This window comes from Notolepis coatsorum (assembly GCF_963971535.1).
Source record: "Notolepis coatsorum genome assembly, chromosome: 1".
In the NCBI taxonomy this organism is placed as follows: domain Eukaryota; kingdom Metazoa; phylum Chordata; class Actinopteri; order Aulopiformes; family Paralepididae; genus Notolepis; species Notolepis coatsorum.
The window spans coordinates 297,581,379-297,653,467 of NC_140165.1; the positions used below are offsets into that span (position 1 = coordinate 297,581,379).

General features: G+C 43.8%; 2 protein-coding genes across 2 annotated transcripts in view; both read right to left on the reverse strand.

Moving 5' to 3' along the window:
- Positions 1–7,720: 7,720 nt before the first annotated feature.
- Positions 7,721–23,088, reverse strand: LOC311234123 (uncharacterized protein). Its single transcript, XM_084321240.1, has 6 exons — positions 22,989–23,088; positions 21,674–22,863; positions 20,690–20,814; positions 18,085–18,173; positions 10,419–10,495; positions 7,721–10,314 (listed from the first exon to the last, which is right to left on the reverse strand). Exons 2-6 carry the CDS (start codon positions 22,741–22,743, stop codon positions 8,904–8,906), a joined length of 2,772 nt encoding a protein of 923 aa, XP_084177366.1. The 5' UTR covers positions 22,744–22,863; positions 22,989–23,088; the 3' UTR covers positions 7,721–8,903.
- A 40,547-nt stretch (positions 23,089–63,635) lies between these two features.
- The window catches only part of LOC311225294 (phosphatidylinositol transfer protein alpha isoform-like), a gene marked incomplete at its 5' end in the record, with an annotated part of 22,510 nt that continues 14,056 nt past the window's right edge, over positions 63,636–72,089 (reverse strand). The window contains 7 exons of the mRNA XM_084310514.1: positions 63,636–63,694; positions 63,979–64,101; positions 64,541–64,654; positions 66,369–66,446; positions 69,827–69,910; positions 70,552–70,626; positions 71,049–71,056. Coding sequence (XP_084166640.1) covers positions 63,656–63,694; positions 63,979–64,101; positions 64,541–64,654; positions 66,369–66,446; positions 69,827–69,910; positions 70,552–70,626; positions 71,049–71,056 — 521 coding nt within the window. The 3' untranslated portion in view covers positions 63,636–63,655. The remainder of the gene's footprint in view (positions 63,695–63,978; positions 64,102–64,540; positions 64,655–66,368; positions 66,447–69,826; positions 69,911–70,551; positions 70,627–71,048; positions 71,057–72,089) is intronic.

Genomic DNA, 72,089 nt, shown 5'->3' on the forward strand with positions numbered 1-72,089 from the left:
ATTTCCAAATTCTAAGCAGAGAAATGCTGGAGCAGTCTAGACTGCTCCAGCATTTCTCAGTGTGAATCAACTCCAGTGCTGAGGCTTGGAGGAGGTTGGACCAGCAGTAGGGTAACTCATGCAAGCCAATGGTGCCATCCTGGATTCTTTTAAGACTCGAGAAAGGTTCTGGTAAAAAAGTCTGACCATTTTGAAAGGATTGTCATTGTTCTGAAAATGTAAAAAAAAACTAAAAAAAATATCTAATTTGCGCATGATGTTGCAAAATCACATATCTGTGCCCAGATGGATAAAAATGTTCAAGTGGAAATTGATAACGTGAAAGAGTATATGAAAACAAGTTGTATTAGACCACAAATTTAGCTGGAAACCCCACATAAGATATCTGTGCTCTAAAATGGCCAGGAGCATTGGAATTTTGGGTAAAATATAGGCACATCCTGAATCATAAAACATTGCATATTCTATATTGCGCACTTATATATTTTAACTAATGTGTCGACGTCTGGGGCAACACCTACAAGAGCACCTTACAAAGGATATGCATACGGAAAAAAAACAGTAATAAGGACCAGGGGCGTCGTTTTGGTATGGCACTCGCCATACCTTGGCAAATTAAAAATTAAAAAAATATATATAATAATAATAATAATTTATAATTACATTTTTTTTATGTTGATTTAGAATTTGAATGTCAACATTATGAACAAAGCTTCGAACTATTCGGTACAGCCCTAGCATGTTTTGATATTGTCAATTATCTCACTTTTACTAGGTGACTTTTACTATAGGTGACTAACTCAAATATGCCACAAAAAAAAAGGAAAATGGACATACCGTTTTTTAATCAAAGGGAAGCAGAGACAAGTGATACAGGGACACAGGTAAGGTCTTACAATGGCTTAGTGATTATAACAGTGCAGTTCAGCATTCAGTAACCCATACTTTTTGTGAACGTGTTTTTGATACTACATTCGGTACCTCAAAACCGTACCTAAGGAAAATTGACTCAATTGCAAGAAAAATAATAGACAGTTATGATATTACATTCTGCATAATTTGTATGCAAAATATTGTGGTTCCCTGCTTTAGTCTGTTGACACATTTCTATACTAAAAATGCTTGTGTAGTCCTGTGTCATACCTAAATGTAAGTGAATTGTATAGAAACAACTCACCAAAAGTGACTATTGCGCAACTGATTTGACAAAAAAAATCCACCAAGGGGGGGAAACCCCCCCACCCTCCCTAATTGCCATACCTTGGCTTTTACTGAAACAACGCCACTGATAACGACAGTAAATAATGCTGGGTATAGTGAGCAGACTAATCCATTGTTTTTTAAGTCACAGACTCTTAAATCCATGGACCTAGTGAAATGTAGAACTACACAAATTATGTTTAAAGCAAGAAACTATTTACAGCCATGTGTCCTTACAGTACCACTCTTAAAAGTATGTGTATTTCAGTCTGCGGGGTGACTCTGTGGAATGGACTACTAGATGAAGAGATCAAGCCAAGCAGTATATCATGTCATAGTTTAAATACAAATAAGAAAATAATTTTTGAGAAATACAGAAATTAGGGTAAATTAAATTGTTGGTTGCTAATTTAATGATGAAACTGTTTGCAAGGGTACTGCTTGGTGATAATGTAAATATTTTTCTTTTTTTTATTCATACGGTTGTTTTAATTGTATTTATATGACACTGTTGATGAAGGGGCAGAACACGATAAGCATCTTTCTTCTTCCTGCTCCTTCTCAAACACACCCATTGTTTTGTTTTTTTGATCCACTTTTTCTCCTCCTGTTTTTCTGTGTTTTTCTCCCATCCCAATTTAGTCGTTATGCCAATTCCCCCCTCCCCTTCCTGGTCGTTGCTTGCATGTGCCCCCCACTGGTCGGTCTAGGGAGCCCTGAAGTGATTGATTGATTGATTGAAAAGTTTATTAACAGATTGCAGAATGGGTACAGTACAGTACAGCTCAATACATACAATTGTTAAGGGGATGCAGACCAGAGAAAGACTTCCGTCTTGTTTACATCAGGGTCCCCCATTTTCAATTCATCATAACATATATGACATACACAACATACAGATAGACAGTACTGCTACATCTATACAAATACAGTACTGTTTGCGATACAAAAAATTTCCAGAAAAAGAGTGTATATACATTTGACTTAGAAACTGTACATTAGAGGAGGTTGGGTAGGTGGGGTGGGGTTGGGTGGGTAGGTGGGGGGCTGTACATTGGAGGTGGGGGGGGGGGACACTGTACACTGTACATTGGAATACTGACAAAGCCATACTTGGTCATTTACTGTACAACTGGGTTAGGACATTTGTAGGGGCCAGTTTCGAATTGCAGTCTCCCGTAGGTGTTTTTTGAGAGTGTTTTTGAAGGTGGGTAGTGATTCACATTCCTTTACAGCTTTGGGTAGGGCGTTCCACATTGATGTGGCATAATTGCGAAACGTGTTTAGTCCCTTGTTTGAGCCGAATCTGGGTTTAGCATGATTTGTGGAGCTCCCTCTGGTGTTGTGATCGTGGTATTCGCTGACCTTTGGGAAGTATTTTGACATGTACATGGGTACCTTGGTCGTGTAGTGTATCTTGTAGACCAGGCCCATTGCAAGTTGCTGTACTCTGTCGTCTACTCTAAGCCATCCTAGGTTGTCAAAGTGGGCAGGGGTGAGGTGGGTTCTAGGAGTCAGGTCAAGCAGTAGTCTGACTAGTTTGTTTTGAGATGTTTGTAATTTGTTTTTTAGTGCCTTTGAGGTGCTTTGGTACAATGAGGTGCAAGCATAGTCGTAGTACCCTTGAATGAGTGCTCCTGCCAGAGTCTTCAGGGTATTCTTGTTTACCAGAGAGGAGATCCGGTACAAGAATCGAGTTCGTTGGTTGACTTTTTTTATTACATTGGATGCCATTTTGTCAAAGGAAAGATTAGCCTCTAGGATGGAACCCAGGTAGGTAATTTCATCTTTCCTTGTGACAATATTGTCACCCACTGTAACTGAGAAGCCGTCGGTCTTGCTGAGTTTGTTATTTGAACCGAAGAGAATGGACTCTGTTTTGCCCATGTGTAATGATAGTTTGTTGTCGGCGAGCCATATGCAGATTTTGCCTAGTTCCGAGCTGAGGGCTTTTTCAACCTGTAACTTGTTCTTGTCAGAGACCAGCAGGGCTGAGTCGTCCGCAAACAAGAACAAGTTGCAGTCACAAGCTGACGACATGTAATTTGCATAAATTAGGAATAGTAGCGGTCCTAGTATGCTTCCTTGTGGAACACCACAGCTCACTGTGAGGGGGGGATAGGGTACCGTTTACCTCCACCATCTGTTCTCTCCCCTCCAGGTAGGATTGTATCCAGCTCACTGATAGACTATCAAAACCAATTGCTTTTAGCTTGTCAATCAGAATGCTGTGATTGACAGTGTCGAAGGCCTTTTGTAGGTCCAGCATGACCATGCCGCAGTATTTGCCCGCGTCCACCTCTTGTTTGATGTGGTCGTTCAAATAGAGAAGGCATGTGTCAGTGGAGTGGGATGTTCTGAAACCAGATTGGAATTCGTAGATTAGATTTTTTTCCGCGAGGTACTTTTCGACTTGTTCGTATACAATTTTTTCCATGACTTTCGAGATGGATGTAAGGATAGAAACAGGGCGGTAGTTGCCTGGGTCTAATTTGCTGCCTTTTTTGTGCAGGGGTGTTACTCTCGCAATTTTGAAGTCTTTGGGGACGTGTCCCTGTTTTATGGAGAGGTTTATTATGTGTGTGATGACTGGGGTGATGGCGGCTGCTGAGTCTCTGAGGAATTTGGAGGGGATGTTGTCATGGCCAGTGGCCTTGTTCGGTTGGAGGGCACTCAGTTTTTTTAGTATCTCATCTGTAGTTACCATTTCCAGTTTGAAGTCGTCTTTGTGGACGCCTAGGTTCTTGTAGTATGCTATTATGTGTTCTACCCCATACTGCCCTGAGTGGGAGGGTAGTTTGTTTACCAGTGTTGTGGCTATGTTTGTGAAGAAAGTGTTTAAGTAATTGGCTGTATTCTATCAGATGCTTCCTCCGAGACATAGGAGACAGCCAGCAGCATCTTTTCACCTGCCAGCGCGGACTCTCATTGGTGAGGTGTAATGTGTGGGAGGCTCACACTATCCTCATCATCTCCCTCCCTCGCTGTGCAGGCGCCCTGACCGACCTGTAGGAATCGCTGTTTACAACGACCAGAATACCACCCCACCGGCTTCCCTCCCGCTGACTCTGCCAATTGAACCAGTATGACGGCCGGCCCAAGCCGGAGGCAACGCTGACAGCCGGATTCGATACCAGTGTCTCTCACGTTGGTGACGAGCGCTTAGTCCTCTGCGCCACCCAGCCATTGTTTTATATTTTTCTGGAGATGTTTGATTTATCTTTTATGTTTGGTGTTTTATCCTTTACCGTTTTATTGTGATCCTTTAATGTTGATGTTCAAAACAAGAAAGAAAGAAAGAAAAGAAAGAAAGATATAAATTAGGACCACTGGAGGACCACATGACATGCTGTACATCTCTGAGATAATGTCAAACACAGGAAGTCGAGTCTCTTGGGAATCACAACGTGCTTCTCCCCTGCACTGGCACAGCACTATAGAATGTGAGGAGATGGGTCTGGCAATGGGAGACAAGAACGTGCTTAACATTTCTTTTTAGCATGTCCTCCTCTCCTACGCCATTTCTATTTCTGAAGCTGCACTAGGCACCCACACAACCAGAGGGGGAGGACAGGTAACCAGCAGAGCTATGACATCAAGCTGCTCAGCTATGACATCAAGCGGCTCAGCTATGACTTCAAGCGGCTCAGCTATGACTTCAAGCTGTTCAGCTATGACATCAGAACTACCAAAGGGAGGACCAAAACACTATAGTGAGCAGCAAGCTGTGATCTACAATGAAAACAATTAATCATAGATGCACCATAATCAGATTCAGATTATGTTGTTGTCACAGCTTTTTAAAATGTACATACAAAAACGTGAGATGCTTGTTTTTCCCGGCTCCTCAACCGTAGTAGATTTCTAAACATAATATACAACGTATATTCTATCTATACAAATTATAACTATAGACTATAACTATGAACTATAATTTAATTATAAACTAAATACACTATAAATAACTATAAACTATAACTATGAACTATAATTATAAACTAAATAAACTATAAATAACTATAAACTAAACATAATATGTATATTCTATACAATACAAACAATACTTAAATTTAAAAGAAATATATAATTATTCTACAGTGTAAGTAGCAGCAGTGTGTGCATGTAATAAGTGTGCTTGTAAGTCACTTATGTAATCGTTGACATAGACCTACATCAAGATGTTGACTATAATTAGTCTTTTCCTATAGCATAGCCACATACATAACATGTTTTGATGTGCAGCCACAGCCTCACAAGCCAGACAAAAATGTTGCACTACGTACAGGAGGTGGGAAAATCAAATAATCTCATGCAGCCTTTTAACACTCAACAATGGCGAGACTTTGTCGATTGGAAAACCATGAAGACTTTGATGCAGCCTGGATGCGGTGCTGCTGACAGACGACGGCTCTCTGTATTCTGGTGTAATGAGTCCTAGAGGGATTATGCTGCCTCCCCTGGGTATGCAATAACGAATGTATCAGTACCCCACCCCAACCCAGTACACTGCAGCACAGTGCTGCTCATATCAAAACCCCACCCCAACCCAGTACACCGCAGCAGTGCTGCTCATATCAGAACCACACCCCAACCCAGTACACCGCAGCAGTGCTGCTCATATCAGAACCACACCCAGTACACTGCAGCACAGTGCTGTTCATATCAGAACCACACCCAGTACACTGCAGCACAGTGCTGCTCATATCAGAACCACACCCAGTACACTGCAGCACAGTGCTGCTCATATCAGAACCACACCCAGTACACTGCAGCACAGTGCTGCTCATATCAGAACCCCACCCCAGAACACTGCAGCTCATATCAGATAGGTATTAATACCCCTTTTCCAGAACCTCAAGTACAACCCTGTTCATCCAGTGATACCATAGGACCTCTCTGCCTCTGGTATATTCCACAATTTACATTCATTTATTTTCTTTTTCTCTGCTGCCTGGGTTGTATTCTATAGCAGGGCTTTTGCTATGTGGCAAGGTCGTTTCTACACAAAACAGAGGAAGGGGGTATGAATGAATGAATAGTATCGTGACACTCCCGATGGGCCGGTAAGGAAAACACTGAGCGAGCTGCAGCTCTTGTCGTCTGTGAGGAGAAGAGTAGTCCCTGGAAACGACTGCTTTCAATGCCCACTCACAGCCCCCAGGGGAAGGTGTTGTCACCCAATGCCAGCAGTGTGCTTTAAAAGTTGAATTATTTACTGTCCTGTTATTAATGTCCTCCTGTCTTAATGTGTGCCTAGTCAGTGTATACTGATAAGGTAAGGGTACTGGAATATAGTTAGGATAGGACCACAGGGGGCATTGCATGTCATAACTCACTGGAGCACTTTAAAAGCCCAAGTGGCAATTCATTGGTAATGAAATGGAATAATTTTAAAAGGTCAAATTCAGTAAATGTGGGTTATTCAATGGAAAATAAGCACAACATAAATAATAAACCATTCACAGCGAGAAAATATGGCAAAAGCAATTAAAATCTCCCACTGTCCCCATTGCCTAGTGTTAATCAACTGTAGAATAGAAGCACATCCCCATTTATATTTCCTATTTTGGTGGAGGGGCTGCCCACTTGTTTACATCAGTGATTGATCCTTTATGCTAAAGCATCGCTTCTCCTCACATGTTGTCTTACAGAGCGTGTAAACCTAATTGTGTGCAGTGGACAGCATGCGAGACAAACCATCGATTACCTCAGTCCCTGAGGCATTACCTTGTTTCCCTTTTTAATAATAAAGATCTGACCTATGTCCTTTCAAAGTGCTGTTGTTATTCTCTGGGGTCTGAAACACACACTGATCTATCATTTTCAAAGTTGTATTATAGATCAGGTGTCTCATGCACAAGACCTTTACTGTAGATCTTGGTTTATCACAATGATGTGTCGTTTTCAAAGTTGTATTATAGATCAGGTGTCTCATGCGCCCAAACGCACAGCTTTCTGTGAAGTTATATTATCAAACATTCAGAAGACCTTGAAATCAGAGCGTTTATATATATATAACATGTTGAGGGAATCAAACTAAAAGATAATGTCATCCAGTACTTGTAGGAATACTGCAGCACAGATGACGCTGTGAATACACATCTATTGACTGCTCTAGTAGCTGCTACACTATTGAAAAATCTGTTTGTAATTGGTTGCATATTTGCACCAGACAATGTTACACACCCCTACAGGTATTAGGAACAAACAACATGCATTTCCATTAAAATATAATTTTAATTGGATAAGCTCAAATTAGAAACCCGTCCTTTGAAACGTAGCAGTTGCTCTAAAAATAGAAATATGTCCTTTGAAACGTAGCAGTTGCACTGAAAATAGAAACCTGTCCTTTGAAACGTAGCAGTTGCTCTGAAAATAGAAACCTGTCGTTTGAAACATAGCAGTTGCTCTGAAAATAGAAACCTGTCCTTTGAAACGTAGCAGTTGCTCTGAAAATAGAAACCTGTCGTTTGAAACATAGCAGTTGCTCTGCTGTTTAATTTTTTTTTTATAAAACGTGAGCAATGAATGGATAATTGAAACTGTGCTCTGACAGAGGAGAGTACTTTTATTTTGAATATTAGGCCTAATTTTGAAATGGCACATCCGCAAACCCTGAGAAAAATATTTACAAACGCATTAATCTTGTAAAATATTAAAAGAAAACACACATAATTAACTCTTTCAATAAGCCTTTTGGCACATTCCTAACCCGTTCATCGGGATATTGGTCCGATTTATTCCAGTTTTTACAAAGAGTATCAACATAAATACCAACATCAAAAATAATTACAAGGCGGCTGGGTGGCGCAGCGGACTAAGCGCTCGTCACCAACGCAAGAGACACTGGTATCGAATCCAGCTGTCAGCGTTGCCTCCGGCTTGGCCAGCCGTCATACTGGCTCAATTGGCAGTCAGCGGGAGGGAAGCCGGTGGGTGGGTCCGGGTCGTTGTAAACAGCGACTCCTACAGTTCGGTCGGGGCGCCTGCACAGCAAGGGAAGGATCTGGAGGGAGGTAGTGTGACCTTCCACACGTTACACTCTCCCAGTGAGAGTCCGCGCTGCCAGGTGAAAAGAAGTAGTGTGCTGGCTACACATGTGTCGGAGGAAGCATGTGATAGTCTCCGCCCTCCCAGACCGACGGTAGGGGGTAGAGTGCGCAACGACCAGGAAGGGGATTGGGAATTGGCATAACGACTAACATTGGGAGGGGAGAAAAAAACGGAAAAAGAAGGGGGGAAAAGATAATTAAAAAAATGTAAATAAAAAATATTACAATAAAAAGATTTGAAACACAATTTACAAAGTGTAAATTCTTCTTGTATACAAGTGCTGTAAACCTGTAAAATAGGTTATAAAAAGGTAAAAAAAGATACCGACAATTCCTTCAATTTAATTAAGTTCTGTGAGGCAAACTGTTTAGTTAAAACCTTGTCGTAGAAATGAGTGGAAGTCTGGGCCGATACAAATTTTATTTATATGGGGATTGCTTGCGAATATGAAAAAGCGTGGAGCCGGGGGAGGTTTATAATAAGAGGATTCTGATTACATGAAAATTTGAAATAATTTTTTACTTTTAACTTGTTAACTTCCAACTTGCGGCGGCCCTAGTGGTTCAGCCCTTTGATGTACCTCTAGTCTCTAATGCAACCTCTTCATATGAAAAAGGTTGATGACTGATCATCTAATCATTTGTGTGAAGTTAGTTAAGAGCTCTCTGCTGCTGGTGGTGGTGGTTCTGCGGCTGTTGCTGCTGCTGGTTCTGCTGTTGCGGCTGCTGTTGCTGCTGTTGCGGCTGCTGTTGCTGCTGCTGGTTCTGCTGTTGCGGCTGCTGTTGCTGCTGCTGGTTCTGCTGTTGCGGCTGCTGTTGCGGCTGCCGTTGCTGCTGCTGGTTCTGCTGTTGCTGCTGCCGTTGCTGCTGCTGGTTCTGCTGTTGCTGCTGTTGCGGCTGCTGTTGCTGCTGCTGGTTCTGCTGTTGCGGCTGCTGTTGCTGCTGCTGGTTCTGCTGTTGCGGCTGCTGTTGCGGCTGCTGTTGCTGCTGCTGGTTCTGCTGTTGCTGTTGCCGCTGCTGGTTCTGCTGTTGCGGCTGCTGTTGCGGCTGCCGTTGCTGGTTCTGCTGCTGCCGTTGCTGCTGCTGGTTCTGCTGTTGCGGCTGCTGTTGCGGCTGCTGTTGCGGCTGCTGTTGCTGCTGTTGTGGCTGCTGTTGCGGCTGCTGTTGCTGCTGCTGGTTCTGCTGCTGCTGCGGCTGCTGCTGCTGGTTCTGCCGTTGCTGCTGCTGGTTCTGCTGTTGCGGCTGCTGTTGCTGGTTCTGCTGTTGCGGCTGCCGTTGCTGCTGCTGGTTCTGCTGTTGCGGCTGCTGCTGCGGCTGCTGTTGCTGCTGCCGTTGCTGCTGCTGGTTCTGCTGTTGCGGCTGCTGTTGCGGCTGCTGTTGCTGCTGCTGCTGGTTCTGCTGCTGCTGCGGCTGCTGGTTCTGCTGTTGCGGCTGCTGTTGCGGCTGCCGTTGCTGCTGCTGGTTCTGCTGTTGCGGCTGCTGTTGCTGGTTCTGCTGTTGCGGCTGCCGTTGCTGCTGCTGGTTCTGCTGTTGCGGCTGCTGCTGCGGCTGCTGTTGCTGCTGCTGCTGCGGCTGCTGCTGCCGTTGCTGCTGCTGGTTCTGCTGTTGCGGCTGCTGGTTCTGCTGTTGCGGCTGCTGCTGTTGCTGCTGCCGTTGCTGGTTCTGCTGCTGCTGCTTGTTCTGTTGCTGCTGCTGATTCTGTTGCTGCTGCTGGTTCTGTTGCTGCTGCTGGTTCTGTTGCTGCTGCTGGTTCTGTTGTTGCTGCTTGTTCTGTTGCTGCTGCTGGTTCTGCTGCTGATTCTGTTGCTGCTGCTGGTTCTGTTGCTGGTTCTGTTGCTGCTGCTTGTTCTGTTGCTGCTGCTGGTTCTGTTGCTGCTGCTGATTCTGTTGCTGCTGCTGGTTCTGTTGCTGCTGCTGGTTCTGCTGTTGCTGCTGCTCTGGGTGTCTGGCGCCGACGTGCTGAGGCTCCTGTGAGCTCATGATAATGTCCACAGACATGGGGTAAGAAAACCGCTCCAGCATCTGAGCGATCTTCCCATGCGGCACGCCATGCTTGGTCCTCCTGGAAGACACGTGTTGAGGGGTTAGGATGTGGGTGCTCGTATTGCATTTTAAGCATATCCCCCATCGTATGATATGACGTGAATTACCAACGGAAAAACATACTTTTCCAACTCGAAGGGATCAAACTTCCAACTGGTGTCGGGCTCCTTGAAGCATATGTTGTATCCTCTCTCCAAGGCCTGTAAACGATGGTGAGATTTTTAAGTTGTCAAAGAGCACTGAACAGTCTATTGAGCTTTGTATGCATTCTAGGGCTGTACCGAATGTCATTTTTTAACATTCGAAGCTTCGATTGAAGTATTCGAACGAAGCTTCGAATGTCTATAAAAAATAATTTACTTCAAACTAATTTTTTTCAAACTAAATCCTCAATTTTAATAAAGTGATTAATCTGATTAAATGAGTTTTTATTAAATCAACTTTCTTTAATGAATATAACTCATCAGTTTCGTCAACATAAAGAATCCAATAAGGGCACGGTTGGTATGAAAGTGATGGTGACGTCTTATGTATAATATTATAATATTAGTGTAGCCAAACCCCCATTGGTTTAAACAGATTAAAAAAAATAAAAAATAAATGGTTTTTTATTAAAAATAAAAAATTAGAATGTTGATCTAGAATTTGAGTGTCAACATTATGATCGAAGCTTCGAAGCATTCGGTACAGCCCTACATTCTATAATCAATAACTCGTCTAATTATTGCAAGTTCACGTTTTCGAAGGCATCAACGACACCATGTGGTAATGGCGCCTTCTTCTGTGGTTTTCTGGGAAAGTCATTAAGGTGCCATTACTGGAAACGAACAGCTCGGCTGGAGGATTTGAAAGGAGACTTTGTAGAGAAAAGCGTCATTTTATACTGTATTTCAGCAGCGGCTTGTGTTTTCACCCCACCAGCCTTTGTTGACTCTTTCAGCTTTCTGTTGATCCCTTCGAAAACACAACGTGAACTTGCAATAATTAGTCAGGACGAGTTATTGACTGAACCCTCAGAATCTGCGGCGGTTCGTTACAGAGCTTTGTCTATACATACATACAAAGCTCAATAGAGCTGCCTGAACACCAATGTCCTTGGGCTAGACGGCCTTAAAAAAACACATACTGATTGTAGGCGCCGTAATGGAGGTCTCTTTATTATCATTCAGTATTCTATTTGTGTTGTATTATTAGTTGTACTGTCACTTTAGGTGGTGGGCGTGCTCACGGGGGTGTGGCGCTAATGGGAGTGTTTATGGAATTTCATTCACCTTTTCACGTCTGACCGTTCACGGTGGTTGACAGTTCACGGTGGTTGACAGTTCACTGAGGTTGACAGTTCACGGAGAGAGGGGGTGAGAGTTAGGAGAGCATATTTTCTTTTGACCGCAATAACGCAAAGCGCAAATCGCAAATCGTATTTTGTTTGTCTCATGAAGCGAAAGAATAAAAGCCTCAAAAGTATTTCCTGGACGTGGAACAGAGTTATTTCATGGTGCGCATCAATTGTTTGAACTCCTCCACTCAGCCCCTCGGCACTACCTGTCTATGACAGTCTACTGCCGCAACATAGTCAAAAGAAATTAAGCAAGCAAACAAAAGCGTTGATAAAAGGAAATCAACTATATTGACATTACGGATTCCTCGAGTCGCTTCGGGGCGCTGATCTTGAGGGCATCACTGGGACGCCTGGATCATCGCTGCATTGGAGGAGCGCCATCACTTCAGAAGGCCTGACACGCAGACCAGCAATAGAAAGCTGAGTAACTTGTTTTATTCAACTGTGAAGCCTTTCTTGTTAAAAAACACAGTGTGAATTAGTTACACTGCTTGTCCATTGGGGACCTGTTGTTGACTGGCTGCGTCGTCTTGCGCTCATGGACATTGCACGGCCTAAGCGGCAGCTAATTGATTAATGGATTGATTGTTCATTAAAGAGGACTGTGGATTATTGAATAATTGCACTTGAGCTATTGAAGAATGGCGTCAGGAGGATCAAGTGTTGATACTAATGGCTCAAAAACGGATGGTCAAAAAAGAGAAATTAAACTCACTGCCAAAGGCATGGCCTATAAATTGGAAACACTTCATAATGAACGTCACGCAAATGTTCGGAAAATGAAAGGTCATATGAAGGTATTAAAGCAGCTTATGGAAGATAATGACAATGCTTCACAGGTGCAGTCTGAATTGGAACATTTTAATCAAATGGTTGAAGATACCACTCTGTTACACAAATCTGTAATTTCTTTAATTTCTGAAGAGGAACAGGAAAAACAAAACGAATGGTTTGAAACAATATAAAAATGCAAAAAGGGATTCATGGATGATGTAAGGCAGTGGCTTTCTGAAACTGGGAGACAAAAATACAGTACAAGCGCCAATGTTTGTGTACATGATTTCCCCATACCTGTAACACAGCAAGTAACACCTGTTGAAATACCTGATGAACACTGTGATGTAATTGAAGCTGATGATGAAATCAAACCAAGTGACAGTGTGTCAAATTCTGGAAGCAGAGGTTCAGCCAATCAAAGCTCTGTTGGGCCTAGGTCTAACATCTCAACCACGTCTTCCGCACGCAAAGCTGAATCTGACATGGCCGCTCTAATTGCAAAACAAAGGCTATTAAAGGATAAGCATGCAATAGAGCAAGAGGAAGAAGAACAAGAGGAGCTGCTAAGAAAGAAAAGGGTGCAATTAAGAACGGAGGAAGAAGAGCAAGAGGAGCAGCTAAGAAAGCAAAGAAGAAAAGAGGAAGAAGAGCAAGAGGAACAGCTAAGAAAGCAAAAGGAGCAAAGAAGAAAAGAGGAAGAAGAGCAAGAGGAACAGCTAAAAAGAAAAAGGAGGAACTAAGAAAGAAAAAGGAGCAACTTGAACTTGAAATGGAAATAGCTTCAGCAGCAGCTAAAGTCAATGTGCTAAGAGGCTCTGGAGGATCTCGTATTTCAACTAATATGTCTGTCGAATCTAATGACATGAGCTTTTATTTCCGAAGAGGACAAAGGAATGTTCAAACACTCAGTGCTGAAGCACAAACCGCTACAATCACAGCTCAGGATCTACAACCACAACCCGAATTGTCAAGACACACAGGGGTCAAGGGACAAAGGACATTACAGTGCACTCAAGCACAGCCACGGATTCAGCACCAAAGCATTCACCCTGCACCACAACAATCAATCAGCAGCAGTAACATAATCACTGTTTTAGAGAAACAAAATGAAATAACAGCTTTGCTAGTTCAACAACAGTCTCTTTCATTCTTGCCTAAAAGAGACATTCAAATTTACGATGGTGACCCTTTACATTATCACACCTTCATAAGGTCATTCGAGCACAGTATTGAACAGAAGACTGACAACCATATGGACTGCTTGTACTTCCTTGAACAGTTCACTAGGGGGCAGCCTTTGAGCTTGTCAGAAGCTGTCAGCATATGGCTCATGACCGAGGGTATGTGAAAGCTAAGGCTTTGCTACATGAGCACTTTGGGAACGGACATAGAATTGCTTCTGCCTACATGGGAAAGGCTATTTCATGGCCACCAATAAAATCAGAAGATGTCAGAGCTCTGCAAGCATACAGTCTCTTTTTGAGAGGATGCTGCAACGCCATGGAAGAAGTGGAAATGATGTACGAGTTGGACATGTCTGCCAACATGCTAGCCATCATTCGAAAATTACCTTACAAGCACAGGGACATAATGGAGAACTGTGGCCTGTGACCTGCAGGAAAGGCGTGGCCATAGAGCTAGATTTCCTGACATTGTTGACTTCGTTGAACGACAGGTGAAAATAGCAAATTGCAAGTGATCCAGTGTTTGGCAATATACAGGACACACCATCAGCAGCAGCACCTAAGGATGTGAGGAAGTCCAGCAATCAACCATATACAAGGGCAAAGGAAAGTAGCTATGCTACCACCATTGCAACAATTGAAAGGAAAGAGGAACCTGGAACAAAGATGGAGAGAAGTTCATCTGGTACAAGGTCTTGTTGGTTCTGTGGAGGTGGACACACATTGGATATGTGCTTTCTATTGGAAAGGAAGGTGCATAGTGAGAAGATTGACTTCTTGAAGGATCATAATGTGTGTTTTGGCTGTTTGTGCATTGGGCACATAAGTAAAGAATGTAGGCAACGCCTCTATTGCAAAATATGCAATCTCAGACACCCTAGCATACTTCATATCCACCAAAGAGAGAAAGGAACAGATCAAAGGCCAGCCAAAAGAGAATCGGAGACAGCAATGGGCAGTGCTCCGATGTCTGTACAATCCAGTGGTCTTACAGGGGCCGGTGAGCAGGACTGTACACTCTCTATAGTACCAGTACAGGTCAAATCTAAAAAAGGACATGTTACAATGATTACCTATGCCTTCCTGGATCCCGGTAGCTCAGTATCTTTCTGCACTGAGCGGCTGATGAGCAAGCTGAATGTCACCGGAAGAAGAACAAGCATTCTCCTTCGGACTATGGGCCAGGAGAAAGTGGTTAGAAGCCACATTGTTTCTGATCTGGAAGTGGCTGCACTAGACAGTAGTGTTGTCACGATACTGGAATTTCGACTTCGATACGATACCTTGAAAAGTATCGATACTTCGATACCATTTCGATACCAAAAAAATAATAATAATAACATATATATATATATATATATATATATATATTTTAAACAAATTTTGCTTTTGTTGCTGGTTGATTCTCCTCAGCTTCTCTCTGGTACTATAAGAGAAGATAAATATAACACTTTTAAAACCCTTTGTTTATCTTTAGATCAGAGAGAGAGAGAGAGAGAGAGAGAAAGAGAGAGTGGCTGCTGGAGATTTGAAGTCTACTGAGCGCACCTTTCTAGTTATGACCCGAAAACAAGGGTACTTGAGAGAGAGAGAGAGAGAGAGGGAGATTTCTCCGGAGCTATGCTCGGAGCATTTATTAACGTTATATTTTCAACAACATTGCTGCTAATTGGACACTTCATGGAGGCGGGGTAACGTTGTGTCGAGTTCATGCGTGTACTAGTGTAGGATGGGCTCTGCTCGACCTAACGTTGGAAACGGGGTAGTTGTGTCGAGTTCATGCGTGTACTGGTGTAGTGTGGGTGGGCTCGGCTTGACGTTACTCCGTTTCCATGAAGTAATTATAAATGTGGCCAGCTAGCTAGCATAAGCTAACGGAGGAACGACAGCTAACGTTAGCTAATAATAGCTTTGTTTACAAACTGAAGACAGGGCTCCCGGCTGTGAGGGGGAGGAGGCTGCAGCAGCTTGTGTCTGTTGCCGGTCTCTGAGGAGGAGGCAGAAGGGCAAGCGTGCTCTGGCAGCGCGTCTGTCTGTCAACAACTTGCGGGAGCAAGCCAGCTGGTATCGGTACTGCAGAAAGTATCGATACTTCGGGAAATGAGTATCGAAACCATTTTAAATATTCAGTATCGATATGTATCGATATTTCGATATTTTTGACAACACTACTAGACAGTGACTTGTTTTGTGAGCTGCCTGACATTTACACACAGGAAAGCATGCCAGTCCACAGAGGCAACATTCCGAGACAGAAAGACCTTCAAAGATGGCCTCACTTGGAACATGTTTACATTTCTGAGATTGACTCTGGGATTGACCTGTTGATAGGAGCCAACGTTCCCAAGGCATTGGAGCCTTGGCGAGTTATACGGAGTGTGGACGAGGGTCCATACGCAGTCAAAACTGTGTTGGGTTGGACTGTGAACGGACCTCTCGGAAGAAAATTGGACAACCAGAATCGTCCAAAGAACGGGAGTTTGGCAAGAGACAAATCAAACCCAGCAGAGGATAGACAAGCTGCCACTACAGAGAGAGCTACAAGAGGATTTGAACCGAAAATTGGAAAAGAAAGAAGAGCGAACAGACTATTCTGTTGCTTCCAAGAGAGCGAGGCGGCGTGACAGAAACGTAGACAATAACATTAAGTTTGAAAGCAACTATTCTGAGGACCATCACATGGATTTCAAGCCTGTGTCCCAGGAAAAATCGAAGGACAACATTGATACAGGAAAGAAATTCAGAGCTAAAAGAGAATCAAAGAAGGAAGCACTGTCCAAAATCGAAATGGCCAGTTGAAGATTCATACACAACTGACTCTAGGGACAAAGCAAACGATGACACTACTTCTGAAATGCCCCGTGGCTATAAGGGGCAAATTGAAACGAAGAGGTGTCCAAGGAAGAGGAAGCGGTGCCGGCTCAAAGACAAAAGGTTTGCCTTCAACAGGAAAGAGAGGTGAAAAGAAAAGAGAGAGCTGTGAGAACGTCAGAAATTGAACTTCATCAGGAAGCGGAAGAGCCATGAGGACATCAGATGTTCATATTCATTGAACCCCATAGACTGATATATAGATATACACCCATAGACTGATACATGGAGATATACACCCATAGACTGATACATGGAGATATACACTCATAGACTGATACATGGAGATATACACTCATAGACTGACTTTGCCACTTTGGATTACAGTTTTGTTTTTTCTGATTTGACTGACCAAGCGATCATAAAAATCCCTCCTTAAGGCTATGTGCTAGTAACCTCTGGCCCTAGGATACAATTAAGAAAGAAGAAAAGGACATTTGCGAGAAAATTATAAAAAAATAGAAAAAAGAAGACACTTGTTTGAATAATGTCAATAATTGTGCCTTATATTGAATGTTTTTCTTGTAGGCTCCTACATAATGTACAATTGTGTAATTATTACATTTGAATAATTAGGGACCGGTAACGAAAAAAAACTATTGTTTGAATAATTAGGAGCGGTAACGAAAAAAAACTATTGTTTGAATAATTAGGGGCCGGTGACGAAAAAGAACTATTGTTTGAATAATTGTGCCTTATATTTAATGTTTTTTCTTGTAGGCACCTACATAATTTACAATTGTGTAATTATTATATTTGAATAATTAGGGGCCGGGATGTAGGCGCCGTAATGGAGGTCTCTTTATTATCATTCAGTATTCTATTTGTGTTGTATTATTAGTTGTACTGTCACTTTAGGTGGTGGGCGTGCTCACAGGGGTGTGGCGCTAATGGGAGTGTTTATGGAATTTCATTCACCTTTTCACGTCCGACAGTTCACGGTGGTTGACAGTTCACTGAGGTTGACAGTTCACGGAGAGAGGGGGTGAGAGTTAGGAGAGCATATTTTCTTTTGACCGCAATAACGCAATAACACTAACGCAAAGCGCAAATCGCAAATCGTATTTTGTTTGTCTCATGAAGCGAAAGAATAAAAGCCTCAAAAGTATTTCCTGGACGTGGAACGGAGTTATTTCACGGTGCGCGTCAATTGTTTGAACTCCTCCACTCAGCCCCTCGGCACTACCTGTCTATGACAGTTTACTGCCGCAACACTGATGTTAAAGCAGAAACATAGTCTTTTATCAAGACAATGTGCACATTCAAATAAATAAATAAATAAATAAAGATAGTTTTAAAAGCAGACGTTTCAGTCATTAGACTTATCTTCGGCATGTGGACAATGTGTGCATGTGGACTTTTCTTTTGCGCTGCTTAGCCCAAGGATATTGGTGTGTGGTTGTCTCAACCTTTGACCTCTCAAGATTATTTCCTCCACCGGTGCACCTGAGATAGCCTTTTGATGCCTTAGTATTACCACAGGCTCAGTAGAAAAACCTGCTGACTTGTTACCCTTAAGATTTTTAAGTGGACCATATACAGTTTTAAGTGGAGTGACCCACTTCCGGGGTCAATATTGCAAGCAATTACTTATTAATGTAAGAGGGGAAACACTCACCAATTTCACATAGGGCTTCATTTCCCAGGCTTGGAGGTTCGTGTTATCAATAATGACAGGAGACCGGCCTTTATGCATTGCTTCTTTAGCTGGGGAAGTATAAACAAAAAGAATGAGCAGTGCAATAACAAATAAAAAGGTTGAACCGAGTTCTGTCAGGACACACTGTAATTACATCAAACGATACTGACATTGTGGTCTTATTCCTCACACACTAGTAGTCAGTTTGGTTGCCTGCTACGGTCACCCAGTCACCTGTCTCCTGCTCAGTGTGTGCTCCTCCTCTTTAGTAGTGTTCAGTGTGTTCCCTCTTTAGTAGTGTTCAGTGTGTGCCGTCTTTAGTAGTGTTCAGTGTGTGCCCTCTTTAGTAGTGTTCAGTAAGTAAAGCGATTTGAATGTCTAGAAAAGCGCTACATGAATGCAATAATTAATTAATTCAATCAGAGCTGATCATTTCACTGATGTCACAGACTGAAATAATCACACCCCGTCAGCCAGCATCCCACCTAGCTCTGAGAGCTGGCTCAAGCCATGACAAGAATTCATTCAATCCATTGAGTTGTTGTGACCTCTAACCTTAAAGCCCCAGTCAGTATTCTTTTACCATATCACTGTGGGATATAGAAGTCAAGTTTATTTGTCACATACACATTATACTGTATATGTACAATGGCAGAGAAATCTTTAATCTGTGAGCCTCCCCTAGACTGTGTATACATTAAAATAAACTGTCAATAAAACTCAATAAACAATTAATAAACTCACTAAATATCTTCACGTACATTCTTGAAAGGTTTGATCTGTAGATGGAACTCTCCTAACCCACTGTACATAGGAATTAGTTTCACTCCAGTATTTACAAAACATTATCAAGGTTTTGATAGTTTATCAGTGAGCTGGATACAATCCTACCTGGAGGGGAGAGAACAGATGGTGGAGGTAAACGGTACCCTATCCCCCCCCTCACAGTGAACTGTGGTGTTCCACAAGGAAGCATACTAGGACCGCTACTGTTCCTAATTTATGCAAATGACATGTCGTCAGCTTGTGACTGCAACTTGTTCCTGTTTGCGGACGACTCAGCCCTGCTGGTCTCTGACAAGAACAAGTTACAGGTTGAAAAAACCCTCAGCTCGGAACTAGGCAAAATCTGCATATGGCTCGCCGACAACAAACTATCATTACACATGGGCAAAACAGAGTCCATTCTCTTCGGTTCAAATAACAAACTCAGCAAGACCGACGGCTTCTCAGTTACAGTGGGTGACAATATTGTCACAAGGAAAGATGAAATTACCTACCTGGGTTCCATCCTAGAGGCTAATCTTTCCTGTGACAAAATGGCATCCAATGTAATAAAAAAGGTCAACCAACGAACTTGATTCTTGTACCGGATCTCCTCTCTGGTAAACAAGAATACCCTGGAGACTCTGGCAGGAGCACTCATTCAAGGGTACTACGACTATGCTTGCACCTCATGGTACCAAAGCACCTCAAAGGCACTAAAAACCAAATTACAAACATATCAAAACAAACTAGTCAGACTACTGCTTGACCTGACTCCTAGAACCCACCTCACCCCTGCCCACTTTGCCAACCTAGGATGGCTTAGAGTAGACGACAGAGTACAGCAACTTGCAATGGGCCTGGTCTACAAGATACACTACACGACCAATGTACCCATGTACATGTCAAAATACTTCCCAAAGGTCAGTGAATACCACGATCACAACACCAGAGGGAGCTCCACAAATCATGTAAAACCCAGATTCGGCTCAAACAAGGGACTAAACACGTTTCGCAATTATGCCACATCAATGTGGAACGCCCTACCCAAAGCTGTAAAGGAATGTGAATCACTACCCACTTTCAAAAACACTCTCAAAGAACACCTACGGGAGACTGCAATTCGAAACTGGCCCCTACAAATGTCCTAACCCAGTTGTACAGTAAAGACCAAGTATGGCCTTGTCAGTATTCCAATGTACAGTGTCCCCCCCCCCCCCCCCCCCCACCGCCAATGTACAGCCCCACCCAACCCCACCCCACCTACCCAACCTCCTCCAATGTACAGCTTCTATGTCAAATGTATATACACTCTTTCTGGATTTTTTTAGTATCACAAACAGTACTGTATTTGCAAATCTGGTATGTCATAAATGTATAGATGACGTAGCAGTACTGTCTATCTGTATGTTGTGTGTATCATATGATGAATTGAAAATGGGGGACCCTGATGTAAACAAGACGAAAGTCTTTCTCTGGTTTGCATCTCCTTAACAATTGTATGTTTTGAGCTGTACTGTAGTGTACCCATTCTGCAATCTGTTAATAAACTTTTCAATCAATCAATCAAACAAACCCTTCACAGCCACAAAATGTATTTGGTGGTGGGGCTAACCATTGTTAACCTTTGGTTCACAGATTGGACCTTTAACAGGAAAATAGGGTTTAAATTTAAATGCAGTTAACTTCAAACATACATTTGGACAACTGGATGGGATGGCCTTGGTGATACTGCAAATATTTTACACAGGAAACAATTATCCAAAGACATGTAGTAGTCAATATGCATATCTGAGGGAATCTGAGGAGTTTACAATACCTCTGTCGTGGTTCCATTCATGAGCCCGTCCCAGCCCGCTTGGGTCATAGTAGTAGCCATCTTCCTGGCAAAAGTAGTCATCTGTGCTCAAAACTAACCCACTGGGACCGGTGGACAGTAGATCCCTGCAAAAACAATACAGTGGTCATTTGTATTTTCAGATAAGAGCGTGCGTGCCCATCCAAACCCAAAGAGGGCATTGTTGAACCAGATGTTTTATATAATTGAATAAACACAAAGATCAAGATCAAGAGCAGCTGTGAAATACTTTGGTGTATTAAAGGAGAAGAGTTCAGGGATAGCATATGTACAATAATCCTGTATATACCGTCCGTATATATATATTTATTCTCACCGTATATATATCTATTCCACACCTGTCTGTACTTACCAGCCCATAATCCTTTTACATATCTCTGTAGATACTACATTTATATCTGTAAATATCCTACTCTTACTAGTTATGCTGCTGGCCAGTATGACTACTACCATGCTGTCTTTATACCTGTATCACTGCTGTATCACATATTATACTACAACTCTGTATACATCTGATTAGCACTAGACTCAGTCAGTAGTAATAATTTGTATATTTTGTACCCAGTTTCATCACCTATACATTGTATATTGCTGTTGCACTTTACTGTGACATTTGTACTCTGGTTGGATGCCAACATTTTTTGTTGTTGTACTGTATAATGACAATCAATTTGAATCTAATCTAATCTAATCTTAAATTTTTTTAATAATAATAATAATGAATATTGGAGCCCAAACCGTTTCTTATTTTGTTTATTTGGTCCTTTGTATTTAGAAAAGGTCCTTTGTAAAATAGAAAAGGACTACAAACAAGCTATATACACTTGTTGTTGTTATATTAGTTTATATTATTACGTTTCTGTGGTATTTAAGTCGACAGTGGTGCAACTCATCCCTATGACTTTGTCAGTGACAAACTATTATTGAGATTGTATGCAGGCTTACCGAGCTAGGCTTGATTTTCCAGAGCCTGGTGCTCCCCTCATCAAGATCAGTACCAAAGAAGGACCAGGGGCACACTTTGTATCGGGTGGTCGTCTACCGTCCTCACGCCAGTCCGAATCTTCATGAGGTTGAATCCCTCCATCATTGGCATTATTAGACCATCCTACATTTACATTATTGAACTCTCTGTCATCCCTGTCAAAGTGGTATGAAGGACGGAGGTCAAAGTCCTTAAAATGGCACGGTGGATTGAAGGTATGATTTGGAGGGAAATTAAAGTCTTCTTGATATTGGTTTGTCTTGCCAGAACAACCCCAATTACGATTTATTTGTGGTGCCAAGTCTGGTGGTGACTCGGGGACGAACGGGAACGGTGGGCCGCGGTGAGGGGGTTGGTGGAACCTGGTATAAGGCTTGCTCTGAAATGGTGGGTGAGGTTGCCAGTGACTTTGAGGGTGAGGAGAGTACGCAGCCCCGTCTGAGGGGAGGTCAACATCTGTCCTCTGTCTTTTAGGGTGGTGCGGCTCACCTGGACACCAGTGTGGCTGAGGGGAGCGTGTGTCCAACGGTCTGGCCGGTGCCTTGAGAAGTTCAGGTGCTCCCCCGGGGCCAGCATCATGCATGATGCCATCAGTGGAATCAATCGATTCAAGTTCTTTATAGAATTCACTTAATGTATCTTCAAGGTTTGGTTTTACTGTGGCCGGGCCCGGAGGACGAGTGGCTTGCGGGGTACCGGTGGGTCGTGGGGTACCGGTGGCTCGTGGGGTACCGGTGGCTTGCGGGGTACCGGTGGGTCGTGGGGTACCGGTGGCTTGCGGGGTACCGGTGGGTCGTGGGGTACCGGTGGCTTGCGGGGTACCGGTGGGTCGTGGGGGACGTGTGGCTTGCGGGGTACCGGTGGGTCGTGGGGGGCGGGTGGCTTGCGGAGTACCGGTGGGTCGTGGGGGGCGGGTGCCTTGCGGGGTGCCGGTGGCTCGCGATGGACGACACGATGGACCAATGAAAGTGGTACTTGTGGATCCAACTTTCTTTAAAACGCGCTCGGTGGTACTTTTCTTTTGGTTCATGTCTATGCTAGAGGATGTATCTGTTTCTCCTATTTTCACTTTCCACCTTCAGAGAGTCCTCCACCGTGAAGAGTTGACTTCCGAGTTAGAAGTTGTTGAGCAGTAATCGCCACGAGACATCTAAGAAATAGAGGACCAGCAGCAGGCAATTAAACTGGTTACCGAGCTGTCACAGCAGTAGCAATAACGAGTACAGTTATTGAACATGAACAAACAAGTGAGTTAAAAATGAATTAAAGGCATACCATATCACTTGATGTAGTTTTGTAAAAGCAACAACGTGAAAAATTATACAACAAACCGAATCGTCGTACAATGAGCACATTGGAGTTCAGGGAATGTCATGTTTACGGAAGTGCTCGTTCTTCTTCATTATCAACCTAGCAAGTGGTCAAAGTAACACGATCGCCACCTACAGGCCAAAGTTATTATCTACAACTGCTAAAAGTTCCAATAGGGTCAAATGCATGAATGAATGAATGAAAACTTTATTTAACAGATTGCAGAATGGGTACAATACAGTACGGCTAAGGGGATGCAGACCAGCGAAAGTCGTTTGTCTTGTTTACATCATTCAGGGCCCCCCATTTTCAATTCATAGTGACATTTATGACATACACAACATACATGACATTTATTATGGCATAGGGACATGCATGACATACAGGTATTTAGTACTGTTACATTTGTGACATATACGATATGCAAATATCCAGTACTGTTACCCATAGATCCTGACAGAGTATATACATATGATGGGGAGGGGACTGTACATTAGTCGAGGGGTGGGTGGGTGGGAGAGAAATATACATACGGTGGGGAGAGAATATATACATACGTGGGGAGGAGACTACATTAGGAGGGGGTGGGTGGGTGGGAGAGAAATATACATATGGTATACATACGGTATACATACATTCGCAAATTACGTTGACAACGCTGTAAAAAAAACAAAAAAAAAAAAAAAGACATAGCTCAATCATTCCGATCAGAATATTAATTCAGCACTGGCAGCAATGCTGAATTCAGTCGTCCACCTAGCCACGAATTGTACTGAATTATCAACACACTCTGTGCACCTGTTGTTTCTGCTGTTTTGTCTTCCTTGTAGCCTATGGCCCTGTGTTATGTTTCTATAGTTTTCTTATTCTGTCTGTATAACTGGCAAATGTACTCTTTGAGGACAATAAAGCTCTATTCAGAAGGTGGGGCAACATTGGTAGTGAGGCCCAACCTATCCACGTAATTGGGTCCTACTAATCACCACAAAGTACCAGAAAATACCCCAAAGTACCCCAAAATACCCCAAAGTACCACGAAATACCCCAAAGTACCCCAAAGTATACCCCAAAATACACCAAAATAGCCCAAAGTATACCCCAAAATATACGCTAAAATACCACAAAGTATCACGAAATACCCCAAAGAACCTCAAAGTTCCCCAAAGTATACCTAAATGTACCACAAAATACTGGCTCAGAGGTAGAGCAGGTCAACTAATGATCATAGGTCAATGGTTTGGTCAGTGGTTTGAATCCCAGCTCTGTTCACATGCCGAAGTGTCCTTGGGCAAGACACTGAACCCCAAATTGCTCCTAAATGAGTCTGGCTGCCATTGCTCTACAGGATTACAGCAGAACTAACAGCGTTCCCCCCCTGTATATCGTATCAGGGGGGGAAGTAGTATCAGGCAGTATATCGGCGTTCACCATCGCCCCTCCTCCCCAGCCTTCCCCCCGTGTCACTCTCCCCCTCCCCCCTCCCTCTTGATTGGGGATCCCTGTTGACAGAACTGGCTATGGGGCGACAATAATATGTTCATGAGGCATGGTTTCTACCTTTAGCCTTTAATCGGTGTGGTTTATTATTTACATTTCACAACAGCAGCACATGAGATCTCCTCTCCGTGAGAGGTAGGTGGGAAGAGACAGAGGGGGAGTCGGCATCAGCTTATATACCCTCGACCTGGTGGTAACATTAACAGCTCCGCCTATAGCGCCCTCCAGTGGAAACAGTTATGCATATGTAACAGAGTTTATTGTGATTCCACTTGTCAAGGTAACTAAGACCCAATAGCATGGCACTTAATGGTTCTAGGGATTCTTATTGGTTGGTGGGCGTTTCCTTGTGGGCTTCAACCCAAGTGTTCATGTTAGCGTGGCACCATTACATGAGGAAGCAGCCCATGGTAGGTTCACAGATGTACACTCAGAATGAACATAACATTCCTAAATGTTTAACTCTCACTACTAGTTGGAAGTATTAATGTAGGCATGTTGACAATAAATTGTAGAAGGTAGCGACCGTATGGTAAATGTGTTAAAATAATAATTAAGTGAGATGGTGTCGAAAATGTATATAACTAGCCCACATGTTAGTAGGCTAATTATTCCCAATTCTTCTGTAGTGAACAGTGTTCGAGGGGTCTGATGAGCCGACCACATAACCTGTCTAACCAGGATCTTTTGTGTGTTACCAGGTACAAAATATTGTCATTTGATTGTACATTGTTTATTTCATGTTATTATATTAACCATTACATGAGGAAGCAGCCCATGTGAACGGTGTTCGAGGGGTCTGATGAGCCGACCACATAACCTGTCTAACCAGGATCTTCTGTGTGTTACCAGGTACAAAATATTGTCATTTGATTGTACATTGTTTATTTCATGTTATTATATTAACCATTACATGAGGAAGCAGCCCATGTGAACGGTGTTCAAGGGGTCTGATGAGCCGACCACATAACCTGTCTAACCAGGATCTTTTGTGTGTTACCAGAATAAATCACCCAAGACCGTGGAGCAAGTGTCTGTCGTTCAATTAAAAAAGTACACAACGCATTGGTTATACATAGTTAGACAGTTACTCAGTTACTAGCAATCATATATAACCTCTAACTTTAACACTCCCTATTGAAGATATAATGTTTGTTTGCAAGGTTTGCTGGAGCCACTTCATCCAGAACGGCACACCCCGGTCAGAGAGCGGACGCAGACACAGAGAACAGTCCTTTCGTATTTTATTGAGGATTCTGTTGTTGAGTGATATCTCAAGAGTGCTTTCCATCCAGGTCGTAAGGCTGGATGGAGCAATGAAAGATTGAGTGAGTGGTATTTTAGTTCATGAACGCACTCTCTCACTGGGAAAGCAGACAGCAATGGAACACATGGGCGGCAAGATGGCCGCTGTATTTAAACCCATTAGGACCCCTGGGCTGTCCAGAGAGATGCCAGACTATAAATAATAGGACCCCTGGCCCATCAAAGAAGTGCCTGACTGGAAATAACAATACACAGCATAACACATAATGGGGAATTTACAACAGCCGCCCCAAGAATAGCATAGCTATTATGTAAACAGTCAAATTCCCTAAGTGGCTACCGAGGTCTATGGATTGTCGACATCGTGTGCCACAGTCGGCAGCTGGACAAGGCGTGCTACCGGTCGTAGGTACGTCTTGTCTCCAACTCGGACCTCAGCCGACCGGATGCATCCATCTGCACTTGCATTTAGTCTGACAACCTTCCCAACGGGCCAGTGAGCATGTGGCAGCTGAGGGTCGACAATCATCACGACGGTGTCCTGGAGGAGACCATCAGTGTGTTGTCGCCACTTCTGGCGGACTTGAAGGGATGGTAAGTAGCTTCTGAGGAATTGCACCCAGAAGTGGTCCACCATCATTTGGCAATGCCGCCACCGTCTCCTGGTGAGTAGGTCCGGAGCGTAGGACACTTGTGGCAGGGAGGCGTCCCGCCGCCCCATCAGCAACATGTTTGGTGTCACAGGGTCCGGATCCGCGATGTCTGATGACACATAATGACGGCTTAAGGGGCCGCGACCGGGCAGGAGGTAAGTCTGCCACCATTGGAACCACCGGCTCCCACCTCCACTTCCTACATCCTGTGCAGGTCCTCTGATGATGCTTGATGGCCCGTCTTCCCCACAGGACCCAGTACTGGTGCCTGATCTCTGCGAAGACCCTATCGGGCCCTGGGTGGAGTAGGCGGGCATCTACATCCTTGATGAGTTTCGTCACCGCATGGCCAGGATCGGGGACTATGGGGTGGATGTCAGTAGAACAGGAGGTGTCCAGGTGACAAGAGCGTCCACCAATTTGGAGAAGACCCATTGTATGATCCATCTCTGGTGAGAGCGTACTGAGCTTACTACTGGGCAGTACTGGGTTTCCAGCTCTGAGACACTTAAATTCCTCTGGGAAGCAGTCCGCCTGGCTGGTCTTCAGCAGGAAGACTTCGGTGTCATGCAGGTTAGGTTGAGGTAAGGAGGCGTCGGCCGCCGCCCCGTGATGGGTGAACCATGACTCGTCAGACTCATCTACCGCTTCTTCACCCAGCTTGGCAACACATCCTCCATCGAGCTCTTTGATCTCTGCTCCAGTGATTTGAGCCTTAGCTGGATCTCCTACCAGTCTTCGCTCTGTGCTACGGAGTATTGGCATGACTGCTTCGGCAGTGGCTTTCAGTGGTGGCGCGTCCTTTACGCGGAGCAGAGGCGTGGCGTATCGGAGTGTGTCACCAACCTTCACCCTCTCAGTGCGTGCTTCCAGGATGCCCACAGCCTCGTGGTCCAGACGGGACCTTACTGCTAGCTTTTCACTTCTAAATGGAAGCACATCAAGCTGCCAGAGACGTTCAACGTGTTGATAGAGGTCGTCCGGTGCAGACTTGAGAGAGGTGAAGTAGCATGAAGTAGCATGCGACGCAAGACCATCTGGGCCTTGGAGTGCCCAGCCGAGCGCTGTGTGGACTGCTGCGGGTCCACCTTTGGGGCCGAATCTGATGGGTTCTTGGGATGTGATCAGATGGGTGCAGTCTGCACCAATTAGCAGTAGTGGATGCACTTGACTGAAGTCCTGCAATGGGAGCCCCCTCAGGTGGCGATAGCGTTCCTGAAGTGCAGTCACAGGGTAAGACTGCTCTGACAGGGCTAATCGACCCGCTGTGAAGGCACCCTTCACCAGGTGCTGTTCAGAAGGATGAGTCAGGGAGGCCACATGGAAATCTACAGACTTGCCAGTGAGTTGAGCCACGTCCTGGCGAATCGTCCGCAGTGCGAGGGACTCCGCTTCGCCTTTAAGGTCCAGGTGTCGAGCTGCAGCTGGCAGTATTATCGTGCGTTCAGCTCCATCATCTAGGATCGCATAAGTGTGCAGTGACTTGCTCCCGTTAGTAATGACGATTGGTACCACCTTAAGGTACACCTTTCCTCCTTGTTTGGAGTTGGAGAGCGAGGCACCATCCTTTGGTGTGATGAGGTAGGCACGGGGACCTGGCTTGGCGATGGCGTGGAGAACTCTGAGGTGGACCTCCTGGCACTCACTGCATGCTTTCCTCAAGGTGCAGGCATCTTGCTCATGGCTGGTACGACCGCAATTACGACAACGTTTGCCATTTGCTATCCACTTCTCAACCTTTCCCGGCGAGCATTGGACAATGTCTGGACACTGCGATAGGTAGTGCTCGGCACTCCTACAGAAGAGACACATCCTCTTGAACTTCTGCTTCTTGGCTTCTGATCGAGATGTCTCAACAGGCTGGTGGTTGTCTTGTTTAGGCTTGGCGGAGCCATAATAAACCGAGAAAGGCTGGTTGCAAGGTCTGGGTGGGGGAACTTGCCTGTCTCTGTTAGAGAACTGTGTCCCTTCCATCCAATGGCGCTGTGCCATTCTCTCTGACAGTCTTTGAGCTTCGGCCTTTACCCTGAGCCAGTCGGCGAGGTCTCGAAGGTTGTACGGGTTTAGGCTAGTCGTGTTGAGGCGACCTTGAGCCAGTAGGTGCTCCACAAAGCCGTCCCTCACTTGCTTAGGGAGCTTACTAAGGAGCCGGTCCACATGGCCGGTCGACATGACTTCCATCCCGTTAGGTCCTTCCAGCGATGTCAGCATTCCCACTAGCAAGTCGATGCTAAGGGCGAAGCTCTGGAAGGCTTTGGTATCTCCTGCTTTGAGATCAGGAGCGTTCAGTATTGCGGCAATCTCGCTTTGTGCAAGCTGATGTGGCTGTCCATATTGCCTCTGCAAGGCCTGCATGGCGGCGGTGTAGGGTTGCGCGTAATGCCTGCAGGACTGGGCTATTAGCTTAGCCTCATCCAGAACCAGCTGCTCCATAAGTACACGGTACTTGTAGTGCTCAGAAAGTTCAGTGTGGGCATCGAGTAGGTGGTCCAGCGCCATCTTAAGGTCAGTGAATTCTCTCTCGCTGTCATGGACCAGGTTAGGCAGTTTAGGTACAGGGACCGGCTGCAGTGGAGGCTGGAGAGCGTATGAATCCTGTAGTGATGTATACCGAGGCTGACGGACATACTGGACTGGTGGAACTGGTACAGAATAATAGGGTGCTGGACCAGGTGTTGGATGCACCAGCTGATAGGCTGGCTGAGTCGATGCAGCAGGCTGAGGCTGATACACTGGTTGTGGATGGTGGCTCAGTTGGTGCGGCAGTGGTTGATACATTTGCTGAGCAGGGAATACTGGTGGAGGCTGATATGCCCTCGCTGCTGCGACAGCGGTTGTGAATGGTGAAGGCGGCGCTGTCCAGGAGGGTAGTTGATAGGTAGACTGCTGAGGTGCACCTGCTGTATGTTGGCCCACTGGCTGGAGAGCAGCTGCAGTGGGTAACCATCGTGCAGGGTAGAGTGCTGTTGCAGTCTGAGGTTGATAATTAGGCTGTGCAGGCGTAGCTGTAGTATATTGATGCACTTGATATGCAGATCTCATTGGCGTAAGCTCATACCGGGTCTGTGCGGCCGCTGGTGTGCTGCCATGCATTCTCTCCACAGTCGATGACACAGGCTGGTTTGACTGGTAGGGAGGCTGGTAACTTGGTACCGTTGGCATTTGCTGGCCCACGTGACCCACTGCTTGCATCACCTGGAAGTCAGACTGTGGCATGACCCGACTCATCGCGGTGGGGGCTGGGGGCCTCGGAGCTGCCCCAAACAGCGGTGCGGAGGTTACTGTCGGCGGTAGAGACTGAGTCGACATGTAGGCTTGCTGCCTTTGGCCCGGTGTACAGGTTGTGGCTTGAGACTGTACCGTTGCAGTTGTTGGGCACAGCAGCGGTATTAGTGGCAGCGAGCTCGACCATGGTGAGCGGTTGGGTGGGACGCTCAGACTATGATGTGACAATGGTGGTGGAAGGCGTAGGGGCATGGTAGAGCGAGGTCCTCTTGCGTCAGAGGTGCCACCTGTTAGGCTCCGACTGTGGTGGCTCTGCTCTGATGGGGATGGCGATGTGAGCCCCACACACACTTCCCGCTGGTCAGGCCGGGTGTTAGCATACGGTGATAGCTCCCAGTGTCGCGTCTGATCGACTGCTCCCGGCAATGAGAGGCAGGGAGGGGGCCCGAGCGCAGTGTGGAGCTGGTCACCTGTAGCTGCAAACTCGGTCTGCAGGCTGAGTGACCGCAGCTGCTGTGCGGTGGCACCTTCGCTGTCATCTGGTAGAGGCGGTGCAGTATTAGGCATGAGGGACTGTGGTAAGCTAACCAGATAGCCTTGCAGGTGTGCTGGAAGCTGTCACAGCCTTCCTCCTCGTCTTCCATTTTCATCTGCTGCTGTGCTCTGCGTGTCCATGGCGCTGTTGTGGGTGAAGTTCTCCGGCTCGAAGGACCAATATTTAAGATATAATGTTTGTTTGCAAGGTTTGCTGGAGCCACTTCATCCAGAACGGCACACCCCGGTCAGAGAGCGGACGCAGACACAGAGAACAGTCCTTTCGTATTTTATTGAGGATTCTGTTGTTGAGTGATATCTCAAGAGTGCTTTCCATCCAGGTCGTAAGGCTGGATGGAGCAATGAAAGATTGAGTGAGTGGTATTTTAGTTCATGAACGCACTCTCTCACTGGGAAAGCAGACAGCAATGGAACACATGGGCGGCAAGATGGCCGCTGTATTTAAACCCATTAGGACCCCTGGGCTGTCCAGAGAGATGCCAGACTATAAATAATAGGACCCCTGGGCCATCAAAGAAGTGCCTGACTGGAAATAACAATACACAGCATAACACATAATGGGGAATTTACAACACTCCCACTTAGGGTTGTCTAGTACACTGTACAACTTCTTCAAAAACAATTTACAAAGAAAATAATACAGTTCAGAACATCAAAAAGAATATGGCAGTCAATACTACATAACAGGCAATATTTACACACCAAACATGACCTCTGCAAATCTTTTCAATTTCAGTTTGGAAGCAGGCTTTGTCATAGCATCCGCAACCATGTTGTCTGTTGGACAATAGACAAGTGTCATCCTTTCTTCTCTGATGACAGATCTGATGAAATGGTATTTTATATCCACATGTTTACACCTCTGTCGGCACACAGGGTTTCTTGCGATTGCAATGGTTCCCTGGTTGTCTTCATAAACAACAGTTTTCTTATATACATAGGTATCCATTCCTTCGAGCAGTTGTTCTAGATAAATACATTCCTGTATTGTCATAGCTAGAGCCATGTATTCGGCTTCACAAGTTGATAGTGCCACTGTGGGCTGCTTCTTTGTTTTCCATGAAACCAGTGAGTTGATTGTGTTCAAACTCACACAATATCCTGTGGTACTTCTTCTATCTGTGGTGTCAGCTGCCCAGTCTGCATCACTGTAGGCTTTAAGCCCTAAGCCCTCGCTGCTCTTTCTGAAACAAAGCTGTTTATCTGCTGTACCTTTGAGATAACGAAAAACATGTTTTGCTGTAATCCAGTGCCCCTCTGTGGGGTCAGCAAAATGCTGTGACAATTTACTCACTACAAAACATAGGTCAGGGCGAGTACATGTTGTCAAATACATGAGGCTACCTACAGCTTCTCTGTAAATTTTTACATCTGTCAATTTCTGAGCATCCTCCTGGTAGTCTAGTTTTTGATCACATGGTGTTTCCCTTGTTCTACATTCTTGCATGTCAAAACGTTTCAGGATCTTTTCCACATAATTAAATCATCCACTTCTGTATTTAAACATAGAATCCATTTCTGTATTTAAACCTGGAATCTACTCCTTCTGTATTTAAACATGGAGTATCCTCCTTCTACATTTAAGCATGTAGCCACCCTCCTTCCGTATTTAAACATGGAGTACCCTCCTTCAGTATTTAAACATTTAGCTACGAACCTCGCTTTGTACTTGTCGTGGCCTTCAATACCCTCCTTGATTGAGTACATCCATTTCCCTCCCACTGTCTGTCTGCCCTCTGGTAACTTGGTTAGAGTAAAGGTGTGGTTGTCCTCTAGGGACCTCATCTCCTCATCCATTGCTCTCTCCCATTTACTTGATTCAGGGGACACTATGGCCTCTTTAAAGGTCTGAGGTACTCCACTGACTACTCTGTAGCAGTAATCAATGCTGGTAAGTGTACTGTCATCCTCGTCACTTTCTCTCCGGGCATAGTCTGTCAGATACTTTGGGGGTTTGTGTTCCCTTGAGGGATACCTCCCACTGCTTGGGGCACGTGACGTCACCCTCGGGTGCTCCTCGTCATCGTCCTCTGTCTGCACGACCGTGCTAAGTACACTAGGCTGAGGTGTCTCTGTTTCTTCACACCTTACTCTGGAGTCCAGCTCTGGCTCCTCTGTCTGTGTCTCGTTCTCACATGTTGTCTTTGTGAAAAATTTGACTAGCCTGTGTTTCTGCACTCTCCCTTTACCGGGATAATAAACTAGGAAAGCAGGGCTTCCTTTGTCGTGCCCTACAAAGAGTCCTTTTTCACATCTGGACTCGAGCTTCCCTCTGTCCTGCAGGTAAGCATAACACACTGATCCAAATTGGTGCATCCTAGCTAGATTACACTTCTTCCCTGTCAGTGCTGTATACAGGGTGGTGCCCGTGTGCTTATTAAAGCACCAGTTTCTGGTGTAAGCGGCTTCTTGCACCGCATAATGCCATAGACTCTTAGGTAAGTTACTGTCTACTAGCTTACACCTAGCCATTTCGAAAAGAGTGCGCCATTCCCTCTCTGCCACTCCGTTCTGGTGTGGGGAGTATGGACATGACGTCTCGTGTCTTATCTTGTTCCTTCTCAACAGTGATTGGAACTCTCTATTTGTGAACTCGGTTCCGTTGTCGGACCTCAAGCATCTTATGTTACCATAAGGGGCTACATCTGCAAGGAATTTCTCCGTGGCCTGGAGTGTGTCACTCTTTGCTTTGAGAAAGTAAACAAACACTGCCCCTGTACACACATCTGTAAAAGACTGTACATATCTAAAGCCTCCTATGGACTCGTTGCTTACTGGACCGGCTAGATCTGTGTTAACTAGCGCAAGTGGTACCTTTACTTTTTCTGTGGGATTTCTGTTTCTCGATTGAGTAAACTTCCCCTTTATGTACACTACACATTCTCTGTCAGGTCTCCTCTCGTTGATGACGTGGGACGACGCACCTGTGTCCACGATCAGTCCCTTCCTTTGGGCCTGCTGCAGCTGCGTTGGCCTGGTGACGTACGCTGTCTGCGCCCCGAAGATGAAGTCTTCTTGTCCCGCTACTCTCCGGGCCTTGTCTCGATTCGTCTCACGTCCACCGTCGCCGCCATCTAGTCCACTGCCGCCATCTTGTCCATGCGCATACCGCACGCTCTGGTCGCGTTTCTTCATGCACACTCTGTCTGTGTGCCCCGTGGATTTGCAGAAGCTACACCAGACAGTCTTTGTGCAGTTACCTTTCCGATGGCCTTTTTCTCCGCATCGCCAACACGCCAGCTCCGTCGTGGGCCTGGTCTTCTCCCTCTGCGTCGCTCTGGCCTTCAGCACCCTCTCTCCCGCCTCCGCGGCGGCTGGGTGGATATCTTCTGAGGCCTTGAAATTTCGTAACTTGGCCTTGAACTTTCCCAGCGTCATGTCCGCTGAACCGTGTGTTACCAGGAGTGTGAACGGTTTGTACAGCTCCGGTAGTCCCCTCATCACCATCGCCATCATTAGCACTCTTCAACGCCGTAATGATCTGCTCAGCTCTGATGACGTATTCGGTCACAGTCTCGGTGTGCCCCTTCTTCAGTGCTGTTAGTGTTATGTAGAGGGACACGACTCGGGGTCTTCCTTGCCCGATATAATGTTCTCTCAACACTTCCAGGCTTTCTCGGCCTCTGTCCTTAGTGTTGCGGAATATCAGCCCCAAGCTTGTGTCGTCGAGCAGTGGTGCTAACTCACAGTATGCGTCTGCATTATGCTTGTCGTCCAGGGCTTGTGCTTCCGCCGTCAGGTCTCCCGTGGGGGCCGTCAAGATCGTCGTCTTCAGTCCCACACCGTGCATGCAGCATAACATGCGCTCTTCCCAGAGCTCATAGTCCTCTGCCTTTCCATTGAATGAGGGCCATTTGCTCCTTCCCTTGGTCACCATCCTCCTTTTTGATGGTAGGCGTAGCTTTAGCTCTGTTGGTATAGCCTTTAGCCACGCGGTGCTCCCGGCGCTAAACTAGCCTATACTTCAACTAAACTTGCTACCCTTATTATTTCGCCCCTGCGTGATCTGGGCCCATAACCTGTTGACAGAACTGGCTATGGGGCGACAATAATATGTTCATGAGGCATGGTTTCTACCTTTAGCCTTTAATCGGCGTGGTTTATTATTTACATTTCACAACAGCAGCACATGAGATCTCCTCTCCGTGAGAGGTAGGTGGGAAGAGACAGAGGGGGAGTCGGCATCAACTTATATACCCTCTACCTGGCGGTAACATTAACAGCTCCGCCTATAGCGCCCTCCAGTGGAAACAGTTATGCATAGTTAGACAGTTACTCAGTTACTAGCAATCATATATAACCTCTAACTTTAACAATCCCCCTCCCCATCAACAACCCTAAAACGCAGGGTGCCACTCCCCCCCATATTTCCTCCCTTGTGTCACTCTCCTCCTCGCCCCTCCCTCTTGCCATGTCATCACCAAATTACCAGGCACCCTTTCCCCTCATCCCTGCTCTCCCCCCCTCTCCCCCCTTGTCCCCTCCCCCCTCATCTCCCCCCACCTGCCTTTCACGCCAAAAATGGTTGAACTGGTAAATGCTGGTCGAATTGCAGCCAAGCATCTCCAAAACATCACAAAATAACTATTCCGCCATCTTTCCTCGAGAGCCCGCAACTGCAACCTCCGAAACGTCCCCCCACCTCGCACCCAAACTACTGCTATCAATTTGTTCCAATAACAAACCATGCTGTTCCTGTTCACACTATCAGACTCAAGAAGAAATGCCTGACACGTACTGTAACACTTAGTGTAGGAGCCAAAGCTATATATTTAGGTTATTGTATTATATGAATGATGATATGTTTATTTTTATAACCTTACATTGAACCGGCATTAGGAATATTGATTGGGGCGGCTAGGTAGTGCAGTGGGCAAGGCGCTCACCACCAATGCAGGAGACGCTGGGTTCGAGCCCAGCTCTCCGCATTGCTATCAGCTTGGCTGGTCGTTCATACTAATACAATTGGCAGTATTAGGGGGTGGGAAGCTGATGGGTGGGGATCGGACGTTGTGGACAGCGACTCCTACAGGTCGGTTGGTGCGCCTGCGCAGCAGAATCAGGAAGCGACGGGGGCGGCGTGCCCTCCAAAACGCAGACCCCCGACGCTGAGAGATTGCGCTGTGCAGGTGAAAAGATGCGACTGCTGCTTCCTCGAGTACCGGAGGGGACACGTGATGTAAGGCTTAGTCCACATTGCAGCCGGCTTGTGGGAGGCATGGCCTAACAGCGTTCGAGACAGGGGAGGGTAGAATTGGACGATACGAAATTGGGATGGGAGAAAAATAGAAAATGGGAGAAAAAGTAGAAAAAAAGGAATATTGATTGGATTTAGATAAAGTCATTGAACCGTCTTATTTGTCATAATAGAACATTCTAGAACATTTGTGATGTCACAGTATGATGTCATGATCGAACGTTCTGGAACATTGGTGATGTCACCGTATGATGTCATGTGTCGAGTGCGGTGATTTTGGAGACTGGGAAAATACAGTTTTCTTACCTTGTAGTAGTAATGTGAATATTTAGGAAAATAGCTTTAGGACCACTTCTGTAAAGAAAGACTTCGCTGTGGAAGAGAAATAAACCATTTGGATATCTTTGTTTTACACTGGAGCGGCTGTGGACAGTATTTTTCTTTATCAACGAACGTACTACTCACGAGTAAGCAACTTTAACCAGTAGAGTGGAACGTCATACTTAGCAACTTCAGACCCATCATCGCTCAGCCAAGGCCGGCCACACCCCCCATCACAAAATCACTGACAATGGACCTTCTGAATGTTAGATCGTTGAGCAACAAATCTTTCTTAATCAATGATCTGATAACTGAAAATAATTTGCAATGCATGTTCCTAGTCGAGACCTGGCTAAATGACATTACTGGTGCGACAACGCTGATAGAAGCCTGCCCTCCAAATTATAAGTATTATCAATCGGTCAGACAAAATAGAAAAGGGGGAGGGTTACACATGGGCAAAACAGAGTCCATTCTCTTCGGTTCAAATAACAAACTCAGCAAGACCGACGGCTTCTCAGTTACAGTGGGTGACAATATTGTCACAAGGAAAGATGAAATTACCTACCTGGGTTCCATCCTAGAGGCTAATCTCTCCTGTGACAAAATGGCATCCAATGTAATAAAAAAAGTCAACCAACGAACTCGATTCTTGTACCGGATCTCCTCTCTGGTAAACAAGAATACCCTGAAGACTCTGGCAGGAGCACTCATTCAGGGGTACTACGACTATGCTTGCACCTCATGGTACCAAAGCACCTCAAAGGCGCTAAAAACAAAATTACAAACATCTCAAAACAAACTGGTCAGACTACTGCTTGACCTTACTCCTAGAACCCACCTCACCCCTGCCCACTTTGACAACCTAGGATGGCTTAGAGTAGATGACAGAGTACAGCAACTTGCAATGGGCCTGGTCTACAAGATACACTACACGACCAAGGTACCCATGTACATGGCAAAATACTTCCCAAAGGTCAGTGAATACCACGATCACAACACCAGAGGGAGCTCCACAAATCATGTTAAACCCAGATTCGGCTCAAATAAGGGACTAAACACGTTTCGCAATTATGCCACATCAATGTGGAACGCCCTACCCAAAGCTGTAAAGGAATGTGGATCACTACCCACTTTCAAAACCTCTCTCAAGAGACACCTACGGGAGACTGCAATTCAACACTGGCCCCTGTAAATATCCTAACCCAACCCCCTCCAATGTACAGTCATTTACCTAGTATGGTTTTGTCAATAGTCCAATGTACAATTTTGTTTGTTTGTACAGAGTCTCCCCCCCCTCAATGTACAGTTTTGCTTGTTTATACAGTGTGCCCCCCCCCCCCCCCCCCCAACCACCTCCAATGTAAATTACCCAGTATGGTTGTCAATATCCCAGTGTACCCAACCCCCCCCACCCAACCTCCTCCAATGTACAGTTTCTACGTCAAATGTATATACTCCCTTTTCTTGACTCCTTCTGTATCACAAACAGTACTGTATTTGCAAATCTGGTATGTCATAAATGTATAGATGTAGCAGTACTGACTATCTGTATGTCATGTATGTCATATATGTCCTGATGAATTGAAAATGGGGGACCCTGGTGGAAACAAGACGAAAGTCTTTCTCTGGTCTGCATCCCCTTAACAATTGTGTGTATTGAGCTGTACTGTATTGTACCCATTCTGCAATCTGTTAATAAAGTTTTCAATCAATCAATCAATGACTCCTAGAACCCACCTCACCCCTGCCCACTTTGACAACCTAGGATGGCTTAGAGTAGACGACAGAGTACAGCAACTTGCAATGGGCCTGGTCGACAAGATACACTACGCGACCAAGGTACCCATGTACATGTCAAAATACTTCCCAAAGGTCAGTGAATACCACGATCACAACACCAGAGGGAGCTCCACAAATCATGTAAAACCCAGATTCGGCTCAAACAAGGGACTAAACACGTTTCGCAATTATGCCACATCAATGTGGAACGCCCTGCCTAAAGCTGTAAAGGAATGTGAATCACTACCCACCTTCAAAAACACTCTCAAAAAACACCTACGTGAGACTGCAATTCGAAACTGGCCCCTACAAATGTCCTAACCTAGTTGTACAGTAAATGACCAAGTAAGGCTTTGTCAATATTCCAATGTACAGTGTAAAATGTGTGTGTGTCCCATACCCAACCCCCCCCCCCCCCTCCCCACCTCCAATGTACAGCCCTCACCCAACCCACCCAACCCCACCCCACCAACCTCCTCCAATGTACAGTTTCTACGCCAAATGTATATACACTCCTTTTCTGGACACTTTTGTATCACAAACAGTACTGTATTTGCAAATCTGATATGTCATAAATGTATAGATGTAGCAGTACTGTCTATCTGTATGTCATGTATGTCATATATGTTATGATGAATTGAAAATGGGGGACCCTGATGTAAACAAGACGAAAGTCTTTCTCTGGTCTGCATCCCCTTAACAATTGTATTGAGATGTACTGTACTGTACCCATTCTGCAATCTGTTAATAAACTTTTCAATCAATCAATCAATTGCAGCTATTTTATCTACATCGTTTGTATGTAATGACATTGACATGGGTAAATTGACATCATTTGAATATCTTGCTATTGAGCTCAAAGCTGAACTGTCTTTGCTCATCATCACATTGTACCGGCCACCAAAATACTCATCAATATTTCTGCAGGAATTCTCAGAGCTAATCTCAGTCGGTATCCTTAGATGTGAAAGATTAATCATACATGGAGATCTGAATATTCATATAAATAAGAAGAACGACCCCAAGGCTATTGAGCTTACCAACCTACTGGACAGCTTTGAGCTAATACAACATGTAAATGAACCCACTCACCAACATGGTAACACCCTACATGGTAACACCCTAGACTTAGTGATGACAACAAGGCTGAACATTGATAAAGTATCAGTAATCGAATTACCTATTTCTGACCATCACTGTGTATTCTTCAATGCTAACCTAAACTTAACAGAGACAAAAAAGGTAACCGTTGTAAAGCGAAGAGTAGTTCAAGTTTTTTTTCAAGTTCAAGTTTCTTTATTAGTTGTCAGCTAATAATGCTGTATACTGTAGGCAGTGCCGTCTGGGAGAAATACGAGGCGCTGTGCGAGATTTAAACGTGAGGCCCCCCCTAAAGGTTAAAAAAAAAATGTCGCCCCAGTGGCGAACCACATAGCGCGCTCAGCCGCGACACGGCCGACCCGGGTTCGATTCCCGAACCCGTCGTTATTTGCCGAATGTCTTCCCCCCACTCTGTCTCCCATTCCTCCTCTATCTCTATATACTGGACTGCCCAGTAGAAATAAAGCGATAAAACGGCAAAAAAAAATCTTAAATTTTTTTTCTTCTTTTATTTAATAATATTAAATAAAAGAAGAAAAAAAATTTAAGATTTTTTTAATTATTTTTAATAATTTAAAAATAATTAAAAAAAAATTATTATTAGTATTATATTATAATACTAATAATAATTTTTTTTTAATTATTTTTAAATTATTATTTTTATTTTGCATACAGTCAACGTATTCTTAAATAATAGCGCTGCCCGAGGCTGGGCATAGTCAACGTATTCTTAAATAATAGCGCTGCCTGAGGCTTAGTGGCAATGCACCTGTACAGTCGTACACCTGGCAGTAACAGGGAAAATGCATAAAACACCCCTGGAACCTGATAAACAAGCTTAAAGCCAGGTTAATTTTTCAAGCACGACATGCAGATTTGCAGTTTTGCCTTATTTGAATCGAACTCTATAAGCTTACACACGTGACAAACTGCACGATACAACACACCGAGTGAGAGACAGAGAGAGAGAGAGAGAGCGCGAGAGAGCGAGAGAGAGAGCGCGAGAGAGAGAGCGAGCAAGAGAGAGAGCAAGAGAGAGAGCGCGTGAGAGAGAGAGAGAGAGAGAGAGAGAGAGAGAGAGAGAGATCCACGGCGGGAACAGAATAGATTGCATTAAAAACTCACCCTAACGCAGAATCAGGTCCAAGAGGAAGGAGACGACCGTGGAGATGACAAAGTTCACCAGTCCCATGATATTGTCCCCCCCGTTGGGATGAACTTGGGAGTCTGTTCCTAGTTTATCTGCCACATGTTAGCACTCGATAACGTAGCTAACGCTAGCTAGCTAGCGTTAGCTAACGCTAGGTTAGCTAACGCTAGTTAACTGTCCCTGCCTTTAGCTAAGCTACTAGCCGACATGGCTAGCCTGACTGAACGTTCTAACACGCAACAACTTTCATCTTCAGTCCATCTGCCGAACGTCCTCTTCATCTTGGCATAACCTAATCACTATACTTGGTATTGATAAGCTTACGGCACGCAGTGTTATTTCTTCTGCTCCGATGCTGCACATTTGGTTTTCAAAAGTAGGATGCTCTTGGCCAAGACATCCACTCGCTCCCGTGGATAGCGCCGAATAGACCCCGTACCTGTACCCCCTCCCCTCGTGGATAATACCGGTCTTCTTCACATCTCTCCACCGACTACCAGACCGACCCCAACCAGCTCCCCCTAGTGTTAGTCCTCCCACAATGCTTTGCACAAAAGTAAACGGGTCATTGAATGAAACCAATAGTATATCTTCAGAGCCGCAGAGCCCGGAACACTATTCTACAAACATGTCTAATGTGAAATATATAAGCATGTAAGCAAAACTAGAGTTTAGGTCTGTGATGGAAAGTGATTGTTAACATTCTATTTATTTTTATTTAAAAATTAAAATATATATTTTTTTTAAATAAAATTTAATTTTTTATATATTTTTTTATGTCCCCCTTCTCGCGAGGCCCTGTGCGACCACACTGCTTGCACGCCCCTAGCGGCGGCCCTGACTATAGGCTATCTATTCACATAATTATGTACATACCATATGCATATAATCCGTTTTACATATCTGTAGATACTATGTACTGTATATCTGTACATATTATCTACTCTTACTAGTTACGCTGCTGACCAGTATGACTACTACCATAGTATCTTTATACCTGTATCACTGTACATACCAATACTACAACTCTGTAGCACAATACTCAGTAGTACTAATTTATATATTTTATACTCAATCACCTGTACATTGTATATTATTGCACTGGAGAGCAGTAATAGAGGCAAAACGGCGTTACAGGGATAAAGTTGAACTTCAGTTTGAACAGGCTGACTCTAGAGCAGGGGTGGCCAACCAGTCAGAGACTAAGAGCCACAAAAAAATGACTGTGGTACCACAAAGAGCCACACCATATACCAGCGTTTCTCAACCTTTTTTTTCAGTCACGGCACCCTTCATGTGTTTATAGGTCTCACCCTCTGGCCTCTGAAGTTGCTAATGTCTTTTTTATTTGGGCCTCACAGGGTTAAAAGTACCCTGTGAGACCCACGGTTGCAAAATTACAAAATCACTTTTAGCCATTTAAAAAAAATAATGTTTATTTAAAAAATGTTAAAGGGGAACTATTTTACTATTTCTTTCACTATTTGGGCACTTTTACACAATTCCTGTGAGTCTATGGAACACCTAGGTTTTTTTCAAAAAAAATGCATTGTTTTGTATTTCTAATATGCCAATATGAGAATTAGAGACATATATCCTATTAATATAAGTCCACATAGCTAAGAAACAATGGTAAACACTGAAAAAAGCCATTTATAAGATAGTTCCCCTTTAAGCACATGTATAGTCAATTGGTCCTGTTGTTCAGCCTCACAATGCTATTTGATAGTAAATGTGTTTATATGTCCCACCCTCTGGCCTCTGAAGTTGCTAATTTCTTTTTAATTTGGGCCTCACAGGGTTAACCTCTTAAGCCCGAGATATACAGTAAAAGTGTATATTTTCAGCATTATGTTTGTTTACCAATTATTTTAACTGTTATTAGTGAAATATAAGATTATAGAAATCTCAGGGCATTGAGTCGGAAACCGGCGCATATTGACAGGAGGAAGTGGCACAACCAAAAGTGAGTGTAGTCTTTTGAAGGAAGAGACTCAGGGCTTTCAAATTTCGAAAAACTACCCTACCCAGCTCACACCAGCCCCTGTCAATCATCTGACTTCTGGATTTACTTTTTAATTTCTCTTATTTTTTGGGATTATCTCCCACAAACCTGAACGTTATTGCCATAAAACAGAACGCAGTTAGTTTCTCTACCTTTCTGTGAACGTCTTGCAAAAAACGGTGTTGCAATATGATGAAAAATGGTGGAGAAATTTACATTATAAAAAAGATGGCAGAATTCAGTACTGTATCTACAAAACCTTCTGTTTAATCATCTTCCCTTTATTCATTTGCTTAGATTTTTCAGGTCTGGTCAATTTTAGCATGGTGTTATTTACAGTCAAAGATAATTTTTTTTTTAAATAGAATTGATATTCTCCTTTGGTTCATTACAATTTACTCAAGCCTAGTAACAGACACACTATTTCTGACACTGATCCATATATGTCCCTAGATTCAGATACCAAGAACATGCAAATGGACCATTTAAAAAAAAATTGTAAATGTTTATTCTACGTCCTTATGGAATGAGTGACATAAAAAAAAAAAAAAAAAAAAAAAATTATGGATGGAAGAGCCGCACATGGACGGGCAAAGAGCCGCATGCGGCTCGCGAGCCGCGGGTTGGCCACCCCTGCTCTAGAGGCATGTGGCAGGGCCTCAGAACAATGACAGATTACAAAGGCACCTCCCTCAAGCTGAACAGTGACATATCCTTAGCAAATGATCTCAACTCCTTCTATGCGAGGTTTGAGGCTGTAAATAACAACACCAGCCTACAAACCACGGCAATGGGGGGGGGGGGGGGGGTCTGCTGATGGAGACTCAGTGTTCAGGGTAACAGAGCATGAGGTGAGACGGATCTTTAAAAAAGTGAATATCAGGAAGGCAGCAGGACCGGACGGCATCCCCGGCCGCGTCCTAAAAGTCTGTGCCGACCAACTGGCCCCGGTATTCACTGACATCTTCAACCTGTCCTTGGAACAGGCTGTCATCCCCACCTGTCTGAAGAAGTCCACCATCATCCCTGTACCCAAAAAATCTACGCCCGCTTGCCTCAACGACTACCGCCCTGTAGCCCTCACCTCCATAGCCATGAAGTGCTTTGAGAAGCTAGTGAAGGGCTACATCTGTTCCTCCCTCCCCATCAACCTGGACCCTCTGCAATTTGCATATCGCCCCAACAGGTCCACGGAGGACGCCATAGCCCATGTGCTGCACACAGCAGCATCACACCTGGACAAGAGGCAGGGGAACTATGTGAGAATGCTGTTCATCGACTACAGCTCAGCATTCAATACCATAGTCCCCTCCAAACTCATAGCCAAGCTCAGGGACCTGGGCTTGAACTATGACCTCTGCCAGTGGGTCTTGGACTTCCTGACGGGCAGACCCCAGGTGGTAAGAGCCGGCAACTGCACCTCCTCATCCATCACGCTCAACATAGGGGCCCCCCAGGGCTGTGTTCTGAGCCCCCTCCTCTACTCCCTGTACACACATGACTGCGTAGCACAGCGGAACAACAACACCATCATCAAATTAGCTGATGACACAGTAGTGGTGGGCCTGATCTCTGCCAACGACGAAAGGGCCTACCTGGAAGAGGTAGAGAACCTGTCACAGTGGTGTCAGGAGAACTGCCTCTCCCTGAACGTCAGCAAAACAAAAGAGATGATTGTGGACTTCAGGAGGTCGGGGGTCAAGGACTACAGCCCCCTCAGCATCGACGGGGCACCGGTTGAGAGAGTGAACAGTTTCAAGTACCTCGGAGCCCACATATCCGAGGACTTGACATGGACCACACACATTGACAGTGTTGTGAAGAAGGCACGACAACGCCTCTACTTCCTCAGGCGCCTAAGGAAGTTCCAAGTCAGTCAGAAGATCCTTAGGAACTTCTACTCATGTACAATAGAGAGCATCCTGACCGGCAACATCACCTCCTGGTTTGGGAATAGCACTGCACAAGACCGTAGCAGACTACAAAGAGTGACACGTTCAGCCGAACGCACAATTGGAGGGGGGCTTCCCACCCTCCAGAACATTTACAACAAGCGGTGCAAGGGGAAGGCTAAGAGAATTATTAAGGACTCGAGCCACCCGAACAACTGCCTCTTTGAACTGCTGCGGTCAGGCAAGCGATACCGGAGTCTTAAGGCGAGCACAGAAAGACTCAGAAGAAGCTTCTATCCCCAGGCCATCAGGCTGCTAAACGAACAATAATCACTATGCAACAACCATCAAATGCACACAGCACACACACCCACACGCACACATTCACTCAAACAAACAACACACTGCAGCACCCACTCTCCACACTTTAGATCACACAAACACACTTACACTTTATATTTATTGATAAAGGATTTGCACTACAACTCGTACACCTACTGTGAATTGTACCTAAATTGCACCTCGTCCCATTTCTCCATTTCTGCCTTGCACTATATAGTATTGTATATTAGTACACTGCACAGTATTGTATATTGTATGGTAACTACGTCTATTCTGCATCGAACATTGTACATATGTCTAAACTGAACACTGTGACCTCATTTTTTTACTTCTAATTTTACTATGTTATTTTATTTCATACTTATCTTGTCTTGCACAGTCTCTGGAGCGCAACAGTAAGAAGCATTTTGTATAAAAGTATTCTGTACTTCTGTATGACAACTATTAAAGAAACTTGAAACTTGAAACTACAAAAGGTATGGCCTGATACTAACTTGCCTGGCTTCACAAGCTGTCCACATCGAGATGCTTGAAGACTTATCAACAGACTCATTCATTAACGCCTTGAGATGCTTCATCAGCCTCAGAGGAGCTGTTCGGCAACTTCATTGCGACCACGGTACTAACTTCGTGGGAGCTAGAAACCAGTTTAAAGAAGCACTCAAACAATGTGACGCCAGTTTACTGGAGATCTTTCTAGCAGAGAAACAGTGTGAATTCGTCTTCAACGCTCCATCCGCCAGCCATGCAGGTGGTGTCTGGGAACGTCAAATCAGGACAGTAAGAAATGTGCTGAACGCCACTATCGCTCTGTGTCCAGGCAGACTTGATGACGCCTCCCTTAGAACACTCTTCTATGAAGCTACAGCTATTGTAAACAGCCGACCACTGACAGTAGATGGTATCAACGATCCTATGGCGCTAGAACCCTTAACACCAAACCATCTCGTCATGATGAAGTCTAAAATCGCTCTTCCACCCCCTGGGAGATTTGTTAAAGAGGACATGTATGCAACCAAGAGATGGCGCAGAGTCCAGTACCTAATCGAACAATTCTGGAGCCGCTGGAAGAAGGAATACCTCCTGAAAATTTCTACACGCCAGAAGTGGCACGTACCACGGCGTAACCTCAAGGTGAACGACATAGTCATCCTCAAGGACAGTAACCTGCCAAGAAGCCAGTGGCAACTATGTCGAGTCGTCGAAGCCACTCAAGAGAGCGACGGTCTAGTACGTCGAGTAAAAATACAGACTGGGGAGCGAAAAGATCACTCTACCAGACCTTCAGTCCTCGAGCGACCGATCCAGAAATTGGTACTCCTCCTCGAGAGTAATTAGTATAGAAACGCTTGAATTGTATTATTTTGATGCTATGTGAAATCTAAAAGGAAATCCTGTATGACTAAATTAATTGTTTTGTGCTTATCCGTCATAGCAGGATTTGGTGGGAGTGTAACTGACCGCCAAGGGTAAAGATGCCTATCATCTTTATTGTCAGTAAGCTTTGATTTGCGTTGGTCTAGATCAGGGGTCAGGAACCTTTTTGACTGGGAGAGCCATAAAAGCCAAATATTTCTAAATATATTTCATTGAGAGCCATATAGTATTTTTAACGTATAATAAATTAAATATGTCTTACTTTTAATGCGACTTCTGGTGCTGCATGGTTTTGCTGATGGCCTTGTAATCTGGTTCATACGTGGTGAGGTTAAGCTTCATGCTGGCGTTGAGGCTTCCATCAGTTAAACGTGAGCGTAGGTTGGTCTTAATGTTCTTCATATGCGAGAATGACTGCCCACATGCATATGTAGAGCCAAACATGGTCAATACGGCAATACTCACGCTGCATTGTGTGGTATGTCACAGGAAGCTCGTTCCAAGTTTTAAGAATCAGCTGGTCTTCAGGTTGAAGATTTTAAATTTCTGTCCACTTGTGTTCCCTCGCCAGCTCTGCTCGCTATATCTTCAGCTACAGATACTATTAGCTGTATCTTCAAAACTAATTTCTGTTTACTTTAAAATGACACAGTATTATTAAGAAATATCACAAGTATAAAATTTTTTTATTTTTTTTTACTCAAAAATTTCTGGGAGCCATATGCTGTCACCAGAAGAGCCATATATGGCTTGCGAGCCATAGGTTCCCGACCCCTGGTCTAGATGATCAACTTCTCTGTATTGGCTCAGAATACTGAGCTCTCTATTTAAGAAAAGAATATTTCAGAGCCACTTGTGCATTTTCATTTCGTGTCCACATGGGGGCAGAGCTCGTCTTTCCTATAGTATAAAGGTCACAGCATCCTGTGTGACCAAGGCGGAAGTAACTCAGAGACAACGACGGAGCAGACAGCGAATTATGTATAATAGAAGAACCTTACTCCAGTAAATAACTCCCCTTGGTAAAGCGGAATAAGGTATGTCGAACACTAAAATGTATTATTATTACTGTTGTTGAAGAGGTCTATATTTATGTGTGTAACTGCCAAACATTTATAAACATGTAAAGTGGTGCACTCACTGATTAGCTTCTGATCAAAGGCACCTGCTGCCGGACAAGTAACGTTATTATTTATCATTGTTTTTCCCTGAGTGCCTTTGTTATGGAAGACGAGTTCACCCTTAATATCTTTGAATGCAATTGTTTGTTTGAACACGTTGGGTGAACAACATGTGAACAATATTGAACTGTGAACTATGTAACTAATTGTATGTTTGTGTTTGACTGTCCTATGCAGTTTTCACGGTGCAAACGGAGCAAATGATGCAACCGTCACTACCTGTACAAACACGGTGCAACGACACAACTACCAAAGAAAAGCTACAGTACTGCTAAGCTGAAATGCAAAAGAAAAAAGAGAAAATAAATAAAAGCATCTGTACGAAACATAACCGCATCTTTATTTCAACACCAAGCCGGGGGGCAGTTACAATATTTTTTCCCCCAAATCCATATCAGTTACCTTTTCTATGCTGCTGAAATGTTCTCCGTGCGAGCTACAATATTATCTGCGGATCCAGCTATTTCAAGATCTTCGATAAAGCAGCAGCTTTGTAAACAAACAAATAACAAATGCGGTTGCTATAGGAATCCACGTGAGCGGAAACGCAACCAGTTTCTTTGAAGCCTATTGGAGACATCACAGCCCACCTCTAAACCTAAAATAGAGATGAAAAAAAGTGTGATATCGACACTCAACGTTATGGCTATGGCAAACAAGGGACTAAACACGTTCCGTAATTATGCCACATCAATGCGGAACGCCCTACCCACAGCCGTAAAAAATATGTGAATCACTACCCACCTTTAAAACAGCTCTCAAAGAGCACCTATACGGGAGGCTGCAATTCGAAACTGGCCCCCGTAAATGTCTGAACCCCCCTCCCACCCATGCACCCTCCCCCTCCTATGTATATATTTACTGTTGAGATCTGTTTAACAGTACTGTATATTTGCATATCTTGTATGTCACAAATGTAACAGTACTGTGTATCTGTATGTCATGTATGTCATAAATGTCATGATTAGATTAGATGATTAGATTAGATGATATCTAGACTGTAGCCTATATCTGTATGTTGTGTATGTTATAAATGTCATTATGAATTGAAAATGGGGGACCCTGATGTAAACAAGAGGAAAGTGTTAGGGTTTGTAACCGACCCCAAGCGCAACGGCACAGAGAGAGTTGTTTCCGAGTTAGCCAAAAACAAGGGCGTGTTTATTCTCAGAGTCACAAGATTGAATTAGGTGGAGAACAGAACAAACGGGGAATCTGGCATGTGAAGAATGTTTGCGGCTCTGCAGATTCTCCCAGAAGGTGATGGTGAGGAATTTGCTTGTGACGTCTGAGCCGCTCTGCAGATCACCCCCAGTATACACTCCAGGTGGAAACGGAGGGGGAGAGAAATCCCAGTTAGCTCAGCGCACAACAGAAACAGAGAGGTGACTGATCCAAACAAATATCCAAGTGACTTGATCTTCGGTGTGATACACACAGTTAGCAGAGTCCAGAGAAAAAACACTACGGTAATCCAAGGTGTAAATCCAACAACAAAAAATAGGTGAGAACAGTATAACAAAAACGGGATCTCTTCGGTGTTTCACAAACACACAAAAAACGAGTGATCCAAAAAGAACTGTTTCCAAAAACTCACCAGAGCGCAAACGCGTAAAGCGGGCAGATAAACGAGGCGTAGCTTCGTACGGGGAATCAGGTTCTCCAACAGGGATACTTCACGAGAGTCCTGGGGAGCAACAGACAGCGACGGGAAAGAAAGGCAGATGCAGGGAATATTCAAAACGATCCAACATCGATATTAGGGAGAAAAGAGTATATAAAGCCCTCTGGGGCGCTGATTAGAACACACATCAGGTGCGTGATGGTAATTGATACTTGACTTAGAAGTGTGCGTTCGGCCACGGACCAATCATCACAGAATCCTCACAGAAACCTTAAAGGAACGGAGCGTGGCGGGGAATGCAATTAATCAACAAAGCACCTTAAAGGAACGGAGCGTGTGGCCGGGAACGGACCAATCATCACAGTACTTTAGGAAGCCTGTGGTGGGGAAAGAACCAATCCTCACAGAAAGTCTTTCTCTGGTCTGCATCCCCTTAACAATAGTGTGTATTGAGCTGTACTGTACTGTACCCATTCTGCAATCTGTTAATTAAAGTTTTCAATCAACACACACACACACACACACAATACAAGAGGCAAAGTATAAAATATATTCTTTTTAATATCATACTCAATCTTTTAGAGAATAGGATACAATGCAGTTGCTCATTCCAGTAAAACACAGTATACACTTACAGTAATTCAAGATAGCATTCACATATTACAATAATTAAACAAGCTCAAATTAAATAAAGTTGACCTATCTAGTGAACAATTACAGATAATTTATTTGATGTGTTCCTTACTCTGAAATCTGTTTTCAGATTACTCTTGCATAACGGGATTAACTAAATACCAGTGAAGGATGTCAAGGTTTTTTCAATGTATATAATGTATATATTGGGGGAGATGACAGCATCTAAAGGTGCCAGGTCAGAGAGGTAGATATGGTGGTGGAGGCGGTCAGAGAGAGTCAGTGTGTTTAGCAGCAGTCAGTGTGGTAGCAGCGAGCAGGGTGTGTGCATGCCGAGGCACATAACAACTGATAAGGACTGCGAGCAGGCAGAATGGTCAGAGAGAGTTTGACATCAATAGAACAGACGTTTAATGTGTGTGAAAGGTGAACAGCAGTTGCCATGACAGCGCATCACCTGGCAACAAGAAGAGGGGCGGGGCCTGTCATTGATATGCCGAGATGATAATGATGATGATAAATATTATAAATGTGAGTTTCCTTCCGGGTGTAAGTTAGATCTAGACACGAAGCTGACGCGAGCGGACGTGGATCAGAGACTTGCATCCCTCTCTCACCCTCGCCGGTGGGGGAGGGGAGATGACACATCATCATTAGCTTCGGCTAACGGGAGAAGGGTTTTGGCTAACGACGAGGCCTCAGCCACCATTGGACTAAACAGCAGAAGACGATAGAATAATGAATTTAGTGTTCCATCAAAGACTTTTCAAGGTCAATACGAGATGGGTAACATCTGAGGCGTTTTTTTTTTATCCACTTTTTCTCCCATTTTCTATATTTTCTCCCATCCCAATTTCGTATCATCCAATTCAACCCTCCCCTGTCACGGACGCTGTTTCTTGCCTCCCACAAGCCGGCTGCAATGTGAACTAAGTCATACATAGCACGAGTCCCCTCCGGTACTCGAGGTAACAGCAGTCGCATCTTTTCACCTGCGCAGCTCGATCTCTCAGTGGCGAGGAGTAACGCGTGGGAGGCTCACGCTGCCCCCGACACTTCCTGATTCTACTGCGCAGGCGCACCAACCGACCTGTAGGAGTCACTGTCCACAATGCCCGATCCCCACCCATCAGTTTCCCACCCCCTAATACGGCCAATGTGTATTAGTACGGACGACCAGCTAAACTGAAAGCAAATGTGGAGCGCTGGGCTCGAACTGACGAGCCCAGCGTCTCCAGCATTTCGTGGCGAGCGCCTTGCCCACTACGCCACGTAGCCGCCCACATCTGAGGCTTTTGTTTATGTAATAAACAACGATTCCAAGAAAGGTACTACGCCGTCCAGTGTCGAATTCTCATGTTTACGGATTGCATTAAAGGGGGATGACAAAGATTGTACAGCCAGTATGAGACGTCGGAGAAATAAACACAACGCAGAAACTACATGAGCAAACGATGAAGCGGTGATAAGTGGCTGATTGATCCAAATCTAACACCAGGTATCTCATGTACTACGTCATGCACCGTATCCAGTGGGCGGTAATGGTGCGGCATGAGGTTCAATCAATGAGGTTAACGTTAGGGTTTTAAGATGGGCGGGGGGGTGTTATACATGAGATACCATGTTTTTAGGGAGTTCCCCTGCATAACCCCATATTCTTTAACAGTGAAACCAAAGCCATCACTAAAGTAGGAGTGGATATCTCCGAGGCTGAGCTGGCAAACGGTCGACAGGGCCAGGATTATAGATCATAATCTGAGAGTATAAACTATCATCCCGGTTTTTTCAATGCAAGCCAAGAAGAAACAACGAAAAAGACAAAAGGTTCATCTTCAGATGATCAAAATGCATCACTTGATAGACATAAAGATTGACCTAACCGTGACTGGAAGTCAAAAGCTGCCCTTCTCCTGCTATAGCTCCATTTATCATGTTGTCTCGCACTCTGTCATGGATTAGAGAATAGACCTACCGGGCTCAGGGGGCTCTAAGCCATGACGTCCATGTTATTAACTTTACATGTCTCGCCATAAAGTCAAAGGGCTTATTCATTTGTGTCAATAACAGAGCTAGAGATATTATTATTGACCTATAATGACCAAAGTACTGTATGTCTAATAAATTGTCTTGAAAAAGACCCAAGAACACTTTAGAAAAGTCCATAGCGTGATTTGATAGCAATAACTTTGACATATGGAGAATTTGTTGTTGGACAATGGAGAATAGTTGTTGTTTTTCCTAGGGATTGGATGGTGAGCAGTTTTTCTGAAAATGGCCCCTTTTATTGTTAATGTGGCTAGGTAGGCCATACATACATCATCCGACTGGTCTAGGTCTCTAGTTTCATGACACTGTGATAATCCTAGAGGTCACAATAGGTACTTTTATATAGTGAGGTCAAGTTAAAAAAAAAGAATAAATAAAGAAAATGAATTTTATTACCACATTCAAAGGCCTTGTGAATGTTGACAATAAATACATCTTCTACTATGGAGAGTCACATCAACACACATGAATATGATTGGAATCATTGGATTCAGAAGAGTCTCAGCTTAATAAAACCAAAATTCACAGCAATACTCAACAACATGGCACCCATAAGAACCACCAGGGTTAAAAATCGCGCTGAGCCATGGATGAACACTGAAATACTGGCCGCTATGAAAACCAGAGACAAAAAATGCTCTGAACTTCATAAAAGTCAGACAAAGCTTTCCAAAAGCTCAAACAGTGAACTCCAAGCCCACGTGGTTGAACAAAAAATTCAAAGAAACAGACTAAGAAATGACGTAAACACCATGATCAGAACCGCAAAAAGAAATTTCATCAACGACAAAACTGAGGAAAACAAAAACAAACCCTGCGAACTTTGGAAATTACTCAATAATCAACTAGGCTGCAGTAAAAAACTTAAAACCAGATTCTCAAACATAAACATAAAGACGGACAACACGCTCATCACAGACAAGCTGGATGTAGCCAATTACTTAAACATCTTCTTCACAAACATAGCCACAACACTGGTAAACAAACTACCCTCCCACTCAGGGCATTATGGGGTAGAACACATAGTAGCATACTACAAAAACCTAGGGGTCCACAAAGACGACTTCAAACTTGAAATGGTAACAACCGATGAGGTACTCAAAAAATTGAGCGCCCTCCAACCTAACAAGGCCACTGGCCATGACAACATCCCCTCCAAATTCCTCAGAGACGCAGCAGCCGCCATCACCCCAGTCATCACACACATAATAAACCTCTCTATAAAACAGGGGCACGTCCCCAAGGACTTCAAAATTGCAAGAGTGACCCCTCTGCACAAAAAGGGCAGCAAATTAGACCCAGGCAACTACCGCCCTGTTTCTATTCTTACCTCCATCTCGAAAGTCATGGAGAAAATAGTCTACGAACAGGTCAAAAAGTACCTGGCGGAAAAAATTCGAATCTACGAATTCCAATCTGGCTTCAGAACGTCCCACTCCACTGAGTCTGACACATGCCTCCTCTATCTGAACGACCACATCAAACAAGAGGTGGACGCGGGCAAATACTGCGGCATGGTCATGCTGGACCTACAAAAGGCCTTCGACACTGTCAATCACTCCATTCTAATGGACAAGCTAAAAGCAATTGGTTTTGATAGCTTATCAGTGAGCTGGATGCAATCCTACCTGGAGGGGAGAGAACAGATGGTAGAGGTAAACGGTACTCTATCCCCCCCCCTCACAGTGAGCTGTGGTGTTCCACAAGGAAGCATACTAGGACCGCTACTCTTCCTAATTTATGCAAATGACATGTCGTCAGCCTGTGACTGCAACTTGTTCCTGTTTGCGGACGACTCAGCCCTGCTGGTCTCTGACAAGAACAAGTTGCAGGTTGAAAAAACCCTCAGCTCGGAACTAGGCAAAATCTGCATATGGCTCGCTGATAACAAACTATCATTACACATGGGCAAAACAGAGTCCATTCTCTTCGGTTCAAATAACAAACTCAGCAAGACCGACGGCTTCTCAGTTACAGTGGGTGACAATATTGTCACAAGGAAAGACGAAATTACCTACCTGGGTTCCATCCTAGAGGCAAATCTTTCCTGTGCATCCAATGTAATAAAAAAAGTCAACCAACGAACTAGATTCTTGTACCGGATCTCCTCTCTGGTAAACAAGAATACCCTGAAGACTCTGGCAGGAGCACTCATTCAAGGGTACTATGACTATGCATGCACCTCATGGTACCAAAGCACCTCAAAGGCGCTTAAAACAAAATTACAAACATCACAAAACAAACTGGTCAGACTACTACTTGACCTGAACCCCAGAACCCACCTCACCCCTGCCCACTTTGACAACCTAGGATGGCTTAGAGTAGACGACAGAGTACAGCAACTTGCAATGGGCCTGGTCTACAAGATACACTATACGACCGGGGTGCCCATGTACATGTCAAAATACTTCCCAAAGGTCAGTGAATACCACAACCACTACACCAGAGGAAGCTCAACAAATCATGTTAAACCCAGATTCGGATCAAACAAGGGACTAAACACGTTTCGCAATTATGCCACAACAATGTGGAACGCCCTACCCAAAGCTGTAAAGGAATGCGAATCCCTGCCCACATTCAAAACCGCTCTTAAAGAGCACCTACGGGAGGCTGCAATTCGAAACTGGCCACCGTAAATGCCCAAAACCCCCACCACCTCCTAATAGACAGTCTCCTCCCCACCGCATGTATATATTCCCTCCCCGCCGTATGTATATTTCTCTCCCACCCACCCACCCCCTCCTAATGTACAGTCCCCTCCCCATCATATGTATATACCTATATGTCCCTATGCCATAAATGTCATGTATGTTGTGTATGTCATAAATGTCTATATGAATTGAAAATGGGGGACCCTGATGGAAACAAGACAAACGTCTTTCTCAGGTCTGCATCCCCTTAACAATTGTATGTATTGAGCCATACTGTATTGTACCCATTCTGCAATCTGTTAAATAAAGTTTTCATTCATTCATTCATTCAATAGCCACACCCAATTTGTACTAGCGTGGGACTAGCCTAACGAGAACCTGTCACAGTGGTGTCAGGAGAACTGCCTCTCCCTGAACGTCAGCAAAACAAGAGATGATTGTGGACTTCAGGAGGTCGGGGGTCAAGGACTACAGCCCCCTCAGCATCGACGGGGCACCGGTTGAGAGAGTGAACAGTTTCAAGTACCTCGGAGCCCACATATCCGAGGACTTGACATGGACCACACACATTGACAGTGTTGTGAAGAAGGCACGACAACGCCTCTACTTCCTCAGGCGCCTAAGGAAGTTCCAAGTCAGTCAGAAGATCCTTAGGAACTTCTACTCATGTACAATAGAGAGCATCCTGACCGGCAACATCACCTCCTGGTTTGGGAATAGCACTGCACAAGACCGTAGCAGACTACAAAGAGTGACACGTTCAGCCGAACGCACAATTGGAGGGGGGCTTCCCACCCTCCAGAACATTTACAACAAGCGGTGCAAGGGGAAGGCTAAGAGAATTATTAAGAACTCGAGCCACCCGAACAACTGCCTCTTTGAACTGCTGCGGTCAGGCAAGCGATACCGGAGTCTTAAGGCGAGCACAGAAAGACTCAGAAGAAGCTTCTATCCCCAGGCCATCAGACTGCTAAACGAACAATAAACACTATGCAACAACCATCAAATGCACACAGCACACACACCCACACTCACTCAAACAAACAACACACTGCAGCACCCACTCTCCACACTTTAGATCACACAAACACACTTTACACTTTATATTTATTGATAAAGGATTTGCACTACAACTCGTACACCTACTGTAAATTGTACCTAAATTGCACCTCATCCCATTTCTGCCTTGCACTATATAGTATTGTATATTAGTACACTGCACAGTATTGTATATTATATGGTAACTCAGTTACATCTATTCTGCATCGAACATTGTACATATGTCTAAACTGAACACTGTGACCTCTTTTTTACTTCTAATTTTACTATGTTATTTTATTTCATACTTATCTTGTCTTGCACAGTCTCTGGAGCGTAACAGTAAGAAGCATTTTGTATAAAAGTATTCTGTACTTCTGTATGACAACTATTAAAGAAACTTGAACTTGAGGGACTAGCCTAACGTGGGACTAGCCTAACGTGGGCATGTCTGTGAATGTAAGACTATTGTGGTTCCATTGAAACCATTTTTCATTCCAAAACTAACATTGGAGCGATATTCATGATGTTTGCAGAGAAAAGGCAGTAGAATGTATCGTCACTATACTGACCTTTTTAGGAAAACAGAATTTAAATGACCTACAAATCTACTTTCCTCCAGTAAGTAAACATGTGATGAATCAATGACAATTGGAAAAGAGTGAATCAAAGGGGGGGGGGGGGTAACCAAAAGCCCATAACAATTCATTTAAAAGACATGAGAGTGACATCTCTATTTAGGAATGGAAGGGGCATCAAAGCCAAGCCATCATAAAACCCAACCCATTCACCCTGTTCCCCAACTCTTGATTTGATTTGACAAAATTGGAGCTGCCTGCTGTCAGCTGCATGTACAGAACTGCATTATGTGCTTAGAGTATAGGTTCTCTCATTAAGAGCAAATGTTTCAACTTTAAAATGGCATGCTCTTATTCTGGTCATTGTAAACAGCGACTCCTACAGGTCGGTCAGGGCGCCTGCACAGCGAGGGAGGGAGATGGCGAGGGTAGTGTGACCTCCCACACGTTACACCTCGCCAATGAGAGTCCGCGCTGGCAGGTGAAAAGATGCTGCTGGCTATCTCTTATGTCTCGGAGGAAGCATCTGATAGACTTCAGGGCTCCCTAGACCGACCAATGGGGGGCACATGCGAGCAATGACCAGGAAGGGGAGGGGGGAATTGACATAACTGTTACAAAGATGAAACATGGAATGTCCAGTCGTTGCTTTTCTTTTGAATCAAATCTTAATTTCTTTTATTTTTCTATTAGTTTACAATTTCTAGTTCAATTCAGTTCTTTCACCATCAAAATCATTTCACATTCTGTCTGCTTGACGAGCCACGCCAAACATATCATGGCTGTTTCTAATACAAATCAAGTGAGTGACTCGTCACATGCAGTTCACAGCAGAGCGTGGTGGCAGGAGCTGTCCACTCTTGAGTGGTGCTGAAAGACAAATATATTAGTGGTGGCCAACACGCAGTGCTATTTTCAACTTCATTAACACTTTCTATGCCACTCACGAGTTTTCTCGGATTTATAATAGTTATGTTGAAAGCCAGTCACGAGATTTCTCGGAATTTAAATTTTTATTTTTTTTAGCGATCTGAAATCATATTGCATCACACGAGCCTACCCTAGTCTACCCGAGAGCCGCCGGCGATCAGATGTGGAAAAAAGCGCCCCCTATCGTCTCCCAGATGACATAAGGGATTTTGGAATGGACTCAATGAAAATGGATGGGGAAAAAAATCCTGTACTCCACATTTTCCAGTCCACTGATGCAGCCGGGGTTACCAGTTCATTATGGATCCTCTGAGCGCCGCGGATCATGAGTTCTACTGTATACACGTTAGATCTATACACCTATCGATTTTTTTCGAATGGTGATCAGGAATTGGAATATACCAGTTGGATACCATCTGATGTCAGGTAAGGAATCTATGTTATCAGTGTTAGGATAATCAGACTCATTTTGATGAAGATATAAGCTGTTTTGTGAAATGGGCTCTATCGGTTTCACTGTAAAATCCATGAGGAAATGAACACGGCTATTATCAGTGCGCGCTCGAATGTGCGTGCGTGTACGTATAATATTGATCATCTAGCGTTTATTTGAAAACGATTCATAAATAGGCCGACAAATATCAACGTTCTGGAATATTCCAGTAAAAGACGATTATCACAGAATGGCCCAGAATGGGCTGTTTTTTTACCTCAAAACGGGTGCTTTTCAAAATGCTCTCAAACGGAAATGAAGCGATAAAAAACCAATCTGCCTTGACAGCACTGACTGGAAAATGATTCTTTGATAAGAGACGGGCAGATTAGACACATAGCCATAATTTAAAACATAGATTAGGCGATATTAACGTTAACATTAAAGTGGATGGTGGCATTCAAGCACTAACTCTGGCGCCACCTGGTGGCACTGAAAGTGTTAAAGCAAATAAAAACAAATAAAACAAAACGTTATCAGCAACTAAACTGTGTGTGTATTTTATATATTACTTTATGAGTCTAATGAAAGTGTAGTTTATCTATATAATAGTTACAACAATAACGACTCAAATTGGGATGGGAGAAAAACACAGAAAAACAGGAGGAGAAAAAGTGAGAAAAAAATGGCATGCTCTTGATGAGGTCTATCCAGTGGTCACAGATCCGAGTGGATGTCCAAGGAATAGGGTGTGTGGCAGTTGTTCACGGGCAAGGCCTCCTGTGTCAGAGCCAGATCTGAAGAGGTAAAGGAGGAAACATTGTGACTGATTAATCACACTTACATCGCCATACAGTGAGCAACATCACCCCAGAGTGAGCAACATCGCCCCATAGTAACAACCTCACCCCAGAGTGAGTAACAACACCCCAGAGTGAGCAACATCACCCCAGAGAGTGAGCAACATCACCCCATAGTAACAACATCACCCCAGAGTAACAACCTCACCCCAGAGTGAGTAACATCACCCCAGAGTAACAACCTCACCCCAGAGTGAGTAACATCACCCCAGAGTAACAACATCACCCCATAGTAACAACCTCACCCCAGAGTGAGTAACATCACCCCAGAGTAACAACATCACCCCAGAGTGAGTAACATCACCCCAGAGTAACAACCTCACCCCAGAGTGAGTAACATCACCCCAGAGTAACAACATCACCCCATAGTAACATCATCACACCAGAGTAACAACATCATCCCATAGTAACAACATCACCCCATAGTAACATCATCACCCCATAGTAACAACATCACACCATAGTAACATCACCACATCAGAGTAACAACATCACCCCATAGTAACAACATCACCCCATAGTAACATCATCACCCCATAGTAACATCATCACCCCATAGTAACAACATCACCCCATAGTAACATCATCACCCCATAGTAACAACATCATCCCATAGTAACAACATCACCCCATAGTAACATCATCACCCCATAGTAACAACATCACCCCATAGTAACATCATCACCCCATAGTAACAACATCATCCCATAGTAACATCACCCCATAGTAACAACATCACCCCATAGTAACAACATCACACCATAGTAACATCACCCCATAGTAACAACATCACCCCAGAGTAACAACATCACCCCAGAGTTCTAGTGGGATGGTGTCAAGAGAACAGCCTCTCCCTGAACGTCAGCAAAACAAAGGAGATGATTGTGGACTTTAGGAGGTCGGGGGTCAAGGACTACAGCCCCCTCAGCATCGACGGGGAACCGGTGGAGAGAGTGAACAGTTTTAAGTACCTCGGAGTCCACATATCCGAGGACTTGACATGGACCACACACATTGACAGTGTTATCAAGAAGGCACGACAACGCCTCTACTTCCTGAGGCGCTTAAGGAAGTTCAACGTGAGTCAGAAGATCCTCAAGAACTTCTACTCGTGCACAATAGAGAGCATCCTGACTGGCAATATCACCTCCTGGTTTCGGAATAGCACTGCACAAGACCGCAGCAGACTACAGAGAGTGGCCCGTTCAGCCGAATGCACAATTAGAGGGGGGCTTCCCACTCTACAAGGCATCTACAACAAGCGGTGCATGGGCAAGGCTAAGAGAATAATCAAAGACTCCAGCCACCCAAACAACTGCCTCTTTGAACTGCTGCGGTCAGGCAAGCGATACCGGAGTCTCATGGCAAGCACAGAGAGACTCAGAAGGAGCTTCTATCCCCAGGCCATCAGGATGCTCAATGAACAATGATTGCTCAATGAACAATGATTGAACAATGAACAATAACAGGCCAGCAACACACCCACAGCACACACACACTCACTTTAAATAAACAACACACTGTAGCACCCACTTTACCACACTTTACACTTATATTTATATTATTAGTAAGGGAATTGCACATCTCTCATTCCTTATTCTTATTGCACATCACCACAAGGTGACACCACAAGCTAAGCTATACCTCACCATTTTTGTACCAGATTGTTTTACTTGACTCTTGACTTTCTATTTTTTACTTATTATACTTATTTATACTATCTGTTATTATCTAGCACACTCTCAGGAGCAGAACAGAAAGAAACATTTCATGCAAAGTATTCTGTATTTCTGTATAACAAATAATAAAGAAACTTGAAAACTTGAACTTGAGTAACATCACCCCATAGTAACAACACCCCATAGTAACAACATAACACCATAGTAACATCACCCCATAGTAACAACATAACACCATAGTAACATCACCCCATAGTAACAACATAACACCATAGTAACATCACCCCATAGTAACAACACCCCATAGTAACAACATCACCCCATAGTAACAACATAACACCATAGTAACATCACCCCATAGTAACATCATCACCCCATAGTAACAACACCCCATAGTAACATCATCACACCAGAGTAACATCACCCCATAGTAACAACATCACCCCATAGTAACAACATAACACCATAGTAACAACAACACCCCATAGTAACAACATCACCCCATAGTAACAACATCACCCCATAGTAACAACATAACACCATAGTAACATCACCCCATAGTAACATCATAACACCATAGTAACATCACCCCATAGTAACATCATCACCCAATAGTAACAACATAACACCATAGTAACATCACCCCATAGTAACATCATCACCCCATAGTAACAACATAACACCATAGTAACAACATCACACCATAGTAACATCATAACACCATAGTAACATCACCCCATAGTAACATCATCACCCCATAGTAACATCATAACACCATAGTAACATCACCCCATAGTAACATCATCACCCCATAGTAACAACATAACACCATAGTAACATCACCCCATAGTAACATCATCACCCCATAGTAACAACATAACACCAGAGTAACATCACCCCATAGTAACAACATCACACCAGAGTAACATCACCCCATAGTAACATCATCACCCCATAGTAACATCACCCCATAGTAACATCATCACCCCAGAGTAACATCACCCCATAGTAACAACATAACACCATAGTAACATCACCCCATAGTAACAACATAACACCATAGTAACATCACACCATAGTAACATCACCCCATAGTAACATCATCACCCCATAGTAACAACATCACACCAGAGTAACATCACCCCATAGTAACAACATCACACCAGAGTAACATCACCCCATAGTAACAACATCACACCAGAGTAACATCACCCCATAGTAACATCATCACCCCAGAGTAACATCACCCCATAGTAACAACATAACACCATAGTAACATCACCCCATAGTAACATCATCACCCCAGAGTAACAACATAACACCAGAGTAACATCACCCCATAGTAACATCATCACCCCATAGTAACAACATCACCCCATAGTAACATCATCACCCCATAGTAACAACACCCCATAGTAACATCATCACACCAGAGTAACAACACCCCATAGTAACATCATCACCCCATAGTAACAACACCCCATAGTAACATCATCACCCCATAGTAACAACATCACCCCATAGTAACAACATAACACCATAGTAACAACATCACCCCATAGTAACAACATCACCCCATAGTAACAACACCCCATAGTAACATCATCACCCCATAGTAACAACACCCCATAGTAACATCATCACCCCATAGTAACAACATCACCCCATAGTAACAACATAACACCATAGTAACAACATCACCCCATAGTAACAACATCACCCCATAGTAACATCACCCCATAGTAACATCATCACCCCATAGTAACATCATAACACCATAGTAACATCACCCCATAGTAACATCATAACACCATAGTAACAACACCCCATAGTAACAACATCACACCAGAGTAACATCACCCCATAGTAACAACATCACCCCATAGTAACAACATAACACCATAGTAACATCACCCCATAGTAACAACACCCCATAGTAACAACATAACACCATAGTAACATCACCCCATAGTAACAACACCCCATAGTAACAACATAACACCATAGTAACATCACCCCATAGTAACAACACCCCATAGTAACAACATAACACCATAGTAACATCACCCCATAGTAACATCATCACCCCATAGTAACAACATAACACCAGAGTAACATCACCCCATAGTAACAACATCACACCAGAGTAACATCACCCCATAGTAACATCATCACCCCATAGTAACAACACCCCATAGTAACAACATCACACCAGAGTAACATCACCCCATAGTAACATCACCCCATAGTAACAACATCCCATAGTAACAACATCACACCAGAGTAACATCACCCCATAGTAACATCACCCCATAGTAACATCACCCCATAGTAACAACATAACACCATAGTAACATCACCCCATAGTAACATCACCCCATAGTAACAACATAACACCATAGTAACATCACCCCATAGTAACATCATCACCCCATAGTAACAACATAACACCATAGTAACATCACCCCATAGTAACATCATCACCCCATAGTAACAACACCCCATAGTAACAACATAACACCATAGTAACATCACCCCATAGTAACAACATCACCCCATAGTAACAACATAACACCATAGTAACATCACCCCATAGTAACAACACCCCATAGTAACAACATAACACCATAGTAACATCACCCCATAGTAACAACATCACCCCATAGTAACAACATAACACCATAGTAACAACACCCCATAGTAACAACATCCCATAGTAACAACATCACACCAGAGTAACAACATAACACCATAGTAACATCATCACCCCATAGTAACATCATCACCCCATAGTAACATCACCCCATAGTAACAACATAACACCATAGTAACATCATCACCCCATAGTAACATCATCACCCCAGAGTAACAACATAACACCATAGTAACAACATCACACCAGAGTAACATCACCCCATAGTAACATCACACCATAGTAACATCATCACCCCAGAGTAACAACATAACACCATAGTAACATCACCCCATAGTAACATCATCACCCCATAGTAACATCATCACCCCATAGTAACATCACCCCATAGTAACATCACCCCATAGTAACATCATCACCCCAGAGTAACATCACCCCATAGTAACAACATAACACCATAGTAACAACATCACACCAGAGTAACATCACCCCATAGTAACATCATCACCCCAGAGTAACAACATAACACCATAGTAACATCACCCCATAGTAACATCATCACCCCATAGTAACATCATCACCCCATAGTAACATCATCACCCCATAGTAACAACATAACACCATAGTAACATCACCCCATAGTAACATCACCCCATAGTAACATCATCACACCAGAGTAACATCACCCCATAGTAACATCATCACCCCATAGTAACATCACCCCATAGTAACATCAACCCATAGTAACATCATCACCCCATAGTAACATCATCACCCCATAGTAACAACATCACACCAGAGTAACATCACCCCATAGTAACAACACCCCATAGTAACATCACCCCATAGTAACAACATAACACCATAGTAACATCACCCCATAGTAACATCATCACCCCATAGTAACATCATCACCCCATAGTAACATCACACCAGAGTAACATCACCCCATAGTAACAACATCACACCAGAGTAACATCACCCCATAGTAACAACCCCCCATAGTAACAACATCACACCAGAGTAACATCACCCCATAGTAACAACACCCCATAGTAACATCACACCAGAGTAGCAACATAACACCATAGTAACAACATCACCCCATAGTAACATCATCACCCCATAGTAACAACATCACACCATAGTAACAACATCACACCATAGTAACAACATCACACCAGAGTAGCAACATCACACCATAGTAACATCATCACCCCATAGTAACATCATCACCCCATAGTAACATCGTCACCCCAGAGTAACATCATCACACCAGAGTAACAACATCACCCCATAGTAACAACATCACACCAGAGTAACATCACCCCATAGTAACATCATCACCCCATAGTAACATCATCACCCGATAGTAACATCATCACCCCAGAGTAACATCATCACCCCATAGTAACATCATCACACCAGAGTAACAACATCACCCCATAGTAACATCATCACACCAGAGTAACAACATCACCCCATAGTAACAACATCACACCAGAGTAGCAACATCACAGCAGAGTGATGAGGAGTTTGTAATGTCTGACATAAAAACAATGGCTTGACCAGAGCAAAAAATCCAAAGGACAGAAAAGCAACTCATGCATGATAGATCCAGACACAGGATAAACATCTGACCTGCTTTTGATCAAATAAAAAAATAAAACAGTAAAAAACTAAACAGTGTAAAATAATTGTCCAGTGATGCAGAGATAGCCACATTTCTCATGACCTAGTAAGTTACTTACGGCATTAATACTTGCTGTTTAATAAATATAGCTTTTACAACCTCAAACATTTTGTAAAAGCTATTATTCAATTGTATTGATTGTCCTTAATTCAAAGGGTCAGACAAGAAATGTCAGACTGAAACAAACAAAACAATCTTCAGTCCAACAAAAGTGATGTAGACCTGGCAATGGGGTCATGTTATACTCACAGTCCAGGCTGCTTCATTCCTCACAGACCCATCCCTTTCCGTGGCTCCTTCTCCCTCATCTGGAACACACAGGCACACATCACTGAGAAAGGCATGTATGAGGGATTTCATTCCAAAATGTGATTGGTTTTATTGATTATTTAGAATGATATTTATTGATCAATATTCAAAAATACAGATGTTTGCACTCTGAAAAGTGTCATTATTACGAGAGAAGGTCTTGAGGTAGCTACTACAATATTTTACCACAAGTAAAGTATAAATAAAAGAGATGAGCTTGCCGGACAATCTAGAGACACAGCCTTATTTTAGATAAGGTACACTATGTGCACTCTATAGTTACCTCATCCAGTTCCTTCTGCGTCTCCTCCTCCATTTGTCGTATATCGTCCATCGACAGATCCACCCATCTGTCCATCCAACAGAACAGCTGTCTGTGGAAGCTTATAAACAAGCGCTGCTCTTGCTGCAGAAGGATGGGTGAGAAAAGGAAGAAGAGAGATTAGATGAGTAACCACACAAGAACGACAAGGGTGATCTAAACTGAGGAAGGGAATACTTTAAAACAACATGCATCTACATTTAGAAGAGTCTTCGGTGAACAGTGTCAGTGGTTTGCATACTGGAAATAGCAACGATGTGCGGATATTTGTATTATCAGATCCCATTATGCTTCATTATGGTTGTTTCATTATGTTGACACCTGGTCTGTTAGACAGTAAGACCGGTCTCTGGACTGTGTGGAGTGCTTAGTGTACTGTAGTGCAAGGCATTCTGGAAAACTGCATCTAAAAATCAGAACTATCCCTATTGTGTTTCATACAATACTTATGTGTGGCAATTTACATTTTGGCCGCTAGAGGGCAATAAACGGTAAACATTTTCTCAAATATCTTTCACAGTACCTTTAGAATGAGGCTCTCAACCTTGCCTTGAACAAGTCCAAACCATTTAAAGTAGACTGTGACGAGCTTGTAGGCACACATGTGAGGACCGCTGGAGGGGCTCTGGAGTTCTTCCTACAAGCGCGCGCGCACACGCACACACACACACACACACACACACACACACAAAACAGCTATATGATTACACTTGAACCGCACAACAATGCCCCAGCTTTGACGCTGTAATCTGTCATCCTCAAATTTACTTTACACCCCAGCAGTTTAAACCACAAAATTATCATAATAAAAACTGTTACCCAAGCTTCAGGTGCTTAATGTTTCTTTGTCGACTATAAAATAAAACATTGCCTCCATGTTGCAGGAAATATCAGAGTAATTGTGGGTAGTCTCCCTCCCCCATGTGAACTATGAGTGTTTTGGTATGTTAGATTAGGGCCCTAAAGCAGAGGGAAGTTTTTTTAAGATTAGAAATTTGCATGTAATAGTCACCTCAATATCATCCTAAACAATAAAAAAAAAAATTGTGTAAAATGTTTTATACAGTTAAAAACAGCCTGGGGTCAAGTTGACCCCAAGGAAGACCAATGTGTGGGTACAGGACATTGAAAACACATCATCATGTTCGTTTTATGTTTACCCATTTGTCCTTATTCAATTCGGGACCCAAGGATAACAGGAGGGTTAACCAAAAAAAATGCAATCAAAAGTACAAAACCATACTGCTCCTCACTCAGAGATGGAACTGTCACAGAAGTAGAATAATATCTAAGTTTATTACATGGCATTTTAACATTCGCCGAAATGCTTGATTGTGATTGGTCAATAGCGCTCGGCAGAGGTCCGTTATTACTCGATAACGGACCTCTTCCGAGCAATAATGACCGCTGTTCGCAGCTGCAGCAATCAAGCCCACTGACACACACTGCATCAGTGCAATCAGACACACCTGCCGGCTGCCGGCGATAATAATCAGAGACTCGGTATTGGCCCATATGTTGGCCGATAGGCACCAATATGAAATTACTCTTTTTACAGTTCATAATGCAGACAGTGTGAGCTTTTCCTTTTGCAACAAAAAATAGATGTGTGTGAACCGAACATTTCTTTAGGAATACATGCGAGTAAAGATTATATCCTATCTTTTCAATGACCCCCCCCCAGATAGAATTCAGAATTCCAATGATGCGCAAATTGCCATTTCATAATGCACACAGACCAACGCAGACCTTCAATTTGAGAAGCTACTATGATATATAATAGGGCGGCTGGGTGGCGTAGCGGAGATTGCGCTCGTCACCAATGCAAGAGACTCCGGTCTCGACTCCCCGAGTCAGCATTGCCTGCGGCTTGGGCCAGTTGTCATACTATCTCAATTGGCAGAGGTAGCGGGTGGAAAGTCGATGGGTGGGGACTGGATGTTGTGGACAACGACTCCTACAGGTTGGTTGGGTGACGCATGTACAGCAGAGACAGGAAGTATCGGGGGCAGCGTGAGCCTCCCACGCGTTACTCCTCGTGTCTGCGCTGTCTGGTGAAAAGATGCGACAGGCTGCCTCGTGTACCGGAGGGGACACGTGATGCAAGGCTTCTATCCTCACTACAGCCGACCAGTGGGAGGCATAGTCTAGCAACGTTCAAGACAGGGGAGGGGAGAATTGAAGGGGAGAATTGGCAATACGAAATTGGGATGGGAGAAAAGTGGATACAAAAAAAAGAAGCTACTATGATATCTAGCTATTCAGCACTGTGCCAACTCCTCTCTGCTGTTTGTGTGTGAGCCAGTGCACTCCACCAACAGCAGTTGCACAGATTGCGGGTGATGAAATACCTGCCACTTGGGTCCCAGGGGTCCTCTGCCTGTCTTCTCCGACTTGAAGGTGGTGGGATCCGCATTTTCATTTAAGTCCTATGAAAAGAAAGATGTCCATGAACTTAAAACAGTGACCGACTGCAATCACAAACGATATGTAGCAGTAGCAGTCTGACTAATGCATCTCACTTTTCTTTTCTCTCATCCATGGACAGCTTTCCATCAAATCTTTATTCAAAAACTCAAAGACCACTGAGGTTGCACTCATTTTCTAATTATGTTGAGTTCAAAAGTAGTAACACAACAAGATAAAAAAAAAACTAAGCTAAAAACAGGGGAAATCTGAGTAGAGTGATAGACCAAGTCAAGTGGTTTAAGAGTGGAAGCAGCAGCATGTTTATAAAATTACATCACCATAGTCCAAAACTGCTTCAACCATCCTCTTCCTACTAATCACAGAAAAGCTGGTTCTGTTTCTGTACAAGAAGCCAATTTTATGTTGCAGCTTGCTGGCTATATGGTATTTAAATGTATATTTCTCATCAAGCCAGATGCCAAGATAGTTATGCTCAGTGTCTCTCTCAATGCTAGAGCCACTCACATTGGATATATGCAAACCATTATTCAATATTTCTGGCTCTAGTAAACAGCATGCATTTTGTTTTACTTGCATTAAGTACCAATTTAAGATTAATAAGTGCTTCTTAACACTTTGAATGCCGACGATTGTATTGTTGTTTGATTTTTTTATTAGCGATCTGAATTCATATTTCATCAACCGAGTCTCCCGTTGGTACAGCAGACCCTCTAGGAGCTCAGATGGGAAAATACCGCCCCCTATCGTCTATCCCTGTGTAACTGCAGGTCATTCGATTATACTGCTGGATCTGTGGAGGTGGACTGGCTCCACTGTGCTGGCAAGCCGTCTGATGAACATGGAAGTGATCGCGAGTTGGAATGCAGCGTGGAATATATATTTACAGCAGCCAATAATCAATCAATAAACGCGATCGATATTTGGAATGGCGATCAGGAATTGGAATAATCTTTTTGGAGAACATCTGATCTAAGGTAAGGAGTCTATGTTACCAGTCTTGGGGTAATCAGAGCTGTATTCACTGAGATATCAGCATGTGCTGTGTGTGTGTATGTGTATGTGTGTGTGTGTGTCAAGTCAAGTCAAGTAATTTATTTATATAGCACGTTTAAAAGCACAAGAGCCAACCAAAGTGCTGTACAATCAAAGCTTAAAATCAATGTCCTAATATAAAATACACAAATACAAAAATACAAAAAGGCACAGCAGGACAAGACAGTACATTCAGAGAATAGGACAGTAGGACAACACACGGATAGGGGAACACAAAGTACAGTAGCACACAGGGGACAGAGGAGCATAAGAAGAGATACAAGAGGGAGGGGGCAGGATAAAATTACATGGGAGTGTGTGAGTTAGGGTGTGGGAGAATCAGGGTTTATTGAAGGCCAGGGAATAGAAGTGGGTTTTTAGACAGGCCTTAAATGTCTCCAGCGAGGGGGCAGATCGGATCTCCAAGGGAAGCTGGTTCCATAGCTTGGGGGCCACGGCCTTGAAGGAGCAATCGCCTCTCTTTTTGAGTCTGGTGCGGGGGGGGACCAGCCGAGCCTGGTTGGAGGATCTTAGTGACCTGGGTGCTGCGTAGGGGGTGATGAGCTCGGTGATGTATAGGGGTGCTGCACCCGATAGTGCCTTAAAGGTGAGGAGGAGGATTTTGAAGTCTATTCTAAGTGGGACTGGGAACCAGTGTAGGGAGGCTAGGACTGGTGTGATGTGCTCTCTCTTTCTGGTGCCGGTAAGGAACCTAGCTGCAGAGTGCTGGACCATTTTGAGGCGGGACATGGCTGCCTGACTGATGCCGGTGTAGAGGGCATTGCAGTAGTCAAGGCTTGAAGTGATTAATGCATTGACTACCGTTTCCAGGTCGACGGGTGAAAGGATTGGTGTGTGTGTGTGTGTGTGTGTGTGTGTGATCTTGAGGAAATGAGGTAATCGATTTTTCAGCCCGTCTCTATAGCGTGCATAAGTACACATATACTATCGATAATCTAGCGTTTATTTGAAAACGATTCATAAATAGGCCGACAAATGACGTGTCTAGTGTATTTGAGAATATTCCAATAAATGCCGTTTATGGGGGAATCTTTCTATTTTTCCGGAAATTTTAGAGAGAACGATAGCTTTTTGAAATGCTATAAAAAGGATATGAACCGATTAAAAAACAATCCGTTTCGACAATGTTGACTGCAAACAAGTCATTGATAAGTGACGGGCAGATTAGACACATAGCCATAATTTAAAACATAGATTATGCGTTTTTAGCGCTAACATTGAAGTGGATGATGGCATTCAAGGGGGTAAAAAGGTAAACAAGGCCGGCACTGATAGTGTTAAAGAGCATTAAAGGAAAGTTGCAAGTTCTCAATGGACAGTTGTACAGAGTCAGCAATAGTGTCATCAGCATAAAGATGGCCTTGACAACCATTCAGGGAAGGGAAAATATCATTGATATAAATGGTGAAGAGGACTGGACCCAAAACTGAACCTTGCGGCACACCTTTTGTTATTGACAAGAATTCAGACTGGGCATTTCCCGACACCACACACACTCTCAAACAAATAATTCTGAAACCAATCACAAGCCTTTCTATCCAAACCAATATTAGATCATCTTTGTAAGAGCATGGGATGATCAATGTATCAAATGCTTTAGATAGATGTACAAAATGAGCAGCACAGTGTTTCTATATGTAATACAGATATTATATCATTTAATTTGTAACCAATATAATAGTTGAAATGGTGATGTGATTAGCTCTAAATCCGGATTGGTGCCGACTAAGTACTGAGTGACTTTAAAAAAAGACTTGAGTTAATTGTTGTTTACAAAAGATTCCAGGACCTTTGCTAAGCAGGGTAGTTTGAAGACTGGATGGTAATTATTTATATAAACTCTATCGCCTCCTTTATGTAAAGGAATCACATGGGCCAATTTCCAAACATTAGGAAATCTGCCCATTGAGATGGAAAGATTAAATATGTGTTAATTGCTCTGTCATAATTGGAGAGGAGTTTATATAAAAAAAAAAAAAGGTATTACAAAAAAAAATATATATATATACAATTTATCCTCTCCAGTTGAACTGGTTTATGGCACACACACAATTATCATCAATAAGAAGGGGCCCTGAGTATTCCTTTTCAAATAAATGTCCAGCATCTGCAAAATGTTTATTATAGGCTAGGCAAATTCAGAAATCAACTAATTCATATGTGTGGGTAGAGTTGTTGTTGTTTGAGTTGACCACTTTACAGGTTTGAGTAGGAGCTAGTAATTAGGTCTAAATAATCATTTGATTTGGCTTCTCTCACAGATATATTTCTCAGTACATTAGTGTGTCTGCCACAAGACCAGGTACCATTCCTTACTTGCTCTCACCATTGGGTCTACTTGACCGTTGTCTCCAATGTCAATGAAAACTACCTCAGTCTGGCTCCATGTGTCGGGGTCTACTCCATGAACCTGCGGAGAGGGACACCTGTTAACCCTTTCACTACCACACTACCAAATGGTTAACCCTTGCACTGCGACAATACAGAAGGTTAACCCTTTCACTGCCACGCGACAAAGGGTTAATACACCATCATGTCACTTGTAAGAGTCGGAAGCGGCGAGGATGAAGGACAGGCTAAAGCTGTGGACTGGAAAGAGCCTCAGGAGTAGATTTCCACTATCCTCTGTTTTGAGCCCAAGGACAAAACTACATGATGTCAGCTAAACTCACTGTGGTCTGGCAAGGAAGTGACAAGAGAATGACTGGCATTGCAGTTTTCCTTGACTATTACAACTCCTAGTGTATTCCCCCAATGCATTTTATAACCACATAAAAGACATAAAAAAAAATTAAAAAAAAAGATTGCAACCACATGATGCCATGTAAAATATGTTGCATTTTTCCATGAACCAAAGTAAAAAATTGTACAGGTTTAAATTTCAGGCTTCATACAATTCTTTCAGATTTTGTAAGAATTTTGCTTTGGAAACGGAAACTTCAAAATGTAATGCACAATTGGCCTATCTCAAACCCGCCCAGTTTTCTTCACTTGAGATAGGCCAATTGATTGCTCAAGCAGTCAGTTCCACAAGCAGCTCAGATCACTTACATTGTCCTGTTCCCCCATGTCAGGCTTGTGCCATGTCTCAATCTTAATCATCATGTTGTTCTTCATGTACTCATTCTGTAAGGAGGAGGGAGACACATTAAAGGATCAATGCACGCCTGCACACTAACATTCACATAAACGTGCAAGAACATTTGTGCGTGTGCAGACTGACTGCAGACTAGCTGTAGCCATGCAGCCACGCACAGAACCTGATATACACTACACACACACACAGACCCACACACACACAACAATGTGAGGTGAAGCTCATCATCGGCGTGTCTGCTTTCGTGGTTACAGTCTCATCTTTCCCGTGTTAAAAAAGCCAAACAATCTTAATTGGGAACAGTACTGGGATTGTTTCAGAGCAACTCTGATTATCACCATAGCAACTGGAGTGCAGACCGATTATGAATATAAAATCAATTAAAAAGTGACCCCAAAGGAGTAGTGTTAAAATATACAAGACCATGAAAGGCATAGGAAGCTGTACTTACTGTGAGAACTGTAGCAGGAGATGATATGACATGGGAAGGGGAAGGGGAAAGGAGACAAGGTTATTATGAAAACCATCTTCCGATGTCAAGCTTTTAATTTACAGTCAGGTCCATAAATATTTGAACATCAACACGATCTTCATAATTTTGGCTCTGTACACCACCACAATGGATTTGAAATGAAACAATCAAGATGTGCAAACTTGCAGCTTTAATTTGAGGGTATTTACATCCAAATCACGTGAACAGTGTAGGAAGTACAACAATTTCTATATGTGGTTCCCCCTTTTTAAGGGACCAAAAGGAATTGGACAATTGGCTGCTCAGCTGTTCCATGCCCATGTGTGTATTATTTAATTTACATGGAGCAGATAAAAGGTCTACAGTTAATTTCAAGTGTGGTATTTGCATTAGAAATCTGTTGCTGTCAACTCTCAATATGAGGTCCAAAGAGCTGTCACTATCAGTGAAGCAAGTCATCATTAGGCTGGAAAATCTAAACAAATCCATCAGAGAGATAGCAAAAACATTAGGTTTGGTACATTCTTAAATAAAGAACGCACTGGTGAGCTCAGCAACACCAAAAGAGCGGAAGACAATGGAAAACAACTGTAGGATGACAGAATTCTTTCCCCGGTGGTCAGATCAAGAACACTCTCCAGGAGGTAGACGTATCTGTGTCAAAATTAACAATCAAGAGAGGACTTCCCCAGAGTGAATATAGAGGGTTGACCACAAGATGTAAACCATTGGTGAGCCTCAATAATAGGAAGACCAGATTAAAGTTAGCCAAAAAACATCAAAAAGGCCTGTACTGTTCTGGAACAACATCCCATGGACCGATGAGACAAAGATCAACTTGTACCAGAATGATGTGAAGAGAAGAGTATGGAGAAGGAAATTAACTGCTCATGATCCACCATGCTTCATCAGTGAAGCATGGTGGTGGTAGTGTTATGGCGTGGCATGTTTGGCTGTCAATGGAACTGGTTCCCTTGTATTTATTGATGATTGACTGCTGACAAAAGCAGCAGTATGAAT

Coding starts and splice junctions, on each gene's coding strand:
- LOC311234123 (XM_084321240.1), bottom strand. CDS start 22,743: ATGAACCAAAAGAAAAGTACCACCGAGCGCGTTTTAAAGAAAGTTGGA. Junction 20,815..21,673: donor GGAAAATCAAGCCTAGCTCG/GTAAGCCTGCAT, acceptor TTGTTTTTGCAG/GGATCTACTGTCCACCGGTC. Junction 18,174..20,689: donor TGAATGGAACCACGACAGAG/GTATTGTAAACT, acceptor ATACTTCCCCAG/CTAAAGAAGCAATGCATAAA.